We start from the raw sequence: 72089 nt of genomic DNA, 5'->3' as shown, positions 1-72089 counted from the left end.
CATGTCATGTCACACCTGTATTTTACAGATTACCTAAGATACACAAGAATAGTACAGACCCACCCTTTAGACCCATTGTGGCTAGTACCAAAAGCATGTTCCAACCATTGGCAATATACCTAGATGCAGCATGCAACTGTTTGTACAAGCTACTTCGACTTACCTTAAGGACACAACACACTTTTTACAGAAGTACGGACCCACCCTTTAGACCCATTGTGAATGGTACCAAAAGCGTCTTCCATCCTTTGGCAATGTACCTAGACACAGCACTGCAACTGCTTGTACAAGTTGCTCCGACTTACCTTAAGGACACAACACACTTTTTACAGACCCTGGACACACTTACTTTTCAAGAACCCAACTTGCTGGTATTTACAATGGACTTGAGCAGCCTCTACACATCCATCTCCCAAAACGAGGGCAGAGAGGCCCTTGAATGGTTTCTGTTAAGACATGAAGACACTACTATTCACAAATATTTTGCTATCAAACTCATCAATATCATACTTTACAATAACTATTTTCGGTTTCATGGACAATACTATCTACAGATAGCTGGCACCTCAGTCGGCCCTTCATATGCAAACATATTTATGTACTTTTTTGAATACACACATGTCCTTGAGAATCAACTATGGAAGAACAATATCAAATGTTGGAAAAAGATACATCAATGAAATCTTTGGGATCTGGACAGGAACAGAGGAAGAACTATTGCAATTTTGGAACTATCTGAATGGATGTAATGAAAGGATGTCATTCACTGTGGAACTAGGGAAACCTTCGGTAAACTTCCTGGATGCCAACATTAGACTCCAAGGAACTGGTTTTAGTACCAAGATCTACAGAAAACCCACAGATGTGAATAGCACTCTACATTTCAGCAGTTTTCATCCTAAACTTCTCAAACAAAATCTTCCATAAAGCCAACTGTTAAGGCTCGAAAGAATTACGTCGGACTCTGAAAAACTTCAAGAAGAATATGACAACATGAAGCTAAGATTTGTGGACGGATGTTTCCTTGAGGACATACTGAACAAAGCAACATTAAGGACAGAAGCACTCAGACATGAAGAACTCCTCAAAGGCAACACAGAAAAGGTGAACAGAAGCCTTATCCACCCGCCGAAATACTCTAGGATGTACCAGATTAAACATATCATCCACAAAAACTGGGATCTAATTAAATCAGACCCTAACCTCAACCAACTATTTCCTGAGCCACCAATGTTGTCCTACAAGAGAGGCAGAAACTTGAGGGACAAACTCATCAAAGCCGAAAAACCAAAACAACCACCCCAAAGTTCACTGAGCAAACACAAATGTGGCACCATTGCCTACCTGAATTGCCAGCATGTTTCAGGAATTATCAAGGGTGACCATATCCATCATCCTAATACTGGTAAAAAGATCCTTCTTAGACATTACGCAACTTGTGAGACTAAAAATGTCAAATGTGCACGCCGCTGCCCGTGCGGTAAGTACTATGTAGGTAAAAATCACAAAGAGCAAAGGACAGATGGACTGAACACAAGTCAAGCATTAGGACGCGGAATACTAAATCATTGGTCTATAGACATTTCAAAGAAAATCAACACAATACCTCTCAAATGAGAGTAGTTATTCTAGAAGTAGTACATAAACTACCCAGAGGTGGTGACTTACCGAAAATGTTATCACACGTGAATTATTCTGGACGCATAGCTCAGATGCCATGATGCATCTAGGCATCAATGAAGAATATTACCTGGGTTCTTTTCTCTAAAAAACATTTTGTAAGAAACTGGATACACTGTGAACTCCTAATGACGCAGTTTTGCTTGGAGCTTTGTGGATACTGGATCATGAAATCACCGTCCCATGTGACCAAAAGTTATTACCATTTATTCTGTGTATCTTTTAAATGACTAGATTGTACCTGCAATGTACTACTCTCAATAAACTGCGTTGGTAGGCTTAGCCTTAGTTCGCACTAAGCTTTTTCCGCTCCACAAAACATGCTTTTGGTTAACACTAATAGTAGAAGTTAGCGTACAACACACTCGTTAGCCCACACGCCGGTACTGAATATTCATACATTTAAGCTGAAATCATAGGATTCCATGAATACTGCGTTAAGAAGTTGCTGTATTATCATGGAGCACTGCCACTGTTAAATATCTTTATACACCTTCAGGTGTTCCACATTCACACCAACACATTTGCCAGACATCGCACTCAAAATGACTATGGCTAACCTATATTTGTAATTATCAAGTTACATACGCTATATCAGCTAGATCCTTTTGGTGAGACGTTATACCAACCCACTTCAATATTTGCATTCAGATGAATGATGTCAGTTTTTCCTTAACAGTATGTATCACAATATATGTGATATACACTAAACATGGGGACTGCATTCCCCTTTCAGATCAGGCATGATAAGTAGCACTCAGCATGATTCTTATATGGGGAATTCTTGCCTGAATATGATCCCACATATCCCAGATATATTTCTTAACATCCAAAATTGCCATTGAATGGTGACATATTCACTTGTAGCATCACACACAGACATGGACGACGATGATAAAATTTGGACGTAGACAACAGAAGATATCCTTTGATACAGTCCAGTCTTCCACAATTAAATTGCTTGATTACTAAACTTTCAAGAGATAGAGCATCAAAAATCATATACTGAAATTAACACTTTGGCTATATAAATTGTGCAACTCTTAATACTCAACCAATGTTGATTTATTTATCTATGATGTCACACGCATACGTGCATGATGGCCTCATGCTAAGACGTACATAATGATGAATATCTGTGGTCACAGCACGGTTCCTCTTAAACATACTCCCTCTATGGGATTGAATTATTACCATTAGAAATGTAAAAAAAAAACATTACTTTGGACATATGGAGATGAATAGCCTCTCCATCCTCTAAAACATTACAGGTCTCCGGAGACATCACACACGCATGCGCGTGATGACATCCATGGCAACCACTCACACAAATAGCGATGATCTCGACAGGCACTTCACAAGCTGCTTGTCGAGATTGGACCTGCTGGAGCCCACCTGTTCTCTGTTTTTACCTGATCTTGAAGTAAGTCCTGGGGAAGCTATTGTTCCCTTATTTCTCAAACTTTTTTCCCCATCAGCAATACATAAAATGCTGCCTCTTTACTTTCAAGACAGATTCTGGCTAAACCCTAGATGCATTTTCATTTTGTATGGATGTAATCCTATTCTACTGCAACTGTCCTTCTACTTTGGATCTTCCCGTATCCATGTAGGAGTCTGTGTTCGGTAAAATCACACCTGAATCTTTTATTATGGAAATTCAGACACCAGTATCCAAGATTAAGCACATATTTATGTTTTCTAGATAATCCACTGCCTGAGATATAAAGAGCTCATTTCAGCTACAACCCTGAAAGTAGAAATACTGCCTAAAATCAGCACTTTGTAAAGAACTACTATAAGGTCAGGATTGATCTTTTAATTGCCATTTTTTTTTACCTCTGTAACAATAAAGCTAATAATGAACATACTACAATACACACTAGGCCTAAGCAGTAACGAGTGATAATAAAATATTTGTGTTTACCAACAGGTTAAGTTTGTTTTCTCTATAGGTATCCCTTCTCACTAAGGAATAGCTAGTCACACAAAAGTGAGCTAATTATCATTATGGAAACGGATGATTAGTGAGAGTTCATTTTACCCATATGTGAACTATGAATCACAGGGACTTTCCAAAAATATATAGGCATTGAGCTAGCATGAGCAATGTCATAACAAATCAGACTAGTGACTAGTTTACCAGAGGCAAACAGATGACTAGTGAGAATTCTTTTCACTCACATGTGTACCTTGAATCGAAGGGTCTTTTTTTCTACCAAGTGTGGGCATTATGTGAGCGAGAAGAAATGTTTTGTGAAATTACAAATGTATTCATTATGCTTGAACTTTGTATTAAGTATAAACATGAGAAGTATCAAGTTTAATTTTTAACGTCCTTTGTAGAATAGAATTGAAAATACTTGCCCCTGATGAAGAGTCACACTTGAAAGGCGTTGGGCTATCTGCACAATAAATATCTGTATGATGGGAATTACCGAAAGGTTATTTAAATTATTACTGTTCAAATGTCATGGTTGTTTAAACATATTAAAGTGTCTGTATTAACATTGGAATAATAACACGCCAAGTAGTAGCCCTGGATTCAGGAGCCTACTTGGGCATTGTGCATCTCTAGTATTTGGCTATGACTCGCAGGCCATTGATACTGTGCAGTGGACCCGAGTTTCCAACTAGGAAACATTATTCTTCTGTATTTAGCATTGTACAACCAAGATGCCAAGGTTGTAGTCTTCTCCCCCGCACCCCGAACCCCTCATATTTTATACCTTAATTATTCTATGTGCCTTCAAAAACTAATCATAAAAAAATCATTGAATTAGGAGTGCTCTGTGTCAACATTGGTTTGTTCCATGTGATATATTCTTGCAAAAATGTCGCCATAAAAGAATGGAGCAGTTTTTTTGCTTGCAGCGGTATTACCATATGGAACATGTGGGGGAGGTCAAGAAGAAATAAAACACCAACCTCTCCACCGTCCTGGAGTAGGGCAAGGTCGTCCAGAACTGAATTCATCACTGACTCCGTACCCCTAGTGTGGCGGAAGCCTGTTTGAATAGGATGTAAAAGAGCCTATGATTCTAAACAGCGTGAGAGTTGAAGGGTAACTATTACTTCCATGAACTTCATGATGACACAAGGTAAAGTGAAATAGGCTGGTAGCTAGCTGCCAGAGCGGCATCAAGCTGTGGCTTTTTCAGCAATGGGGAATCAAGTGCATGCTTCAGGGCCACAGGGATAAACCCCAAAGAAAACGAAGTCTGAAGTGCAGTTGTGAAATGTGGAAAAAACACTGACGGCAGGGTCTGGATTACCCAGAGATGGATCGATTCAGCTGGGGAGCATGTCTCCAGCTTCTGGAGGGCCCACAAATCCCCAATTTCTTTTTCTCTCCAAATGCTAGAGTAGTTCACCCACCTCATTGACAGATCTCCCGAACCCTCAGCTGATTCAGCTAAGAATTGCTGGGTTCACTGCGTGCTGCTATGCAATCTGGTGTGCCTGTTACTCAATGCACGCTGACCCTCTGCATTGGCGGTCTGAACACCGTTCTCGTGTTCACATGGGTTTCCTTCTTATTAGGTTCTGCATTTATGTATCCCATTGTCACTGAAACCTGACTTGGTTTACACTTGTGATTTGAGACCTTTGCGGACCACATTTGTGATCTGACACCTTTACGTACCACAATTGCAGTGAAGGGTAGTCTCTTCTCCTTTGTGGTGTTTGTGCAATATCTTTATGGGATTTTAATCAAGGTGTCTATAGCCATATATTTTGGTACTTTTGGATGCTTTGGAGTTGCACCTGATGTACTTTTAATTTTCTGTTTAATCCTTTAATTTCATTCTGCACTTGTTTGCAGTTTTTTTTCTCTGATGTGAGCTGGGATTCCAGCCCACATGAGTTGTCCCCTAGCTACATGAGCTAGGTCATTGTATTTCTTCTGGATGGATTCATCATTAGGTATGCCTCATGGTGTTCCAATTACAGAGATTTGTATATTTTTTCATTCAACTACTTTATTCTCATTGTAATTGGTTGTTTTTGTTTTTGGTAGATTGACACGCGATGCCCGCATGTTTTCTTTGCTTTTATCCCTTATTGCCCTGACGACGGCTTGGCCCTTGAAGAAACAGTGGCCATTTTTAGCCAAAACCTGAGTTGGCAATTCTTCTGCGTTTTCATCTTTTTGTCATCTCATAATTTAGACCTTGGGATCAATGTGGAGCACTTGTGTGCAATTGGTCAACACTAAACCTTTATTTCTGTTTTTCTGTGATTTTCTGTTCTCTGTATATTTTAACTCTGTGGTCCTTCGGGTGCACGGTTGTGGTTTCTTCATTTCTTTTTACAGCCATTGTGGCAGCACAGGTTGGGTATATTTATTTTATTTTCAATGTTCTTTCTGCAGATTAACCTATCACGCCGGGAAGTCTATCCTGCATCATATTTTTGGATTTGTCATATGGACATTTCCTGTGTGGGATTATTTTACACTTTTTTTAAAATAAATTTGACTAAGTATGTGTATAATGAATTAAATTAAAGTGACTGAAAACATTCTCCAATTCTTCCTTTAGATTTACTTTCATTAAGTGGAAATCAATGGTGGACCTCATTTGTGTTTTGTGTTTTTATCCCAATGCTTAGGCCCACTTTTTGACACAATCCCGTACCCTGTTTTGCATTCCCCCTCCCCAGCCCCTCCTAGCACGGTAACTCAGCAGAATCAGCTGAACTTTGAGGATGAGACGTGCCATATGCAACTCTTTTCAGGATGGCAGCTATGGCGTTGGTACTGTGGAGGCTAAGCCATTAATGTAGGAGGCTATGGTGAAAGTGTGCAAGGTAAGGGGCAGGCATCCTGTTTGGCTGCATGCACTGCATGCACTTGCTTAACGTTGCTAACATACATTCTGTGCTGCTTTTGTGGGATCACTTTTCTGACATTTGCAGTACATGCATTACGGTGGGAAGACCATTTTGTGAAGTGTACAAGGCACGAGTCTGTAAAAGCAAAAGGAAATATCGAGGCTGAGTACCACAAAGGGAAATACACCAAACACAGGTTTACAAAGACACACAGATCTTTATTCAAAGTAACTGAACTGTTTTCAAATGAACAAAGTAACAGATAGCTATCTGGCCCTCAGTACATCACAACGAATACCAGCCCGTTCGATGTGAGAAGTGAGTGGGACTGTACATCAGAATATTCGCTCTTTTATACAGTTTTGTAACATGATGTTCAGCCCCTCTGTATGTTAATAAATCCCAATCTAGGGTTCGTGCCAAGTTCACCTCTGACTCGCCCAGCTATATGCATATGGATCACCTTCAGTTTACATGCTCAACAAATCACAATAGCAACAGTATATTCTCGGATCTAACATAAGCCTTAGTACATATTTTAATACAATGCAGTTCAACAAGTGTTCATGTTTAGTATTTACACAACATTGTGCTATATATAGGCTTGCGGATCAGTTATGTTGGCACAGGTAATCCTCGATCTACAGGTCAACGAAGGACAAGGTCTCATTACATGACCCTAACATTTGGCCTACGGGCAGTTTAGGCATTAACTTGCATACAGAGGTCAAGACGGCCATGTTACAAACAGAAGAACACTGTCCACCATTTTAGAACACGGGGTGACTTTGGAGCGAGAATCAAAATGGCGAATGAACCCAAAATGGCAGGTTAATCGATCTAAGGTCAGAACTTTGCAATGCAGATTTCTTCGCAGACCGACTGGGCTTAGGCCAATATATACAGTAAAGGAGGCACAATATAATATCCCCTTCAACATGGCAGGCATCCTGTTGTTATGAATGCAGTGTGTGCATCATATGATATGATGTCATATGGTAATCTGTGGGATTTGTACGGCACCTACAAACAAGTGTGTGAAGGCGCAACGAGGAAAGGGAGGCGGAAAAGAGGCCACACAGAGACATTGATCCCACTAGGCCAGGTGACACTGAGAGTGTGCAAGTGAATGGGAAGGGGGAAGGCAAAGTGGAGTTAATGGGAACAGCAAAAAATAGCAATACATGCAACTACGGCCGGTGCTGGCAAGTGGAAAGATAAGTGTAGACATCAAGTGGTGGCTGGACTGTTAAGGTTGTAGAAAACAGTCCTCAAGTGTGGGGGTTGGCAGAAAGGCAGTGCAGGGGTCGAACTGTTGAAAGGGAGGTGGCCTGGGACACAGATTACAGGGTGGGTAGGAAACCAGTGCACAATCAATTTTAGGCAGGAAGTGAGCAGGGAAGAGGAGGGGAAAAAGAAGAAGCACATGGAAAGGTTTTGAGGTGCTTGCAGACCCTAAAATGGCTCTCCTCAAGTTCCAGGAAGGCAGAGAGCCTGTTCCAGAGGGAGGCTGCAGCAGAAGAAAGATATGTACCACCAACTGGTTGCGTGCAGAAGCAACTGACCCTGGGGGAGTAGGAGGCGGATGAGGGAGGAGCTGAAGCAAGCAGATATTGAGGAAGTGAGAGTGCAAGATATTGAGGTCCCAGGGACCAGAAGGCCTTCTGCATAATGCACAGGACTTTCATTTTATTCTTCGCAGCCACTGGGAGCTATTGCAGACATTTTAGTCCAGCAGAGATATGATCCCTGGCGTTCAGGCCAAGGACAAGTTGTGCAGTCCTCTTATGGATGAGTTGCTGAGGGCGCAGAGTGGAAGCTGGCAGATTTACAAATAGGCTGTGGCAATAGTGCAGTGTAAAAAGAACCACAGCTGTGCACACATAGTGACCTTTTGAGAACTGACTTTAGGTTGGTAAAATAAAATCAGTGGTGGCTTTGGTGCCAGCCTTTTACAATTTATGTAGGAGGTGGGTCAATGGGGAACACATTTCGTAGCATTGTTGGAAGGAAAGAAGAGAGTATCTGTTTCACCCAAGCACTGTATGATATGGGTGAATGAAAACGTTGCACGCAAATACCATTAAGTTGCCACTTCATGGTAGGCTATGGGAGGAAAACCAGTATACTTTTCAAACACGTAATGAACGCCTCGAGGCATATATCGTGCACAGAGGCACTTATAACAGAGTTGCAAACATGCTGTCATGATGCCTACCCCCGGGGACCCAGACCAAGTCCAGCAACCCCGGAAGCAGGCATCAAGTTATTCCAAACAAGCCCAACAACCCCTGCTGGGGCTATTTGGGTGCAGTCCTGGCGTCTATGGCGCCAGGCTCATATGGAGAGTCAGTCCTGGCGCCATAGGCGCCAGGCTCATAGATTAAAACTTACCTGATGCAGACCATGCTGCAAACTTACATGATGCAGACCATGCTGCAAGAGCTCCAAGCCAAAAGAGGCTTGGAAGGGACTACTTTACCTAGGGGCTATTTTTTACTCGGGTGGGGCTGGGGAGGAATACTTACCTGGGACTACTTTAGAGGCTATTTAAACCATGCCAGAAGAGCAGCACACGCTTTGCGTTATTCTGCATCCAGCAGCGTAACGCTCACTGTGCCTGCAAGTCTGCATCCAGTCTTCTGCCATGCCCGCCTCGAGTCTGGAGCTCCTTGAAAAAGGGAGAAGGAAGGAGAAAAGGTTATAACAAGAGCAATACCTTTGATCCCTACCTGAATTCCCGATCCACCGCGCCTTCGAGCTGGAAGAAAGAAGTTATTTTATGCACGTCGCCTCCCCTGCTGCAGCGCCGCCCTGTTCTCACCGGCCTTCGCAGCATCTTCACATTCCACCGCATCCTTCTGCATGTTCCCGCCGCACTCCGCCACCTAAGGGGAACACAAGAACAGCAAGGTGAGCCAAGGGAATAAACAGAGGCAATATTAGTTACCCCCCATAGACTTACCTGATTTTACCACCGGGGGTACTATTCCTCTTCACGGGTCGGCGCAGCTTCCACTGCATCCTCGCTGTACCCCAGCCCCTAACGGGAAACAAAAGGACAGCAAGGTGAAACAAAGGGACAAACAAGGGGAACCCTCCTCACCACAATAGACTTACCTGATTTTACCACCGGAGGCATTATTCCCAGAGATTTCATACTTTCTCTCAGCGCCTCAATAAGGGAGAAAGCAACAGGTTACATACTGACATTATTTTATCGAACTGTGTTGAATAAAGAAATCCTTACCTGAATATTACCACGAGGAACTCTTCTCTAGGGTCAAGCTGCAACCTGCAAGGAATCAGACAAGAGTGAAAGTCAGACATTTGAACTCTTACGAACTACATACTTACGGCGTCTTGCCGGAAATCTCAGAGTCAATATTGTTCTGGAACTCACCAATTCCTTCGAGCCAGTGAAGCAACTGGTTATCTACGCGCCCCTGTGCTCAATGCAGGATGGAGAGCTCATCTTTCCAAACCATCAGGTGAGACTATAAGAGGGGACATCGAAGGTGATCAGTGGGGAGAACAGCGGGGGTGGTGGTAGGTAACGCTCAACTCCACTGGTGGTTAATTCCCTTTCTCCATTTGCAGAAGAATATTCCTACGGGCCAAGCAAATGAAGTTAGGTGGGCCAGTCCAGTCCGTCATCCCGACACTACGCGTCACATTAGTGGAGACCGCAGCTGTCCAGTTCAGATCGACGCCCCTGTGGGAGCCAGGTGAGCGTAACACATACTGCCATAAAAATGTTCATACTTTTCTTTTGTGGTGATGAGTGCTCATCTGGATGAATGTGCATGCTCCAATTGTACAATGTTTGACTGAACTTTCCACTGGACATGCTTTCCAAGAACAGCACATTTGCAGGCTGATTTTGCAACAGTGTATATGACGTCTTGTGGGAAATTGCCAGTGTTAGATGCTGACGTCTTGGATGGCATTGGTGGATGCATGTGTGACTACTTAACAAAACTCAATAAGGGGCCTGGTGGGAAAAGAATAGTAGAAAGGGATGAAGGAGTGTTAGTGCATTACTGGGGCATGGCCCTGATGATACTCTGGAAAGGGCACATGCCACATTATGCGCTTCTCAGTTTGCTGGACAATGGAAATGGCACTGTGGGGATTATCCAATCAGGTGCTGAGTGTGTGGGTCACAGGAAATGGTGATAATACGGGTATTCATTACTCTGTGTAGTGAGGCTGGATGACATGGAGAAACACTTTGTGTTGACTTTGGGTGATGCCTTTGCGACAGATCTGCACAAGTATGTCCAGGAAAGAAACTTTCATGCCAATTTCAGTTTGGAAGCAGTCGACGCATTGTGAGGCGCTGCTGATGAGCTCATTTTAGCCGATATGCATGCACTTTGCAGAGAACTTGCCAATTCCGATAGTGTGCATGTTGTCGTCATGCACTGTGGCGGGTTGCAATTGGGTTACATGTCTTGTTTACATTTGCTCCGTCGACTCAAGAGGCTGATGAATGCAGTGAAGAGGCTTTTCCCAACTGGCCAGGTGGTTTTGTCGGCCATAACACCAACAACAGTATGGACCACTCATATTGGCTGCTGTACCCAGCCAGAAGCTGGAAGGTGTGAGATTAACTTAAGCATGTCTGATTTTATGTCCTCTCGTGACATGTTTTGTTGTAACAATGACATCATTAGGGCTGCAAATGCAGAGTTCTTACAATCCAATGGCATTTGGTTGTCGTCCATTGGTAATTCTGTTTTGTGCGCTTATCTCCAAGATGTAGTCAAAAGGTCTTGTGAGATTCTGAGGACGAAAAGAAAGCACACAACTGTATGGAACCAAAAACAAGCTCTTTGTGTGGAACCAGATAATAAAATAAATTAAAAAAAAACCCCACAAGGGCTCTTTTCAGAGCAACCCCTACAAACGTAAGCCCTTACCCTGGTTGACATTTCTTCCCCCGTGCACGCACGCAGCATGAAAGCCTCATCTAGGGATTTTCAGGCCGGTGGCCATGGAAATGGGACTGTGGAGGCTCAGGGATTGCACAACTATGTTTCTGGGTGTGGTGTGTACGCAGGGGACTGTTATACAGAACTGCTAATTTTTCATGGAGAGCGCACCTGCCACAATCTGCGTTTCTGAGAATACTGGCCAGTGGAAATTCGACTGTGGTAATTGTCCAATCAGGTGGTCAGAGTGTGCATCACAGGAAAAGGCAGCCATATTTTGTTTCATTACTTTGTGTGGTGAGGCTGGCAGAGATGGCGAGAAGCACAGTTTTCATAGTGGGTGATCCCTTTGTGCCAGATCTGCACCAGTATGTAGTGGAAAGAGGCTTTAATGGCAATTTCGATTTGGAGGAAGTGGAGGCTGTGTGGTGCGGTGGCGCTGTCCGTACTTTTGACCATTTGCTTGCAGAATATCGATGCCTGGCCACTTTTGTTACTGTACACGTTGTGGTTGTGCACTTTGGAGCATTGTTTTTGGGTTCCATAGCTTGTTGAAGTGTGTACCGTCAACTCAAAAAGATGATGAAAGCAGTGAAGTGCATTTTTCCCACTGCAAAGGTGTTTTTCTCATGTATACCACCAAGTCCAGTATATAACTATTCCAATAAATGTTGTCAGCGGCCAGAGGTCGGAAGGCGTCTTATCAACAGAAGCATGTGTAACTTCCTGTGTGCTGCTGGGATGTACTCCTGTGCGAATGACAACATTAGTTACCGATATGTGCACCTTCTCAATAGAAATGGCATTTCATTGTCACCCAATGGCAATGGCATTTTGTTTCCCAATCTACAGGCTGCACTGAAGACGCTATTGTAAGAGGCAACAACACAAAAACATTTATAAAAACCCAAAAACATTGTTTCTATGGAAGTACCTTTCCAAAAAAAATACAAAACAGCTATTTTGAGAGCCACCACTACAAACGACATCCCCTACCCTGGTTGACATTTATTCCCTTACTCCTGTGCACGCACACTTGGAAAAGTTCATGGACATCGCGACAGTTGCAGGGTTGGAAGTGTGACTTGTGTACCTTTTGCAAATGGCCTCCATACATTTGGCCCTGTGGCGGACACGGGATTGGTGAATAAGGTTTGTGGGCATGGAGTGCACGCACAGACTGTGGTACACAGTATATTTGTCGAGCAAAAGGCAAAGTGTGTGCGTGTGGCTGTGTGTTGTGGGAGGCACAGGGTATGCTTTGTGGGGGAGTTCTACATACATTACTTCACCATGAATGGAAAACAGAGTCTAGTGGGAGCTCATCGTGGATTGTATGATGTGGATTTGTATGCGTATGGAGTACCAACAATGAAGTGATTAATTTTGGTTTGTCTGTGTGAGACTTTGGTGACGCGCAATCAAGACAATATTATTGTTGTTCATTGTGGAGAGAAAATTGCACAACATGTAACACGATTTTCAAGGCCGTTTGCACTGAAGGAGGCACTTGGCCAGGTCATGCGTCTGTTTCCGATCTCCTGCATAATCTTTTTTCTCATTACAGAAACACCCATGTTGATGCATCATTTTTCATTTGGTCCGGAAATGGAGAAAGCGCAGTACATTGTGAAGAAGTGTATTTGTGCCTTTTTACGACTTGAGGCAATGTCGTACTTTACAAATGGGAATCTGACATTTCACAGCACAAAAAGATTTACCCACTAATAGTGTCCCTCTTAATATTACTGCATTTCCGTTTTGCCGCCCTTTTTGGAAGTACGACAATAATGTTTGTGCTAGGAATTGAGCACCTGCGCTGTTGAAAACCCACTGCAACATGTAATACCATCTCTTTCAACAGCCTCCCATTCTACCCGTTTCGACTGCAGTGTTTTCCACAGTACCGCGGTTATTTCTATTTAGCACACAATCTATGGAGGGTATACGATGTGCGGCGCCCTGCCTCCCTTCATTGCCACTTACACTGTTGCACTCTGAAAGGAGTTTTCTTTACTTACCATTTTTCATTTTCTAGTTTATTACTATTTCTTTTGGTCTTGTAACAGACGCCAGCAATGGAACAAAAGGCAAGGCCCGGGACGGAAGGGCCACCACCTACACAGATATCGTAGGGAACATGCAAAGACAGGGTATTGTTGGGTGGCCTTCACTTAAAGAGGTGCCACTCATTGCCATGCTCCCGGACAAACTCTTCCCAAGCACTTTAAAGTAGCTTCCCTCAGTAGAGTACCAGGTTGCAGTACAAGTACACTACAATGCCCTTTGGCAGGTAAGGGTCATTAGCGCAGTATATGGTGTACAAGGGTCTTTTAATGCCCAAGTGCCGTACAGGAGTGCCCCTGTTGTAGGCCGCAATCTATGTGGAGAATGCTGTACATGAAATGACCCTACTGCATTTTCGGCAGGGTAGACCCCTGCCAACTGGTCCCTCATACTTGCATTGCTGTTCTCGTTACATGTGATATGGATAGTTCATTGTAAGCCATTAGCTGTAGGTGTAGCATGCATGGAGATGCATGAATTGTGAAATAAAACAATGCTTACAACACGGAGAAACGCAGCTTCAGTACGTGCAGGAGAAAGATATTTATTAAGCGCGACCCATGAGGCTACAGTACTGTTCTAATAACCAGTGCTATTCTTTGCTCACCGAAAATTCTGCTGTTTGCTTACTTTTCTTAACATGCATTACTATGTTAGTGACAAAGCTGCACCAGCTTAGCCATTACACCTGCAATACAATGTTATCTCCAACTCACCGACCCGCAGGAGAACCCTTGACACTTTCCGGCACAGTGCTCAGTGCAGAGACGGTGTGTCTGTTTTACGGGTCATGGAAAGGCCAGCAGCATATTCATGGAACTATTGTGACATTTAGCACACTCACCATACACTCAAGGTTTCTGTTCCTTGTTTTGCAGTTGGCTTCATACAGGCAGGCGTGGTGCAGAGACAAATTGGTAGGTTTGCAGAGCAACCCACGTACTTGTGAGCAGTAGTTGAAAATAGGAAGCCTACCATATCAATCCATAGGGCTGGTGACAGAGGAGCACTTACTAGCACTCAGATGATGCCCTAAGCATGGACATAGTTCTAAAATGGATAGACGTGAGCTCCCACAAGTAATTACAGCACTGCAGATATGTGGCTAGTACTGCAGTCAAATGGACACCTGCATTGTGATTGCACATACGCCGGCCACGTGCAATGTGCATAGGAAACCTCCACATTACTTACCTGCAGCTATCTTGGCTAGTAATGTGTGGTGCAGATTCACCATGCTATGTTAACACAAAAAGAAGCAGCAGTCTCATTGTCACAAACACTTCACATGCACACCTTTCATTTGTAAGATACACCGACACTAATAGGCAAGGGACAGGGTAGCACAAATGGATAGATATACAGGGCAATTTGGCCTTTCCAAATGTTTGTGAGGAGGGCAACCAAGCCATCAGTGAGAAAATGTTCTTAACGGGATATTATGGTTAAATTGCGGTACCAAATATATATTACCTTTACAGAGAACAGTATTCTAAAGCAACGTTCCGGTTACAATGTAATACTAAAAACCTATGAAATTCACTAACAAAAAACCTTGTTAAAGGGACGTTATGGTTAAGTTGCACTACTAAAAAACCTATGAAATTCAATGGAAAAACGTTGCTACAGGGACGTTATTGTTGCAGGTAAAACCGAAAACCCCCTGAAATTCGGCAGTCATGGTAAATTACGCAACCATACACTGTGCTACCACTGTGCACTGCAAGACTAACACCCATGCCCTCAAAGATGACATCACAAATGTCACTGATGACCAATCTGCCCAGAGGAAATGTGTTCCCTCTCTGTTGCAGCCACTGGAGTCAAATAAACAAGGTAATGCTGAGGTGGCCCTGGCTGCCTTGAACCATCTCATCTTGACAATTGCCTTACTATATGAGGATATTAAGTCCAACATTTGAATGCATAATATTGTGCTTGGATAAATACAGAACAAATTTGACTTAATAACAAAAGAAGCAGAGGTAAAGGAAACTTTTAAAAGCGGGGGACAATGTGAGATGTGGGACCACTCACACGCAATTCCAATGTTGTAGAGTTCCTCTGGGCTGACACAGGTTTCTGAAGTTTTTGAGTCTGAAAATAGGGAAAATAATATTTCTCCTTTTTGCACTGAATAAGGAACTTGTGCCCAGTCCAATACTAATCGTGTGTACACACGCGCAATTACCTAAAGGTATTAGTAGATGCACAGAAATGGCACCTAAGAAAGTCTCACAAAAATTTAAGAATCTTGTGTTGAACTTAGAAAGGAAGTCCAAAAATATGAAGACTAAGGGGTAAAATAGACAATCATCCAAAGAATTCACCAGAAACCTCACCATACCTGAAATGATGAATTCTTGTTATACAAACAACCAGGGAGTTGGGAAGGTTGGGAAGGTTTTGTCTCTGAATCTAAGAAATTGATTCAGGATATGTTTTCAGAGAGAGACTTAGAGGCAGAGGTATTGGTGGATAAAGCTCTAATGCCTGTTTGTATGCTCCTACCTGCCACAGGGGATCCTCATCATCTGTATACGACTATGCATTTACTGATAAACACTGTAAATCATTCATCATGATTCAAACCTGCTTTCAGCTTCGCCTGCCCTCTGACCATGTTGTGTACCCTACAAACCAGACTGTCAATCCATCTAAAAACAAAGTGATCTGGAATAAGTATACCATTCAGAATGTAAATCAGGATCTGCATCAGTTCATGAGCTTGTATGCCTTGGAGAGGAAAATCAAAATCTTCTCATGTGAAACTTGCATTTGTTTCCTAATTGAAACTCTGGTGAACAGAAGGGATAATACGAGGGCTAGGCAGGGGCAGAGCTAAAAAGAAAACAGAAATCACATGAGTATCAGCCTCTGCATGCTGAGAAAAAGGAGACACGAGGAAAGAAAAGTTCTTAGTAAGAAAAGCGGACTTGGCAACCAGCAACATATTAAATTGCACATTAAAATAGTAAGACAGAAACACAAAAACCAAGCCATCCAGGTTTAAATCGAATATGATACAAAGAGGCGCTGAGCTAGTGCTTCACTGCTTAGTTAAAAAAGATAATTCACATTTTTGGAAGTTGGTTACCGATTTGAGAGTGGCTCAAGCAGCCATCCAGACAACCGCAGTGAATGTGGAAGCATGGGTTATCCACTTTTTCAAGTAACATGCTGAGGAAGAAGAAAATCAATTATATATGATAAATCATGTTTCTGCCTCCAACTATTCCCTGCGGCAGACAGGCTCTGAAAAGGTTACTTATATGATAGCCAAAGCCAGTTCCTCTCGAGCCCTGGGAATAGATCATTTAACTAACGCGCTCTTCAAGAGCGACCCCGACCTTTGGGCAACTATATTTAACCTCTTGTATAATAACATATTACATGTTGGAATTCTTCCTTTAGAGTAGGAAACCCCATTTATAGTACCTATTTTATACAAAGGGTCCTTGTGAAAATCCTAGTAGTTATTGCCCTATAACCATCTGGCCAACTGGCAGTAAAATCTTTGCAGCAATTATTTTGAAGAGTGGGCATACACAATCAGTAGGACAGATAAACGAAAAACAGAATTTCGTAAATCCCATGGGACCAACTTGAATGGCTTTTTGTAAAATTGTTGTCAAGATTTAGTTTTAAGCAGAAAATATGAGGGTATCTACACTGCTGCCATTCATCTTTCATGTGCGTTCGATTTAGTTAGCCGAAAATGTTTATGGTGGAAACTTTTAAATTGGGGGATGCAGCCTTGATTACTGACAAATTTTTACATAGGTAAAGTTCTACCTAAACTTCTACGTGGTATAGAACTGACATATGAAAGAGTAATGGGTATTTCTGATTTCCCTGGGAAGTATTATTTGGACAATAGTTATGTGTATCCACAATGCTGTGACATCTGTTCTTATAAAATATGCGCTTGAGTTTAGTTTTCTTAGGGGTTTGGGGTCTTGGAAAAGTTTAGCGTTTTATTAGAAACACAATAGCACAGGAAAAACGAAAGCTGAGAAGGGACTTCTGAGTGATTAATCAGCATGATAGTGAGAGGAAACTTGAACTTTCTAAAATTCAGAAACAAAACTACAAGAATTGGCTGCTGTGTTACACGGCTCAAATGTATCAGAATGGCTCCGAAAATGTGCTAAGAGAAATTATGAACAAGGATTCAAGGCAAATTTGGTGTTTGATTAATGCTTGAATCTTCTCTCAATCAGCTCTTTTAATCAACGGGGTAACAGAAACTGACTGGGTGAAATTTTACAAAGATCTGTTTGCCTCAAATGATATCACTGTCTCAAAGACAATGGAATGGCACAACGGCCACTGGGTGATCCCCTTTGACACTGTCGACTTAGAATGTTTAATGAAAAAGGCAAAGGCCTCAGGAGTTCCAGGTTCTGGTGGCCTTACTTATACAATGATTAAAAGGGATTTGGATTAGTGGATCCCTTTATTGCACGTTCTCTTTGGTCAGGTAAACAATCTTGGAATTATTCCTGACACTTGGAAATCAGCAATAAGAGTCCCCATATTTAAGAGGGGCAACAGGGCGAATCCTTGAAACTACCACCCTACTGCCCTTTTGGACATGTTAGGCAAATTGTATGCTTCAGTAATTCTGCTTAATCTCCAGAAGTGGATGAAGCTGGCTAATAGAACGGACCCCCGCCAATCTGGATTCATTAAGGGGGTCAGACCCAACCTTAATCTATTCCTCTTGATTTTTTTAAAATGGAGAGGACACACAGATTAGAAAATATATGAACAAAGATGCCATTTGTAGATTTTGTAAATGCTAGGGAGTGGTTGAATCTTTAAAACACTTGACCCTCTACTGCACTGGCTGGACTAATTGTAGGATGCGATACATTGGGAGGTTTGTTGAGATGAAAAAACATTTACTACAAATGATTGGCGGGAAGTTAGGATTAGGGGAGACAACTTCCCATTGATGTTTGCTCTGATTACATTTCTAGGGAAGAGATTCCAAATGTTTAGGCTGACTTGGGACGGGATGGCCATTCAGGGATTAGTTTGATCCTTTTTCTCCTCTTATTAATGTGAAATGCAAATGTGGAAACACATGAGGATTTTAAAGATGTTTATGATGTTGACAAAGGTTTGTAATAAACCATATGATGATACAACATAAATTATAAAGCTGTTTTTAAGGCCTATTCCCATTCATTTTCCTGCAGAGAAATAGACCCTTCTATTCAACACCCATAGCACAAAAATGCAGAAAGTATTTGCACTAAATGAGAAACAAGAAAAACACAAAGGGCCTGATTCACAGAACATTGTTCAGTGGGATTGCACCATTATAAAAGGATTCTGTGACTCAGGCCCAAAGGGTCACAGATGTGGCTAACCAAACCTTGACTGCCACTTGTGGAATTTATAATTTTAGGAATTTCAACTCCTACTTGGCCATTAAAAGACATATGATGATTTTAGAGAAAGTCATAAAATGTGTTGCTCCCCATTATTTTCACAGACACTTCATTTCAAAGCTGATTTCCCCCAGAGGGAAAATGTTCCATTGAACTTACAGTCCCTAGATGAAAATTTCTTCTTTGTTTAATACATGATATGAAATTTATAACGCACGCTCAGACCCGGGGATCGAACCTGTGTTGCTCCGTGACGTTTTGCTTTCACGGCAAGCATGCGGCTGAGCTATCCTCCCGAGACAAATTTGAGAGTTCATTTGTGATCCAATTCATTTTTTAGGAATTAATTTGTTGTGCAAAATGTCACTTCTGTTTTTGAAGAAATCATTTTTTTAAATGTCTTTTGTAAAATATATTGAATTTGTATCTGAATTTGTATCAAATCGATAGTTGTTTTTTTCGAATTCATTATTTTGTAACACATTGCATTTTTTAGACTATTTCTCATCTCAAAAGTTACTTCAAAACCAGAGAGGTTTGCAATTTTCAAGCCATGCAGCTATTACTGCCATTACTGTTAGGTAAACTCAATTAGGTTTCAATAAATTTAAGCAGCAGCACTATAGGATAAGATGACAAAACATCTAGAAGAGGCTGAGAGAACCCACAGTTTTCTCCAGAAACTGTCTGATAGGAAACCAGTATGCTGCCAAGCAGAATAACCCTGGCTCCAGTAGCTCTGCACACAACTGCAGTCTTTGCTGAAACACAGAGACTGCAATGAAAAAAAAATGAAAAGAAAAACTCTGTCACAAACAGTGGAAGAGATGAAAGAGAACAGACCCTTGGCTGAAGGGTCTGTAACAAAGTCATCAGACAATTGACCAAAAGACAAGATGAAAGATGTTCCTGGCTTGCAGCTGAAATACATTTGAACCCACAGGATCGGACGGGGAGAAATCCTGCCCCTAACACCCCTGTTCCTTGGGGTGACTAATAACTTGGAATCAGAGTGCAGAACAGAGACTGATCCAGACTTTTTGAAGGTAACACTGAATATTGTTATCAGTCATCAGAGCCAGCGAATGAAACGGAATTGCCAAAACCAACTGTTGAACCCAAGTTGCTTAAGCCAGGGAAGAAACAGAATTGCTGAAACCCAACTGCTGAACCATCATTGAAAACACCTTTTCCCAATGAATTCAGTCAGAAGGAGAATAACAGAAAGACTGAGATTCAAAACATTCTTCTAGCAAACTGTTGTCTGAGCTCCTGCCGTCTTGTTCAACTGTCTACCATTGTCTTGTCTCTGTTTTTCTCAACTGCTTGTGCCCCTCCATGTGTCCTTCCTCAGTGTTCTCCCCGCCCCACACCCCTAGCACCTCCTTCCTCTTCTCTCCTCTCCCTACCTATTCTATGGTGCTGTCTGTTTCTCCTATCTTTTCTAACTGCTTCTCTATTGACTATCCTCCTCTCCTCACTAAATCTGGTAGGAAGAAGTGTAATAAGGACATCCTGTTCTGCAACCCAGGCCTCCCTATTGCTGATACCTATACCAGTGCTTTCTCCAAGCAAACCCTCACCAACATCCTCTTTGTTGTTCCCTCGCCTGACCTATGGACTTGCCATATGGTCTCTGTGCTTTCTCCTTTCTCTTCTTCTCCCATTAATTGTGGGACCCGTAGCCTCCTTCCACTCCTCTATGGCCATAATAAATGTTTACCTGAATGGTACCATCTTTGTCCAAGGCCCTAAGGCCAGCCTTCTCCTCTTTAATAGACGCTTCCCGTGCCGCATCAATTTCCTTTCTTCTCCTGCTGTCCCATCTCTTCCCTCCATGGCTTCCTTGCCTCCCCCTGCTGTCTCTTCCTTGGCTACCGTGCCCTCTCCTCCTTCCTCTTCTGCCCCCCCTCGGGTTCTTGTACACCTTCGCAGGCCGTACCTCTGATTTGTACCCCTCCCCTTGCCACTCTAAACTCTTGCTCAGCTGTCAAACAGTTCTATGACATCCACGGCCTCCTTGAAGATCTTGCACTTGATGTCCTCTGTCTCACTGAGACATGGTTCTCAGCCAGCTCTGTCACACCTTTCACACTCTACTCCCTGAGGGCTACAAGATCCTCTCCATGCCCAGGTCCAATCGTTCCGGAAATGGTGTAGCCCTGATCTTCCCTGAATGGATTCTGGCCTCTGTCATTCCTACACAGGCCTACTCCTCTTTTGAATGCCTCGTCTGCAGGCTCTTTCTCTCTCCTAGCCATTCCCTTACAGTGGCTACCATTTATCGGCCACCTGGTCATATCTCTTCCTTCCTATCTGAGTCCGTGGACCTCTCCTCTTCCCTCCTGCTCTTGACCACTCAACTCATCCTCCTAGGAGACTTTAAAATCCACCTGGATGGTTCCTGTCCTTCCTCTGGACTCTTTCATGACCTCTGTGACTCTCTCTCACTCTCTGTCCTCTCCTCTAGCCCGACTCACTATGCTGGGCGCACTCTTGATGCTCTGATGTCTGCAGACCTTCCCCTTTCTATCCATCTCACCATTCCTCTCTCCTGGAGTGATCGCTTTCCTCCCAGCTCACTCTCTCCACCCCTCAGGCCAAGCAAACTCTGGCACTGCCACATACCTTCTTGGTTATCTGACCCATGAAGCGTGTGCCAGTTGAGGCTTTTGCTGCCACTTTCTCATCTTCCCTCCCCCATCGGCCGATTCACACCCTGACACAGCCCTTTCTATACTCCACTCTGCTATATCTGATACTCTTGATGTTCTTGCCCCTGTCATGAGTATCCAATTGAAGCCTAAAGCTAAGTGCAACTCCTGGTACGACTCAGACCTCGTCAACCTTAAACACAAGTGCAGGGTGGCTGAGAGGCTGGCCGGCTTCCTGTACATCCTCTGACAAATTGGCCTGTCGCCTGCTCCAAAGGCAATAACGGCTCTCTGTCTGCACCAAGAAGAGAGCCCTCATCCAAGCCTGCGCCTCTCTCTCAATTCCTCTCCTCCTCCTCCCTCAACTCCCCTCTCTTCCTCTGCCCCTTCTGTGGCCACCTCTCTCCTCCTGCCTTCTCTGCCTTTCCCCTATTCTCCCCATGCAAAGTTTCTAGACAAGTCTGATCTATGAAAGTCTCGTCAAAACAGTTCTCCCCTGTTCCTATAAAACCATCAAGGACCACATTGACACCCTGGCTCCTGCTTTGGCTAACTTCTGCAACCACTCCTTTGCCACTGAAGCCTTCCCTTCCCCCCGAAGCACTCCCATGTGCACCCTCTTCTTAAGAAACCCTCAGCCGACCCCTCCTGCCCTGCTAACCACCGTCCAATCTCCATCACTCCTTTCCTGGAAAAGCTGGCCATCTCCCAGCTTAATCCTCACACTGACTTGGTTGATTGTCTACATGATCATCAGTCTGGCTTCAGAGATGCCAGAAGCATGGAAATTGCTCTCCTGGACATCCGTGTAGAGCTGACTCCAATACCCCCTGTTCCTCCTCTTACTTGAGCTCTCTTCTGCCTTTTTCCTCTCTGATTGAACCTCTCAGGTCCAACTTGGGTCCTTCCTCTCCTCTATCTTCATCTCTACCTGTGGTGTTCCCCAGGGGTCTAACCTCTCACCTTGGGTGTTGACCAATAACTGGCACTTCTCACCCACCACATTGCCGCTCTCTGCCCCAACTTTCAGTACTATGCAGACAACACTTAGCTCATTTTCAGGATCCCTTCCCCCATGTTTGTCTGCTATCCAGTAGTGGTGTGCCGCCAACCATCGCTGCCTTAATGCCAGTAAGACAGCTCCCTCCTTTCCTGTCACTCTCTGTCTGGCCTTTCTTGGCCCTCTTCCTTCTCCCACTTGTGAGGCTAAAAACCTCGGGGTCATCTTCGACTCCACTCTCTCCTTCTCTCCTCACATGTCTGACGTCTTTAAGAAGTCACACTATCAGCTTCACCTCCTCTGAGAGTGTCTTCCTTTCCTCTCCTTCCCCCAGAAGCTCACTGTCAATAGAGCTCTGTTTCTCTCTAGGCTGGACTAGTGCAACAGCTTCTTTCTAAATCTTCCTTCTCTCCGCCCTCTGGAATGCATCCAGAACAGGACTGCAAGACTTGTCCTTGGCCTCAAGCCCAGGGATTGTATCTCACCAGGACGGAAATCTCTGCACTGGCTCCCAGTGGCTGGAGGATTAAGTTCAAAACCCCCTGCATTGTCCCCAAAGCCTTCTGGGGCCTGGGGCCTCAATACCTCCAGATCTATCTTTCTAAATATCTTCCTTCTCGAGCTCTTCGCTCATCCACCTACAACTCCCCCATGGTCAGTTGCTTCTCCAAGCAATTAGTTGATGGTAGATCTCTTTCTTTGACTGGAGCCTCCCTCTGGAACAGCCTCCCTGCCTCCTTGAAACTTGAGGAGAACCATCTCTGGTTCCGGAAGCACCTCAAGACCTTCCCCTTTGCTTCTGCTTTCTCTCCTCCTCTCCCCTGCTGAACTCCTGACTGAACTACACTGGTCACCTGGCTACCCTCTGATCTTGGGCCCAGGTCCCCACTCCTGCCAGCTGCACAGCGGCACTGCCACCCAGACAGCCCCTGCACTTGGGGGCTGTTTCTGTATCCCCACAGTCCCCACCAGCTGTTGACACTTGATGTCTACACCTACTCCTGCACTTGCCACTAGCTGGCTTCACTTTTACCAATTGTTTTATTTATTCTTACTGTTGATCCTATGTACTGCACTGCCCCCTCTCCCTTATTCCCCTGCACTTACCCTTTCCCCCTTCCTCTGCACTTGCGCAATCTCAATGTCACCTGGCCTAGAAAGATCGTTGTCTCTGTCTTCCCTCTGTTCCCCCTCCCTTGCCTCCTCACGCCATGAAACACTTGTTAATAGGCGCATTATAAATGCCACATCATATCATTTCCCAAAAGCCAGCGTTCCAAGGAGTAAAGCTACCAAGTTGGTAGCTTTACAAAGGCGAGATCTAAAGAAGGAGAGACTTTCTTAACTATTGGTCCAGCCCATGAGTGCAACAGCAGTCCAGGACTGCATAGTGAAGGAGGAAAATTCCTTAACTAGATTATTTTTCACTTGTGAAGATTAGTATCCAAACTTTGGGTAGAGTCCCTTGTGAATCTACAATCGTCAATGGGCCTCATTACAACCCTGGTGTTGGACCATGGTGCTATTAGCACCATGGTCCATGCCGGATTCCGCCATGGTGGATGGCGGATTTACCGCCCCATTCCAAGGTTGGCGGGGCGGTAAATCCCCATTCACGATGGCTCCTTCCCCATTCCCATTTTTTGCCCATAGGGCTCAATGGGAATGGGGAAGGCGCTAATTACGGCACCGTAAATTACGGTGCCGTAATTAGCACCAAGGTCCCTTAGCGGGTTGGACTTTAACGCCTGCAAAAAGCAGGCGTTAAAGTGTGAATCGGGCATTAAGGGTTTAACGGCGCCGCAGCCTTTTACAGCGCCGTTAACCCCTTAACGCCAGGGTTGTAGTGAGGCCCACTGTGTTGCATTTATGCATTGGACACTTTAGACTCATAGGCCCTCATTAGGACCCAGGCGTTAAGGGGTTTACGGCGCCGTAAACGGCGCCGACCCTTAAGGCCTGATTCCAAGGTCCCTTTGCGGGATGGTGATTTTAACACCTGCTTTTTGCAGGTGTTAAAACCCATGCCGCAAAGGGACCTTGGTGCTAATTACGCCACTGTAATTTACGGTGGCGTAATTAGCGCCTTTCCCCATTCCCATTATGCCCTATGGGGCAAAAATGGGAATGGGGAAGGGTAAAATGGGAAATGGGGATTTACCGCCCCACTCACCTTGGAATGGGGCGGTAAATCCGCCATCCACCATGGTGTAAACATAGTTTACACCATGGTGGTAAGGGTACGACCCAGGCGGTAACTTACCGCCTGGGTCGTAATGAGGCCCATACATTCTGCATTCAGCTTCAGTTTTTTCCAAACCGTAGCTGTTCTCCATGCGCCTTGATTGTGTTAATATCTATTTATAAAGGTTTTTGGAAACCTACATTCTTGGTGTCTCTGTTGCTGTACAAGCAAAGCTGTGCGTATATGACACAAGTGGTGTCAGAAGTGGGTTGTGCAGAACTGGACACACAGTTTGTCCCATCTGCCTCTGGAATGTCCTTTTTTAAAGATTTAGGTGGGCTCCACCGGCTCAATCATATGAAGTCGGGGAGATCAGCAAGTGATGGTGGAGACACACGCTAGTGGATCTCACCTTCTGTCCCCTAGGTGAGCGGCACACCTTACAAGATGATGAAGCCCCTGGAGAAATAGGTGTGTCCTTCACAGTGCCCACAACTGCTGGATGCTGGGTTATAAATAGTATTCATATATACAGACATACGTATCGAGTTACGAGCCCACTGCTATATGTACACTGTTACCCCTCTCAGTCCTTCTTGGGGAAGTGGGAGTTTGTGCACAGAAATAAAATATGCCTCCTAATTATTTAATTGATTGTGCATGATCACAATAGGCAATCCTTTCATAGACTCACCTATGATTTTATTTTGTGGTGAGCTAGCAGCTCATTCTATCTGTATATGCCAATGATATGTTGTACTATAGAAATGTTAAGATATTTCGAGAAAAACTGCTGGAATAGTTTGCTTCTCAGAGGTGTTGGATTACAACTCCTATCAGAACTAGGAATAGTCAATGGTTAGGGAACGTGGGGGCAATAGTCACAACACATCTGGAGACTGACAGTGATCGTTGCCTGAGTTTCTCAAGCATCTTGAGGAGGAAGCTCAGAAATGCTTACGTCTATCAGTGTGTATTTTCCAGGAATATCATGTGCAACCAGATTGCAAGTGTTTATGAAATGCAACAGAGGGCAATAACTGAGAAGGCAGGCCTTAGATAATGCTTCTTAACCACAAGTGATGCCTGTGGACAGCATTTGCCTAATTCATTTGCACATCTGTGCCATTTTATAAAGAGCCTAACCAATCAGTCCAAGTCCGTCCCTGAAGGAGATATCAGGTCTTAAGTGTTGTACCACATGCCTTCTGAGCAGAGCGCAGGTGCACCACACACTTTTTAGCCTGGTCAGTGAGGATTTAATTGAGGTGCCAAGCACCGCAAGTAATGGATTCACATCTGGGATTTCGGCTTACGATTTTCTACCTATAAATTAGGATTCACAAAGACGTGGTTCTGTGTCCACATAAAAGAGATTCTTGGTTGTATTTCTGCTGAGGGAACACATTGGCCAAAATTACCCATATGTTATGTTCCTTGCCTGCACACTACAGGCTCCATTGTTGCATCCTTTTTTTGTTTCTATTCCATCAGGCAATGCATGTCTGTAACTTGAGACTCTACAGATGTATCATACTAAGAATTCCATGTTCCCTCACCATTGACTATGCTGGCTAGTGCTGGTGAGAGATGAAGTCCAAAACATCTGGTGAGCCATTGAAATACTGAAGATGTCTTATTGTACAGCACTCTGTAGTAGATTGGTCGCCCTACAGAAAAAGGTATTATGAAATAAAACTAAATAAGGGCAACATAATTATTCATCCACTTATGTAAGCAAAGTACTTGGAGTCCTCAGCAACAAGTATTAGTTTATTTACCACGTTTGCACAGGAACTCTCAGATTTGAAAATGGTAAACTTTTAATCCATCAGTTCAAGAAATAGGAGAACAGACAATTTTGAAAGCGTGGATTAAAGGTAATTTATTTAGATGCCTCAATGGCATGGCTGTGGTCTTTAAAATCAGAGTCATGTTCCCCACCACCATCACAGTTGTTATCCATTATTCTAGACCTCGTTTAACCTCCTACGGTAGCAGGCATTAACCCAGCGTTAATTCACTGAGATTGCCCATTCTTACATCAAATTGTCTGACCACATTGAATATGTCTGCATGTTTGTTTAATAGCATCAGCAAAGAGTATTAAATTAAAACAAAGAATCTAAGCCATTGCGATAATGAACAATTTAATGTCTTCTAGCGATAGGGTAAAATAGTGTTACAGATATTGACAAGAAGCACTGTATCGAAAGCAAACTGAAATGGCGTGAGGGGCTTACAAGCAGAAATAATAGAATGAACGTCAAGAGCATTCCGAAACACAATCATCATATGAGGAAGCTAAGCGGTTGTTCAGTATTAAGTCGTCAAGTGCGGCCTTTTTTGGTTTCCATGTCAGCCCATTAAACATCCCTTTCTTTGCAGACACACAGAAAGAAAATGGCGTCAAAATCTATGGATGAAAATTTAGTGTCGTTCACCCTTTTGTTCATCTCACTCTCCTTAATAACCAAGCCTGAGTCACAGATAACCTTCAACACAAACTCCTTGTCCGTGCACAACAGTGGGAACTTGAATTCCCCAATTAAAAAAAAGGTTGCATTCATAAACAAATGAATTAGCATGTGACCCCCAACTTTCAACATCATTGACACACTTCTGATACTAGTGATGAAGGAGTTCTTGTCCGGGCACATGAAATTTAGGATATAGGGCAGGAGCACGCAATCCGCTTGTGGTAGGTGCCCTGGCGCTTCCATGCCTGAATCAGTAGATTCAGCTTTTACAACTTCTGTAATGAGTTCTTTCGATTTCTCCTCCTTCCAAGCCCACCGCTCCCTAAAATGAAATACAAAAAGCAACCCAACGTGAATTTCAGGTGACTTATTGCTTCATGATGGTGTGGTAAAATCAGTACCTTATCCATCACTCTGCAGTATATTTTGTGAAAACACATACAGACTCGATTGTAATTTAAAAAATGCTATATTGAGTAAATACGTATGGGACATGTTGAAATATGGAAATGTTAAATTCAAAATGTAAAATTCAGTATTTCACAATGTTTTTTGTATTAATCAGTAGGTGCTCACTATAAAACATGCAAACAAAGGGGGGGGTCTGGGAATCTCTCTACCAGCACGAACACAGCCCAATGACCTGTTCTTGGGTGAATAACCCCTGGGAGAGACTCTACCAAGTCTTTAGCTCACTGTCCTTTTCACAGAAAAGACATTTCCCCGCATATCAGCCTTTGTCCTGCCCAGGGGCAGTCCAGCGCCAAAATGCTAGGCAATTCTCCTCTGAACAAGAGTACCATCAGTAACCCCATACACGTGTTTCAGCCTTGTTGGGCATCATCAGTGAGGTGAAACTGTTGCCTCTCTAAAAACTATAAAACATGATCTGTTTAAAACATTGTAAACTTAGGAACCAGTGGGGGAAAAAGAACTCCAGTGGAAACCATTTTGGAAAGCTAAAACTATTTACCTGATTGGTCATTTGTCACAAAATGGCCTCTCTTGGTAGGGTCCATTCAGTGGAACCCTTGACTTTGCAATCAATGAGCTGTCACCCCTCAGTTGACATATGTCTTGGTGCAGTCCAGAGGCAGCTCATGTAATCAAGAGCAGCCAAGACTTGTTAGTAGACCAGAGATGACTTTCAGGTAAGGTGGACTGCTGTACACCAACTGCTCTTCCCACAACCCCAGAGGTCTGCTTCAAGACTGTTTTCGGTGCCTTTGCAGTAAGCCCATTTAGTTCCAGCCCATCCCCCTCCTAGGTTGCCTGAAGCTTCAGCAAAAAATAGGAATATATAGAAACATTAAGCCCTCACATTATTTCCTGGCTGCTGATTCCTCAGCTTGACAACTGAAAGAGAACCAGGGATGCTCTGTGGCTCCTTCCTTGACCCTTACCCTGATTTTGAAGCTCCCTGTGGATTTCTGCTGTACCCCCACATGTGATAAAAACAATCCCATCAGTCCCAAGGCACTCTGTGCCTGCTGCTGTCTAAGTGAAGCAGAGTGGAATTGAGGCGACTGCCATCTCTTGCCTTCCCTACTTCTCAGTTCCGGTGTCCCCAGTGGTCCAGTAGAGGAAAAAGAAGAAAAAGAAACAGAAGTCACCCATGTAAATCACAGACCAATTGGAAGAGTTGTTTGTGTGTGTGTGCATGTGTGCAGTGCATAATTTGTGCTGGTGTTTGCCAGTGTCAAACACCAGCACTGTTTGTTCAGCATCCAGCACTCTCTCTGCAGCTGCCCTTAATCACGGCTTGCTGTGCAGTGGTGCACGGAAATAGAGGCATTCATCAAAGAAAGTAAAAAATTAAGTGTTAACTTTCTGTGATGAATGCACTCATTAGCTGAGGCTCTGCTGTCAGTGCTCCAGCCACCCGCCAGCGTGGCGACAGTCAGTCGGGAGCCCACCTCAAGCCGTGCTCTCTCTCAGAATTTTTTTTTTTTGTGGGGGCAGTGCTACCTAAGCACAATCACGTAGCCCCTCCAACACTCTGCAAAAGACTCCTGTTTGTCAGTCACATTCTAGGGGCATGCGTTGCTTGACTGGATGATAAGCCGCTCCACCGGGGGAAGCTAGCTTGGGGAGTCCCACTTCAGGAGAGGTGAGTGGCTGCCGGACGGATTAAACAGGTTCAGGGGTTATGGTCCGCCTTGGGGTTGTCTGGCTGAACAAAGGCAGCGTTCAGCGCATCCTCATAAAAGAACCTGCAGCGAAGGTTTATCAGGTGTCAGGTTGTTAGGGATACAAGTGACAAATGTGAACTTCCTCCCCCTCCTGTAGTGTCTCACAAATGACCAAACCAGCAGGACATGGCGAGAGAGCGCAGACAGGTCCACAGATTTGCACACCTATATTCTGTCTATCATTTTGAGCCAAATCTGCATTCAATGTGATTCAGTATTTTGGGCACGTTGTTTTTCAAATACTTTTTTCATCTTCTTTATAAAATGTGTGCACAGTGCACTGTTAATGCAACATGTTTCCTTTTGCAATAACGTTTGCTCTCGATCACCCCCTCTACCATGGAGATGTGGTGAGAGGGAGAGATGTGGTGAGAGGGATGTGGTGAGGCCGCACCAGTTAGCTGAAATCATAATTGTGGAACTCATGGTTCTTTTTGACAGTGCCTCACTACTGGTGGTTTCATACTATGATTTTGGCGGCCATCTGAGTGTGCTGCCGTGCATTTTTTTATCTCGTGTTTCCTCTGCATACCATCTCCATGGCCATTTTAGATAATACACAGTATATGTTTCAAGTACATTGATCTGCATTTCAGCTCGCTCTCGGATGAATGAATGCATCTCCTTTCATTATACTATTGTAAATGAGACTTTCTAAACTTGGGGAAGCGGCTGTGTAGTGGGCGTAAAAAACATGCGTATGACACTTTTGCTGAAAGCCTGTTAGCGTGCACATAGATATAGCACTTATTTTTCATGTGTAAAGATTGCTGCCTGGGAAAACAGTTTCACTAATGTTACTTCCGTGTGTAAAATAGGTCAATACTTCTAATTCTCTTATTGTGTGATTTTCTTAACATTCCCTTTGAATATGATTTCAAACATACATTAATTCGATGAGGGGACACTCTCTACTGTTCCTCGAATACCAGCGAGTTGGTAAATGTAGTAGTACTGTCAGCTATGTTTGACATATTCCATAGGTCCCCTGTCAACACAGCAAGCCTGAATCACCTCTGGAATTTGATTGCAATTTGCACAATTGGTGAGCAGTAGATAGTGTGAGTTTTATGAGCCATCCAGGGTTGGTTCCAGGGAAAGAGGTTAGCAGACTGGAGAGCTGGCACTGCTGGAGATGGGTTAGTCAGAGAGATGGCCAGGATGGTGGGGGGATGTTGAGGGGGGAAAGGGGTCTGGTCAGGATCACAAAGATTAGCTCAAATAGTTGGATTTCAAGGACTACACTGTACAGTAATAATGTCTTATAGAGTTTACTTACAAAAAACACAAATTGCATAATAAAGCCACATGACAGCATGTAAATACGTATAGCAACATGTTAAGCCAAAAGAATATGATTGTGGCTTTAATGGTAAACTATAACTCCCAGAATGCAAGATAATTCCAAACTGAAAAATCTAGTTAACCACACAGTACTTTCAGTGACTTAAGACATGAAATAAAAGAAGTTGTGTAATAAACAAAGATAGATATGTGTGCTCCTTCCCACTATCCCGTGCCAGCTGCAGCGCCAAAGATGTGACATGGAGCAACAGCAGTGTGATGGGCTGCTGGTGGGCCGATCTAGCGCTGAGCCGGCCGTGTGTGTGTGTGTGTGTGTGTGTGTGTGTGTGTATAGTGCTGTCGCCCAATACCTCACAGACACATGACAATCCTGAAATTGGGAGGGAAAGACGGGAGAGCAAGGGACTGAAGCCAAGACCGATGCTGAGACATGTGTTTAACCATCCAGCATTGCTGTGTCCCTGCTCGCCAGATCTTCTTCAGAACGGTGGCTGCCTTAGCAAAGCAAAGATTTCTGTGCAAAGAGAAGAGAAACATAAGAGAAACTAATGGACTTCTAGGGCCCTCACTCATGGTGGAGCAGAGGACCGTAGGAATGGGGGAGCAAATAGAGTAAGGAAGGCTGTTATAACAAGGATGGGGCAATAGGTGTGAAGAGAAGAAAGAGCAGAGGTGAAGGAGTACTAAAGGTTGAGCAAGAGTAGAGGAAGACGGAATTGATCATTCAACAGAAGAGTTCGGGAGTGCAAAGTGGATGGAGGGAGGGCAGTGCTTAGTATCAGGCACATCCTGAGTCTGAGGGAGGAGAAGTGAGGAGCTTATAAGGAATAGGCACAAGGCTAGAAGTGGGGTGGTTGAAGTAAAATCCAAAAGAACATTGAGGACCATAGCATAGGCAAGGGGAAATAGATTCCCTTATGCACGAGGTCCCCTAAAATGGTGAAGAGGTTAAGTGGGGCGCTGGTGAACATAGCTAGGCCAAAAAATAAAAAAAAGGGCTCTAGGCATTGACCTGTGCCTCTTGTTGCTGTTTACACCTTTCCCTTGATATGTGGAAGCCCTAAAACCCTTCTGGTTGATCTCCAAAGAACCGGATAAACAGGATGAGACGACATTGACAGTTACCCAGGAAACCAAGAAGCCAGAAAGACATGCAGGGCCACTTGAAACCCCAGAAAATAAGCAAATAGATAGGTAACAGGACAGGGGTGAGAGAATTGATTGTACCCAGAGACTATTTATGTGTTGGGTAGCAGGGAGAAGTCACACTGTGTGTTAAGTTGCCTCATCTTTTGTTGATCTAGAGCACCAGCACAACTGTAACGTTCACCCAGAGACATTTGTTGTATTTGTGTTTTTTACAGATATTATGGGGGAGTCATCCAATATTTGTCTTAGCATTTAACCCATTTGGAGCAAATCTTCAAATCTGCAGGGAATTCTGAATAGTGAGATGTGGGAACCTGAGGCGAAGGTTGGGCAGGTCGTGCATTCTAAAAGAATTGTGGGAACAACAAAGTTCATCATTCTAAATAAATGGCTACATCAGGCTAATTCATAGAATCCAGCGCACAAGTAGCGCACGCGGCTGGCGCACAGCGTGCGCCTGCGATAGTCTGCGCCAGGCACGTGCGCTAAAACAGATTTCCGCGCACAGCGTATTCATGGATTTCAAGCTCCCAAAACAGCCGTGGCGCAGAGAATCGCAGCGAGCCTGCAGCAGCGCCAGTAACGCCCCCAAGAACGCCCTCGCGCACGGAAAAGCCATCAAAAGCGCTAAATCATCGCTAAGGGCTGCGCTAACCCCGGACCACTTCACAGGGCAGGCAAACAAGGAAAGCAAAGCGGGCAATCTCCAAATCAGGAGTACGCGGGAAGTACTACACGCGACTAGGCAGGGAACGTGAATCACAGGGGTACGCGGGAATCATCACACGCGAACAGGCAGGGTGCGTGTATTACAGGGGTAGCGGGAAGTTCAACACGCGATGGGCCAGGGAACGTGTATTACAGGGGGACGCGTGAAGTAGAACACGCGATAGGCCAGGGAACGTGCATCACAGGGGTACGCGGGAATCATCACACGCGAACAGCCAGGGTGCGTGTATTACAGGGGTAGCGGGAAGTTCAACACGCGATGGGCCAGGGAACGTGTATTACAGGGGGACGCGTGAAGTAGAACACGCGACAGGCCAGGGAACGTGCATCACAGGGGTACGCGGGAATTATCACACGCGAACAGCCAGGGTGCGTGTATTACAGGGGTAGCGGGAAGTTCAACACGCGATGGGCCAGGGAACGTGTATTACAGGAGGACGCGTGAAGTAGAACACGCGATAGGCCAGGGAACGTGAATCACAGGGGTACGCGGGAATCATCACACGCGAACAGGCAGGGTGCGTGTATTACAGGGGTAGCGGGAAGTTCAACACGCGATGGGCCAGGGAACGTGTATTACAGGGGGACGCGTGAAGTAGAACACGCGATAGGCCAGGGAACGTACATCACAGGGGTCCGCGGGAATCATCACACGCGAACAGGCAGGGTGCGTGTATTACAGGGGTAGCGGGAAGTTCAACACGCGATTGGCCAGGGTACGTGTATCACAGGGGTGCGTGGGAATCATCACATGCGAATAGGCTGGGTGGGCCCCCACAGGTGTACCCTGTACACCCTCCCCGGCCCCTGCAGGCAGCCCACAAAACAGTGGACTACCCTGCACACCTGATCATGTCCCCCTGCACCCCCATCCACCAGGGGCACCCTCCACCAGGCCCCCACCCATGTCTCCCACCACCCCCACCCCCCAGCAGTGCAGGGGCACCTGCCATCAGGCCCCCATCCATGTCTCCCACCACCCCCAACCCCCATCCACCAGGGGCACCCTCCACCAGGCCCCCACCACCCCCACCCACCAGCACTGTGGGGCACGTGGCCAGCAGGCAGTCAGGCAGCAGCCGATGGCAGGTGGGAGCGTGCTCAGGGTTCTTGGGGACTTAAATTTGGCCTCCTGGCCAGGAGCGTGGTCTTTCGTGTTAGAACGCGTGGACAGCCTGATAGGGAGTGAATGTGCACCTGAAAACCCCCCACTCATCGCGCGAAAACCCGTCACCAGCATATGTGCGTCAATAGTTACCTGCACGTGCAGTGTCAAAGCGTGTGATTGGTGAAAAGTGAGGGACACGCAGGAGTGTCGAAGCGCGTGATTGGTGAAAAAGGATCCACATGCAGGATTGACAAAGCGTGTGATTGGTGAAAACTGAGCTACACGCTGGAGTGTCGAAGCGCGTGATTGGTGAAAAAGGATCCACATGCAGGAGTGACAAAGCGTGTGATTGGTGAAAAGATACCTACACGCAGGAGTGCCAAAGCGTGTGATTGGTGAAAATGGGCCAAGCACGTACACGCCGTAAGTGACGATGTACGTGTGGGCCTGTATAAAAGGTAGTGTTGAACACCATTTCCTTGTACGTGCTTTTCGTGGAGAGCGAGTGGGTGAATTCGGTACTTCTTGTCGTTTCACACGCGATTTACTTCACGGCGTTTCCAGTTCGTACTCCCTGTTACCTCTGACAGCTCTTTTCTCTTTTTCCTCTTGTACTGGTTTTCCTGGGCCTGTTCCCTCAAACAGTGTCCCCTTCTACAGTTGACCTGTCTCCTCAGACAGCGTACACCTCTTCTTTTGGCGGGGGTGTTGCCAACCAAAAGTGCTATTTTTTCACGCTCTTTTACCTGGCAGACGGTGAGTCACGCACGTATCTAACATCTGTGCTTGCCCCGTGTGTAGCCTACCCCTTCAGAGGTCAATCTAGGCCGCGTGTGACACGCATACGTTCATTGTGTTACTGGATGCCACAGCGTAGTGCAGGGTTTTCCATCAGCACACGTGGTCTAGGAGGGGTATTGTGCACTTTCCTTTACTTTTCTGGGGTGCCTGTGCGTTGCGTGACCCGTCATCTTTCCCCAGGGGTGTCATATAGCCTTGCCACTGCACTAGGGTACGAATACCATCTGGTACCCAACCCCTTTGACACCCAATTGCCCAGGACAATTGTGCACACCCACTCCCATACGCACAATACCATCAGTGCCATGGTTGGGAGGCGTGCAAGCCGTAAGGGTGGCAAAGGTGGCCGAGCCACACGTGGTGGCCGTGGAGGATCCAACAGGGGACGTGGTTGTGACTTGCAGGGCGCCCCTGTTCCCCCCAGTCTGGAGGAACAGTCAGGGACACCCATGCCCCCCCCCCCCCCCCCCCCCCGTTGAGAGTCATGTGGCTGATACCAACCCTGATCAGCCCATGTCGGACCAGGCCATTGTGGCACCAGACCTGTCCGAGGGTGATTCCATCGCTGACATCCAGGTCAGCAGGTCCACTGTACGTGCACCGGTGCACATTGGTGTCATCAGGGCACGCGCATCTATGCCAGATAGGTCATCTGCTGGCCCCCGTAGCCAGGGTGTGGCTCAATCCACCCCACCTCTCATACACCCTGCCAAGACTGTGTCGGTCCTAGTTCATGCACCTCAGATCAGGCCTGACCCCATCCCACTACCCCCAATGCCTGCACCTACTCCCATGCTGAGTGGGCAATCACACACACCCAGTACAGAGTCCACCACGGCTCCTGCCCCTAGTGTCCACAGCGGCGTAGGACACTCTGGATCCCCACCCCCTTCCAAGCGCAAGAGGAAGAGTGCACGTCCGGCACAGGCTGATGCCCCAGACACGGCTGCACAGTCCGGCCCATCAAGGAAGCCAAGCTTCACAGACGCCGAACTTAATGCACTTGTTCAGTATGTGTCAGATCATGATAGGGAAATGGTCATCGTTGCAGGGTCCAAGACCACACATGCCAGACGCCAGGCACACTGGCAGACCATTGCTGACAGAATAAGTGCCCTTGGAGTAGTGAGGCGCACAGCTAGTGATTGCCAGAAGCGCTGGAATGACCTTAAGCGCAGGGCAAAGGATAAGCTGGCCTCAAGTCATGCCGCAACCTTGGTGACTGGAGGTGGGTCCCCAGCACAGGATATAGAACTCACACCACACGAGTCTGTAGCTGGATCCTACGTCACCGAGGGACAACTCCAAGGTGTGGGAGACCTCCCTGATTACGAGGCATCATCCGGTGAGTGCACATGCATGTGTGTATCATCCCTGTGCATGTTGTGTGTGTGAAGCATTCATGTTGGGTGCCTGTCAAGGGGGTGTGTGGCAGAGTTGATAGTGGCACCCATGTGCCTCATCCAGTATGTTCAGTGCAACACCATCTGGCCACAGCACTATCCCTACTGGCAACAGTGCACATATGGGCCAACACCATGGAAGTTGCCCTTGATAAGTAATTTTGTCACTACATTGTTGCTCATACTCCCCTGTCTATTCATCTGATGTCTTACATACCATTCCTCTCCTTTCCCCCAGCCATTCAAGTATCATCCTCACATGCCTGACATGCAATGATACCACATGCTAATGCGTCCTCTGTATATAAATGCCTACCAACATGCAGTCATAATGTGGATGTAGCCTTGAGATCCACCTCCTTCCTGGGTCCTTTGGTACCGTCTGGTTTCGAGCCCCATTCCCTCACACTCCATGCTGCTCTTCATGGTCTATCTTCCATGACTTCTACAGTTCAGACCATCGTGCCCTACGCACGACACCTGCTTGCCAAAAGTCAAATGAGGGCAGCCTGCCCTCCAATGCGACCCACCCTATTGCTGACCAGTGCATCTGAGCCTACTCTAAGCTAACTCTCACTGACATCTGCTCATACATGCCTTTGCCTGTCCCATAGACCCTTCACATGGTCCCTGTCCTCTCTCCTTGCTCCTCTTCCACCATCATAGGTGGGACCCGTTGGGGTGTACTCCTGGCCTCCTTCCAATCCTCAGATACCACTAATGATGTGCATGGTAATGGGAGCGTCTCAGTCCAAGGCCCTTAGGCCAACCTCAATCTCCTTGAGAAATGCTACCCACATCTCATCAACTTCCTTACCTCTCCTGCTGTCCCCCCTCCTCTCTCCTCATCAATCCTGCACTGCCTCCCTGCACCCTCCCATGAACCTTCTCCGCCTCCCACTCCAACTCCTACACATGCGGCACCTCTGATCTCCAGCACTCCCCGTAAGTCCTACAAGGCTGTCAACCTCCTCCACAATTACACTCCTTTCACTGCGGCTGCATCAGGCATTCCTCCGATAACTGTCACTTACATGAGGTTATGCACCTTGACATCCTTGGTCTCATGGAAACATGTCAGACGGCCAGCTCTGTCTGCATCCTTGACCCTCTCCTTGGCCCGCCACCACTGTGCAGGGGGTGTGTGCCCTTGGCTTCCCTGAGGGTATTCCTGCCACTGTCACACCTACTTAGACCTACTCCACTCTGGAATGGCTTGTGTGAGGTTACTGTCCACCACACCTTGACATTCCAAACAGTGCGTACTGTGTCTGGGAAAACTGGTCAAATGTACTACTTCCTTTCTGAGTGTCCTCACCTCTCCTCCTCACTCATGTCCCCAGACACAGAATTCCTCATCCTTGGTGCGGTACGCATCCACCTGCATGCCTGTTGACGCCCCCACGTGACCTTTCTGTGACCTCAGCAACTCCCTCTCACCCTCTAGACTCCCGTCTGTCCCTACTCATTCTGCAGGGCACACTCTTGATGCTCTGATCTCATCTGACTTTCCCCTCTCCGTCCATCTCTGCACTCCTCTCTCCTGGAGTGATCACATTCTCCTCTCCTCCCAGCTCACCCTCAACACCCCACAGGCAAAGCCACCCTCACCACTGTCACACACCTTCTTTGTATTCCGACCCATGAAGTGTGTGTCAGTCGAGGCTCATGCTGCCAAAATGTCCCCCCCATCCAGCTCCCCCTTAGGCTCACTCCCATCCTGACAGGGCCCACTCCATGCTCCACTCCATGTCAGGTACACTGGATGTCTTAGCCACGGTCATGACCACCTGTCTGAAGCCCCATGCCAATGCAGAGTCCTGGCATGACTCGGATCTTGGGAACCCAAACCACAGGTGCCGGGTGGCAGAGAGGGAATGTCCTGCATCACGGCCATCCTCTGGCAAACTGGCCTGCCACATGCTCCAAAGGCAATAGCGCCTCACCCTTCTCACCAAGATGAGATCCCCAATCCAAGGGCACATATCTGCGGCATGTGACAACTCTGCAGGACACATAGAAATCTGAAAGGACCTTGCCGAGCCAGAGGCAGTGTGTACCTCCCCTGTCCCCTCCGAGCCCACAGCACAGCATGATTGTCTCTGTACCCCTATAGGCCACCCCCCCAGCACTTGTCTGCGCCTAACACCATCTGCCCTTGACGTCAAGTCCTACTTACCTTGTACAGCACTTCCAGCCGCCACTCCCCCTTGCACTTCATTGTGCCACCCACCCCTGCACTTGCGTGACATGAATGACACCAGCACCAGTAGTATTGTTGACTGGCATCCCCTTCTGCCCCACCACCCCTCAGTGCTCCGCTGCACCTACAAACATTACTTGACCGGTGCTTCACGAATGCAAAATTATTCCGTTACAGGTGTTGGGGAGGTGGAATCACAATGTTTACTGCATTATGTTGATCTAGACAAGGCACTGTGCATCGTTGCCAATTTGGACTAGCAGATCCATGTACAACATGTATACTAATTGATGTGACGATGCAATGTCAGGACCAGAGTGGTTGAAATCCAAAAAAGTAGCCCTCCTCTCCCTCCTCACTTGGTGGCTATGTCACATGCCATGTGTGTGATGGCATGTGCCTTTGACATGGCAATCACCGCCCAATGTGTGATGGCAGTGCTAGGCATCAAGGTGAGCAGGCGTTGCTGTCCAATCAGTACATAGTATGCCCTGAGCCTCCCCTACAGACCCAGTGATGGTGAATGCATAGGAGGACTCCCAGTCATGTAGGACATGTGTCGTAGGACTACTGCCTATGTTGTTCATCAGCCCTTGTTGCATGCCATGGTGCTAATGCCTGTTTCCATTTTTCTCTTTCATGTCTTTGCAGGGGACGAAGCACTTGTTGATGCTGGGGATGTGGTGGTGGAGCCGTCCCAGGAGGGCAACCCGGGCCGACCTACCACAAGTGAGGGACGTGGTGTGTTTGTGGGTGAAAACCCACAAGTGCTGCAGGCCGTGCTGTCGAGGGGTGTCTCTGGGGGTTCCTCCCCCGAGCAGTATTCAGGTGTAGACTCGGAGGATGACACCTATGTGCAGTCGCAGGTGAGTGTTCTTGGGAGAGAATCTCCTCTGTCCGACCCACCTGCAGCCAGGCCATTGGCCTCAATGGGGATGTCAGTGTCGGCAGATCAGCCTCCGGTGGTTACGGATGCAGGGCCACACCACCCAATCTCTGATCCTGTTCCTGGGGCTGCAGATCAGAGAGGGAATGCAGTCCTGCAGCCTGAGGCCTTGCCGGCACAGCAAGGCGCAGTCCGCCTTGCCCCAGGCAGGTGTGGTGCCCGTCAACGTGGTGGCCGTATGCCACCTGGCAATACCGTATGGGAGCAATCCATCTACGGTATGGCCACCCAACAGGCAGCATCATCCGAGATGATTGCACAGGCCATGGATAGGGTGGCCACTTCCATTGTCCCCCCAGAAAGGCTGATGGAGCGACTGGAGCAGGCTACAGAGTCCATCTGCCAGGCACACAGGGAGGATATGTTGGCGTCCAACATGGACAGGCGGGCGGCACTGGCGACTCTGGGGGAATCACTTTCCATGGAGTCCCAGCGCCACAGGGAAGCCCTGAGGGAAGAACTCCGTCACCTCAGGTCGACCCTGTTAGAGCTTGAGGCTTCATCCCATAGAAGGACAGAGGAGCAGCTGGAGCGTCTGACACGGACGCTCTCGGCCGAGATGCAGGCAACTCGTGCGGAGGTCAGGTCATCCCGGGAGTTACTGCATGGGGACCTCCGCATGATTATAACCCAGAACCAGAACTACCAGACCCGCCTGCTTGCAGCCATGGAGGAGCAAACTCGTGCTTTGCGTGGGCTGCCTCCCATTGTCACACCATCATCTGAGGCAGCTCCCCCACCTCCAGAGTCAGCTGCAGGGTCTGGGCAGAGCCATAGCGACTCATCTCCCACAACAGAGTAGCCGTGTGGGCCACGAGCCTATGGGGTGTTTTCCTTTCCCATGATCCACACAGGTGGATTGTGGCATGCATCCTGTCCTCGGACCTCATAGGTGGCCCCCCCCCCCCGCCGGCCCTTTCATGGCCATTTTTTCTCTTTTTCATTTTTATTTTGCAAGAGTGTTGCCTTGTGTGGGTACCTGGGCATACACTGTATTGTGGCTGGGCACATGCAGGCTTGTCCTGAGTTTGGTTTCGATGCTTGGGTAGCAGACATCCACACCCCTCCTGCTTCCCTTTCCATGGGCTTGCAAAGGGTGTGCCCAAGTGACAGCAAATTACACGGTGACATTGGACTCCCATGAGCTGTTGGCCAGTCCATAGTCAATACTGTGTAGACATTCATAGTGTTCATTGTTGTTGCACCTAACTATGCATGATGGTATGATATGTGCCTCTACTTACATATGTTGCTCATGTTTTGCAGGTATTTCACACAGATCTTCACAAGGGCATACTCTCTGGAGTCACACTACATGTCGGTAGATGTGCACTGACACTTTTGCATGGCGCCATCACTGTACACCTGGACGGTGAGGACATACCAGCAGATTCAGGTAATGAGACTACCATTGATTACAAGCAATGTGTCTTGTTTGGGTGGGCTTCAGGGTGGGTTGGTGTGTAATTTGATAGAAATTACTCTTACACAGGTGTGTAGTAGTGGGCCCAGGGCGGTTAGCTGCTCAAGTGCGGCTATGTTCCATTTTGGGCACTGCTATTTGTGACACTGGTGTCATGTTGTGATGGCCAGTTTGTTTGCTGTCACATACCATGACATGGTGTCCTCAGTGGCGGGACTGTGAAGGGAGTGGGTGACATGGCAATGTTGTCATGTAGTGAATCGCCTGTGGCAATGCATTTTAGATTGATGGAGTTGTGTCTTTGCATTGTGATGCATAGCTGGTGTATGTGTAGCTAGGGGTGCACACATATTGACACTTCCATGTTAACAATCTCAGGCTGATGTGTATCTGACAGTTCATTGTCAAGTAATTTGCAGACATTGTCAGGTAGAGTCATCATTGATTGTCAGATGGCATGTGCCAGGGCAGTGTGCACTAGCCAGCACTGTGATTCCTAGGTGAAGAAGTTGGCCACCAGTTGCGTACGGGCTGCCTCCCCCCGTGCCCTTTCCCCTCCCATGCGCAGCGGGCGTGCATGTGGTTGTGGATGTGGGGGCACCACCATGTCCACGGGCAGGCCCCGGCGTGTTGCAACGTTGTGCAGGACACATGCTGCCACTATGATCCTGCACACTATTCGGGGAGCATATAACAGCTGCCCGCCAGAACGGTCAAGGGAGCGAAAGCGTGACTTCAGCACTCCGAATGTGCGCTCCACTATGCCCCGTGTAGCAATGTGGGCTGTGTTGTACCTTACCTGGGGTGGCGTGGTGGGGTTCCGGATTGGGGTCATCATGTGGGGGCTGATAGGGTAGGCACTGTCCCCTGCGGAGGTGGTGATGGGTATCATTAGTGGTGTTGTGTCATGACCCAGTATCTGACATGCATGCATGTGGAGTGGCATTCATGCTCACCAAGCAGCCATGTATCTCCATGCTGGCCAGCCTCTAGGTCCCGGCATAGGGTAGACATTCTGTAGATGAAGCTGTCGTGGGTGGACCCTGGATAGTTGGCATATACTGATGTGATGATTCCCTTGCCATTGCATACAACTTGGACGTTGATGGAATGCCAGTGCTTGCGGTTTCTATAGATGTGCTCTGTTGCCCTGGGAGGACGTAGAGCCACATGTGTGCAGTCAATAGCGCCAAGCACTTTGGGGATTTGAGCCACACCATAGAATTCCTGGGTGCACGTCCGCCTTTCTGCATGAGTCCTGGGGAGATATATGTGCCTGCGGACTGAGGGCCGTGCAGTGATGATGTTCAAGACCTGGTGTAGGCAGCGTGACTGCGTGGCCTGTGACACACCACCCACTATGGCACTTGTCCGCTGAAAGGATCCAGTGGCCAAGAAGTGCAGTACATTCAGGACCTTCTGCAGGGGGCTGAGTGCTTGGGAGCACAGGGTGGGTGATGTGAGGTCATCCTCCCACTCACTGACCAGGTCCAGTATGATGTGTGCTGGAAACCTGTACCTCCCATACACCTGGTCATCAGGCATCCCGAATAGGCTGGTTCTGGGTGTGAATATTCTGGCCCTGACTCTCCTCCTCATCCTCCTTTGGTAGCCCACTGCCACTGCTGCTAGGAACGGTATGTTCATCCTGGCATCTGGCTTGTTTATTGAAAAGTGCGCAAATTAATGCCTTGCGCGTGTAGTAGGCAGCGTGTGAGCCTCGCACCCCTGGAATCGAGTTCCCACTCCAATCGCGTGTATATATTCCCACGCTGCAGGCATACAGGTGCGCTGACGTACTTGCCTGTGTAAGGGGCCGCGCGGCCCTGAAATACACGTACATAGGCCAATGGCGTGTACGCGCACTTTTGGCCAATTACACGCGATTACACTCAGACGTGCAGGATTTCCACGTGTGCTCCGTCTTCACGTGCTGAGTGGGGAACGCCCGTGCGGATCACGTCAGACGCGCTCACGCGATGAGGGACTCTGGTCCAATAGAATCGCGTATGCGTGCTGACGCACTTACGCGCTAAGGGCCTTTCCTCGGATTTCACGCTGACGTGCAGGAATTTCACGTGCCAAATCACTCCGTATCAAGCTGGCCACCCGAAAACACACGGAACACCACGCTCCTGCCCCGAAGGCCGAGTTACTGCCCCCCAAGTGCCCTGAGCAGCCTCCCACGTGCTATCTGCTGCTGCCTGCCTGCCTGCCTGCCTGCTGCCACCGTGCCCTGCCATTTGGTGCCTGCACATCAGCCATCTGCAGGGGTCCAGTTGCTGTGTCCACCCCTGCTGGAACTGAAGACTCCCAACTGGGATTACATCGCTCCACAGCCCAGCCCCAGGACCCAGTTGCCCACCCACACCTGCCTCTGGGGTTGCCATGTCGGGCACTTCTACATCTGGCACCAGTGGCAACCCCAGGCCAGAGGGGCAGAGGGGCACCAGCTTCACTGCCACCGAAGTTGGTGTCCTGGTGGAGCATGTCCTGGGGCAGTATGATGCCCTCTTTGGATCGTCCCGCGCCAGCAAGGAAGGACGGGAGAGGATCTGGGCCGACTGTGTGGTTGCCATCAACGCGGAGGGGGTGGCAACCCGCAACGTCTTGAAGATCAAGAAGCGCTGGGAGGACTTGAGGTCCAGGACCCTTGTGAAGGCCCGGCGCCTCGTGGAGGGGGGCCGGGGCCACATGAGTACCATCCAGAAGAGGGTCCTGGAACGCGTACGCCCAGCGCTCCACGCCCAGATCCTTGAGAGGGAGACCCGTCTGGAGTTGAGCGGTAAGTGTCCAAGCATCACTGTGTGAGACAGGGCATGTTGCGGTGAGCTGGTTCTATGATACTTGCCTGTATGTGTGCCATGTGCCATATATGCATGTATGTGTGCTGGGACATCATGGTACTGCCTGTGCGACCAGTGATGTGTGACCCACATGGTTGTTGCATGTGTAGAAATGCGGCATGGGGAGCACTATGCAGATTTGGGACATGAGAGCATGGCAGTCTCTGTACCTGGACATGGATGGGGGTGAGGATGGGTGCTGATGCCAGGTACATATATGGTAGCCATGTCTGTGTGCCTGACCTGCATGTCTGTGACTTGTGCATGCCATGGATGCATGACTCATGTGTGTGACAATGCACAGATTCAGTGACGCACCCACCTTACCCTTGTTTTGCCTGTGTTTGGTGTGATTGTGGCCAGATGGATGTGACTGAGGTGTAGTGTGTGCATGTGATATGCATGAGCCATGATGCATGTGAGTTACATTTCATTGAATGTTTCAATAGTCATTTGGACATGCATGGAAATGTGCATGGCATGCACCATGCCTGTTACTGTGTGTGTTTCGCCTGCACTGACCCATGTGTTGTGGAGGGACATGATGGAAGTGTACTTTGACAGGGGTGCTCATCTGCTATTGCTTCCTGTCTAGGGGACCATTGTACAGTAGCCTGATGCTTGTGTTCTTTGTCTCCCTCTACACAGCGGCTAGTGAAGAAGAGGGCGGAGACGGCGCTGTGGAGCAAGGCGGCGGGGATGGCCCCACGGCTGCAGCGGAAGGGGTGGGTGAGCCCCCACAGGGGCCTGCTACGGCGGGAGACGGTGAGGAGCCATCCAGGTTGGTGGTTTGCACAGAGGAGGAGGAGGCCGACACTGGTGCACACATGGGGCCTGGTGGGAGCATCCCTGCTGGTGCAAGTGGTGCAGTCCAGGGCCTGGGGCAGGAGGCAGCACAGGTCACCGTGGAGGGGCCTGTGCATGTCGCTGTCCCTGACCCTGTGAGTGCACCACCATGCACCAGCAGGGATGCCCCGTCCCAGGCCCGTCCGCAGGTAGAGGGGATGTCCATGTCAACTGACTCCCCTCCACCTGCGGCCGTGGGAACCCCTGGCCGCGTGGAGCAGGTCCTGATTGGGGTCGCGATGCGCACGGCTGTGATTCGTGATGCCGTGCGTGCTTCCCGGGAGGAGCACGCACGTCATCACGAAGTGCACCGTGCCGACGTGGCCCAATTGGGATCGGCCATGTTCGGGGGGTTCCTGCATGTGTTGGCCAATCTGACGGCCCTCTCCTCCTCTGTGCAGGCTATCCACCAGTCGTTCTCCTTGCCGTCTTCCGGCCCAGATGCCACCATGGCCCCCTGTGGACCTGCCCCAACCAATGCAGCCAGCTCGGTGGGGATCCCATCCCTGCCGCAGTTGGGAGTCGGAGGTCCAGCAGGGGTGGACGACACAGCAAGTGGACCCCAGCAGATGGAAGATGTGCCGGCATCATCGGGCAGGGCACGTGCACGACGGCGTCGGTGGTTACCATCAGCCTGGATGCCGTCGTGCTGGCAGAGGCAGTGGCGTCGCAGGCAGCAGCGGGCTCGACGTGGGAGGCATCATGGCTCAGGGCCATCAAGATCGGAGGGGCAGGCATCGGCCGGAGGGCAGGGCAACCCTGGCATGGCGGTGTGTTCCGTGTGGGAGGAGTTTGGCCAGCGGATAGATGCGGAGCGGCAGCGGGCGGAAGAGGAGCGGCTCGCCATGGCCAGGGCGGAGATCTCCATGCATCAGGCATTGAGGCGGGCTGCGTGCCTCGAGGAGGCTCGCAGGGAATTTGGAGAGCACATGGGGTTGTCCCTGCGAGACCTCGGGGCCAGGACTGAGTCCCGCCTCCAGGACATAGACATGGAGTTCGAGGATGCCCTGGCCAACATCACCAAGTGAGCCGCAGGACTAGCCCGCTGCCTCTGTATATAGTTTTTTAGTTAGTTAGTGCTAGGTTTCCTTTATTTTAAATTTTTTTTTGGACCGCTTGGACAATGGCCACTTCTTTGTACATATTTTTTTAGATAGTTAGTATTAGGTTTAATTAGTGCTGTTGGGCTCATGGACCCTTGAACAATCCTGTAAATATAGTTATATTTTTTTGTGAGATAATTTATTTTTACTTTCATATTGGTCACACCATGACGTAATGGTTTATGTTTCATTTCATTCTACTTGTGTTTACTTTGGACAAAATCGATTCTTTTTTCTATCCTTTGTTTTTTGGTTTCTCATTTTTGTTCCCGGACATGGACCTTTTATTTGCTTTCCCAGATAGTTGTCAGAGTTAACTTTATTTTTATTTTTTAATACATTTTTATTTTATCTTACACTTGTGTCATTTTTTCTTTGATTTCTTACATGCCATGATATGGGTTTTGACATTGACTTGCACCCATTGTGTATGTGTGTGTGGCGGACATGTGTTCTTTTGCTTAGTTGCCTTTGGGGTTGTGTCATGTGATTGCATTCACTATGTGGGTGCATGCAATCCTTGCCTGGGTGTTTGTGCTGGGTATGCTGGTCATTACTGCCATTATTGTGTATCGTCAGGACCAGGGGCCAGGGGGACATGGGTGGGGGCCTGGTGGAGGGTGCCCCAGGTGGATGGGGGGTTGGGGTGGTGGGAGACATGGCTTGCCCATGGGTGGGGTCCTGCTGGCAGGTTGCCCACAGTGCTGGGGGTGGGGGTGGTGGGAGACATGGGTTGCCCATGGGTGGGGGCCTGCTGGCAGGTTGCCCACAGTGCTGGGGGTGGGGGTGGTGGGAGACATGGGTTGCCCATGGGTGGGGGCCTGCTGGCAGGTTGCCCACAGTGCTGGGGGTGGGGGTGGTGGGAGACATGGGTTGCCCATGGGTGGGGGCCTGCTGGCAGGTTGGCCACAGTGCTGGGGGTGGGGGTGGTGGGAGACATGGGTTGCCCATGGGTGGGGGCCTGCTGGCAGGTTGGCCACAGTGCTGGGGGTGGGGGTGGTGGGAGACATGGGTTGCCCATGGGTGGGGGCCTGCTGGCAGGTTGCCCACAGTGCTGGGGGTGGGGGTGGTGGGAGACATGGGTTGCCCATGGGTGGGGGCCTGCTGGCAGGTTGCCCACAGTGCTGGGGGTGGGGGTGGTGGGAGACATGGGTTGCCCATGGGTGGGGGCCTGCTGGCAGGTTGCCCACAGTGCTGGGGGTGGGGGTGGTGGGAGACATGGGTTGCCCATGGGTGGGGGCCTGCTGGCAGGTTGGCCACAGTGCTGGGGGTGGGGGTGGTGGGAGACATGGGTTGCCCATGGGTGGGGGCCTGCTGGCAGGTTGCCCACAGTGCTGGGGGTGGGGGTGGTGGGAGACATGGGTTGCCCATGGGTGGGGGCCTGCTGGCAGGTTGCCCACAGTGCTGGGGGTGGGGGTGGTGGGAGACATGAGCAGGTGTGCAGGGTAGTTCCCTGTGGTGTGTGCTGCCTGCAGGGGCCGTGGAGGGTGTACAGGTAATGCCTGGGAGCACACAGCCAAATCGCGTGTGCAACTTCCCGCGCACCCCTCGATTCCACGTTCCCTGCCATATCGCGTGTGGGACTTCCCGCGCGCCCCTGAACTCCACGTACCCGGCCATTTCGCGTGTGCAACTTCCCGCGCACCCCTCGATTCCACGTTCCCTGCCATATCGCGTGTGGGACTTCCCGCGCGCCCCTGAAATCCACGTACCCGGCCATTTCGCGTGTGCAACTTCCCGCGCACCCCTCGAATCCACGTTCCCTGCCATATCGCGTGTGGGACTTCCCGCGCGCCCCTGAAATCCACGTACCCGGCCATTTCGCGTGTGCAACTTCCCGCGCACCCCTCGATTCCACGTTCCCTGCCATATCGCGTGTGGGACTTCCCGCGCGCCCCTGAAATCCACGTACCCGGCCATTTCGCGTGTGCAACTTCCCGCGCACCCCTCGATTCCACGTTCCCTGCCATATCGCGTGTGCAACTTCCCGCGCACCCCTCGATTCCACGTTCCCTGCCATATCGCGTGTGGGACTTCCCGCGCGCCCCTGAACTCCACGTACCCGGCCATTTCGCGTGTGCAACTTCCCGCGCACCCCTCGATTCCACGTTCCCTGCCATATCGCGTGTGGGACTTCCCGCGCGCCCCTGAAATCCACGTACCCGGCCATTTCGCGTGTGCAACTTCCCGCGCACCCCTCGAATCCACGTTCCCTGCCATATCGCGTGTGGGACTTCCCGCGCGCCCCTGAAATCCACGTACCCGGCCATTTCGCGTGTGCAACTTCCCGCGCACCCCTCGATTCCACGTTCCCTGCCATATCGCGTGTGGGACTTCCCGCGCGCCCCTGAAATCCACGTACCCGGCCATTTCGCGTGTGCAACTTCCCGCGCACCCCTCGATTCCACGTTCCCTGCCATATCGCGTGTGGGACTTACCGCGCACCCCGGTATGCACGCACACGTTTATTTTTTCTCTCTGCGCGTGTCTGTGTTTGTGGGTACCCCTTTGTACGTCATTTGTCCAGGAGGGCAACAGTATTGTACATTGGTTATGTCTGTAAATAGGTGCTATTTGTTGGCGCGCCTTTTAGCGCACATTTCTTGCAGGCGCAGACACGCTACCGCCTGCTTTCTTGTGGCGGTCGTGTTTGTGCCTGTTTGTGCCTGTGCGCTGCTTTGAGCGTGCACTTTTTTGCCCTATTCTATTCCATGAATACGTGTTGTATGCGAGCGTGTGGGCGTTCCGCGCACTTGCCTCCTGAACTTTCCCCGTGCCGCCCACATTCTTCCCCATTCCGAGTGTTGTGCCCCATTTTATTCCCCATTCCGAGTGTCCCGCCCTGTGTTCCGCCTACTTTAGAGCTGTGCGCTGCGCTCAGAGTGATGGCGCAGTGGCCGTGGCGCACGACGTTGGTTGACCTGTGCGCCGGCCTGCGCCGCGCGCTTTTTCGGCGCACGTCCTCTGCTTTTCTTGCGCACGGACTTCCATGAATCGACGTGCGCTGGTTTCCCTGCGCTTTGCGCTGATTTTCGGCGCAGCGCACGTATTGGCCCCTCTGCGCCGGGATTTTCGGCGCACATTTATTCCATGAATCGGCCTGTAATTCGTAGAACTGGTGTGTGTGTTGTTTATCCAGAATGCTTTGTGACAGCAGTCTATACATTAATCAGCATTTACCCAAGTTATAAGGAGATGTTAAACAATCAATATTGTCATACACTTGGCTGAAGTTCACTCATGAACCCTGGTTCCTGCACCCAATGAATAGTCTTCATTTGTTTGTATAGAAATACATTTAGTTCTGCAAGCTCCCATGGGAATGCTATGCCATTTCTTTCTGTAGCCTTGCATTGAGCCTTCTAAAGTCTGTAACCTACTACTGATTCATGGTTTGTCTTTATATACAAAAAGGGGGAACAAATATCATTACAACTGTGATTTTATCAAGAAAATACAACCTGGAATACATGCTGACCAATATAAAATATAAATGAGAGAGAAACAAAGGACAGAGATAGAGATGAGAGAGAGAGAGGGGGAGAGAGAGAGAGAGAGAGAGAGAGAGAGAGAGAAGGAGAGAGAGAGAGAGAGAGAGAGTGTGAGAGAGAGAGAGAGAGAGAGGAATACAAAGAGAGGAGAGGTAGAGAGATTTTGAAGGGGATTCCCATAAGCACTTAAGAATTGTGTTCACACTGCATTAATGGACTGAATAACATTAATAATAGATTCACAAACCTTAGAACCCAGCTTGGTCTAGGTAACTGTATTCACCTAAAAGCCAATCCTAAAAATGTCTCAACCAAATACACACTTTGCAAGTATTAACTTGATCAACGATAGTCATCGCTGGTGAATATAGAACTCATTTGTACATCTTTTTTCACTATTTAATCACTTGTATATTCAGTATTCAAAAATGCTTTGCAAAGGGAAATGTGAGGTGTTGTATGAGTCTCGTGTTGCTCTTGTTTCGCAGCCGCAACTAACCACTGGATTTGTTTTAAACAATACCAGAAGTATGTCACCCTACAAAGCTGGTTGGTATTCTTGATTTGTTATTATTGCTGTTTGGAAGAATCAACAACATTGAAACTTGAGGCACAAAAACTAAGCACTCTTCAATAGCAAGTTGATCCTTATAGACAAAACTGTGGAAATTCCAAGCGAACCTCTGCGTTAACACGGCTGCAGGAATTATTACCCAGCCGAACACTGATACTCATTTGCATTAAATATATCAATTGAAACCCTACACAGAGAAATGTTATAACAGGATTGACTAAGCTAGCTGTCATATGTCACGTGCAGCCTCACATTGCCCAATAAATATTATGCTACGACCCAAATACAGCAAAGTTGACAATGTTACTGGTGATAAATTTGATTAAAGTGTGTAACAAAATAGTCGCATTATTTAGCCCAGGGAGGGCAAAAGCTATTCTGTTAAGCCTCAGACATCTGGGACTTGGTTTATGAACATGCCAGCCAAAGAAACCCATTGTAACTAAGACATGCAAAAGGAAAGATTATTAGGTCATTACACATTTGACATATATCCTCACTAGTTCAATCATCTTTCTACTTCTAAGTGTTGCTAAAGGCAATGATGCAACCCCTAACAAATAGAAAGTATGACAGGTGAAAAGGGACAAAGTGTAGGCCAAGCAAATTTGTGGTTTATACCTCTCTTTTTCATTTTCATAATGAAACTCAAGGCTCGGCTTCCAGGAGAAAGTTTCGGGATCCTTCTTCATCCATTTTTCTATATGTTGCAAGTCAGTGTCTAGTAAACAAACAACAATGATTCGCTTAAACCGTTCAACTGCTGGGAAAAGAAGATGTATAGTTATAGATATCCCATAGTACATCAGAAGGTCTCCTTTCAGAGCATCTGCAAAAAAAGTAACAAAATGAATGTTTATTTCAATACATTGTGCTAAGTTAATGTTCACATTTTTGGTGCATTTGGTTTTCACATTGACCTTTATTGAAACCAGAATAACCATACTCAAACTCTTTGCAAAATGACAGAAATGACAAAATGCTTTGCAACCCATGTTTGCCAAGTTAGGTTAATAGTGGACCATTGATCAAACTAGCAGGATTTCTGATTCATCAGCAGATCACTAACATGGGTTTGGCTAATACAAATTCCTAATTCCCTAAGTTACATTATCATTTCTTTTGGAATTATATGGAATGTTTTTTTTAAAAAATATCTTTTTACTTGATATTTATTGTTAGATTTCTCAAACCCATTTTGTTTCTTGCCCCCTATTCTTTTCAATGTTTAGCTGAAATGTCTCCTATACCTTTTTCTATCTTTTATAAGATTTTGTTAAACTTGAAATAGTTCAATATTTTTATTGTATAAATGTATGACAATGCAGAGGCTGGGAGAGAATGACAGGTTCTGGGAAATTCCCCACTTAGCTCCTCCAGGTTCCACTTTGCAATGTGGTAGGGAAACCCTGAGCCTTAGACTGCTTCAAAGCTGCCAAGGGGGGTGGGGAAAACTGTCTAAATTGATGTAATCGTATCTCCCTAAACGTTCTTCATTTGAGATGTTGTGTTGATAGTCACAGACAAATATAGGACATTGCATGATCAATAGCTGAATATCGCAGGCAATGGATATTGGCTGCAGTTATCTGTGGGCCTGCAGATGTGGCCATTTGATTTGATTGGCGTGTGCCAGGGGAGCCTCTTCTGCAGTGCACGGCTGAAGGTGAAGGGCCTAAATTCACTATCTGCCAAAATGTCCTCCCATCATTTGCACGGGACACTTCCAACTGTCTATCCCACGCTCAAGTTCAAATTTTCTGTTTTTGATTGCTAATTTATATTCATGCCTTTTCCTTCCAATAATCGTAGAATCAAAAGGCTTCGATTTTAAAGCCGCAAGTATGTTATTCTTTGTTGCCCTCTCTACAGTTGGAGTCGATCCAGCCTTTTTTGAGCTGGCTCTACTAGATCTTTTAAGGTCTCAAAATATGTTGTCAATGATTGGAAAACTCTTCCAACTACCCAACTCTTGAAGAGAGGGCAAATACAACAGAAAGAGCCTTTCAGGAGGTTGTGGAAGATTCCCAGGATAATGGAGAAACTCTTGTGAGGGACGCAAGTGTAACAAGAAACTGGGAGCTGCAAAATGAGGACTTTGAAACCGCTCGCAATGATCCAACATTCACATTAAAAACCTGTCCCAAGAGATCCTGGTTAAGGACCTTCAGGTCACACTACAGCAGCTGTTAGATCTACTGGGGGATGTTCCGTTGGAAATAATCCAATTCAACAGAATCAAACGTACTGGCTCTAAGAAATTGGGTCCAAGGGCAAAAGATAGGAATGTCTTAGTGCCCCTGGGATTGTGTTCTATCCACCTGAGTGGAAATGAAATTCAGTTGTTTCCAGACATTTCTTTATCTACTCTCTGAAAACAAAGAGAAATGGGGGGCTGGCCATCAAGACTCTAAACCAAAAAGGAATCAGATACAGCTGGACATTCCCCTTCAGCATGCTCTTCTCTTGGGAGGGCAAGGATCATTGTATATCTAAACCAGGCAAAGGGGTAAAATTCTTAACATTGTGGATGTTCAACTATAAAGGGATCTGTCAGAGCAGAGGAGCTCAACCCTATGGAAGAGGCCCTGGGAAAGGTCTAGGGAAAAAGAGCCCTTCCTGAGACCAGGGCATTGGTCCCTCCCCGGTTGGAGCAGATTATGACATGAATAGCCTTAGAGGTAGCAGGGACTGAGAGACGGGGGTTACTGAAACCAGGAAGTGGTGAGGTGTGATGGCGAGGGCAATATTTTCTTTGTTTCGTAAGCTGGGTCGAGCATATTTTGTGAGTAAAGGAGGTCCTTGGGGGAAGTGAAGTGTTCTGCGTGGGTGTTACTTGATCCAAGTTGAGAGTTTTAGGACAACCTCCACAATGTTATCGTGTGAACTAGTCATTCTGTATGACATTAGGTCCAGGGTCCCCATTGGGGAGGCAGCCATATCCCTGCAGTCCTTTTTTTAGGGGTGTACAGGAGGGGATGGCTTCCAGGGACATCACACACTGTTAACAGCTTTACTTACCTAGAGGTTTCATATCGTCAAGAGTGCTTGCCAAGAGGTTGCTTAGCGGGGAGACATAAGAAGAGGGCTGTAATGGGGTAGATCAAAAGGTGAATTTTCAAGATCTTGACACCTATCATAAGGTGTCTTCATTCCTCTGTTAAGAATGTCGACCACTTTTTACACACAGAGAGTGCTGAGATAGTGGCTTTACAGGAAACTCACGCTCGCTCAGCGGATAGGCAAAAGGTGAGGGTTAGGGGTTTTCCCAACCGATTGCAGGTTACAACGTGGGATAAAACATGTGTGGCCCTTTTTGCATTTAGTAGGGTACTTGATATAGTTGTCCATGGGGTGAAGGAGGATAAGGTGGGGCGTTTTCTATTCATCAATGCAAAGTTGGGTAGCAGGGTCCTTTCTATAGCCAATATATATACCCCTAATTCAGGATAAGATAGCCTCATAAGGGAGACCTTGGCCAAATTGGAAGAGATTTCCACGGGTGACATCATTTTGGCCAGAGAATGTATTCAAGCATGGGTGCCCAAGCTAGACATAACCCACTTTAACGCACATGGGAGTAAAGCTCCCTCAAATGCGCTAAAGCGATGCACGTTCCAAATGGGTCTCATTGATTTGTGGAGGGCCATACAAGCACGGGAGAATGGATTCATGCTCCATTCAATGATTGATTACATCTGACATTCCAAATCACTACTGGCGTGGATTGAGGTGGGAACGATATCGCTCTCAGAGCATATGCCAATTGTGGTCTCATTGCAAGTCCTTCATTTTAGGCACAGATTTTGGGGGTGCCATTTCCCAGAGCAATTACTTAAGGAAAGGATCCTCATAGATTCAATAGGGATAGAATTGATGAATATTTTACGAATAACCCTCCCGCCCTTACCTCAGAAAGTCTGAAGTGGGATGCCTTTAAGGCACTTATGAGAGGAGAGCTTGATAGCAGTGCGGACATGAAAATAAGATAGCTAGAAGGGAATTAGAAGAGGTCCGACTATGCATGTGGGAATTGGAGGTAAATACATTGCAAGCCAACCGGAGGGCATATAGGCATGCAAGAAGACATCTTGAGACAGTGCGTACTAAACGAGCAGAGACGGCACTATTGCACGCTAAAAAAAAAATTAACGTGAAGGCCAAAAAAGTGGATAGACTATTAGCTCAATTATTAAGGGTTCAATGGGCTTCCAGGACCATAGAAGTGATCACATTGTCAAGGTTTCACAGGGTAACAGAGGATAAAGCTATCCTAGAGGAGTTTACTAAATTCTATTTGAGGCTATATACTGCAGATGCACACTCAAACCATCACCAAGTAGCCTACTTCAGAGACCTACCTCTACTTAAAGTGTCCCCACTGGAGAGGGAGGCCTTGGATGTGGAGATCCTAAAGGAGGAGGTGGAAGAGTTGTTGAAGGCGTTCCCCACCAAAACGTCCCCGGGACCCGGCAGCTTCTCAATGATTTTCTATAAAACTTTCCTCTCCAGATTGGCACCTCATCTTAAGAGGTTGTTTCGGGAGACAGAAAAGATAGCCGTCTCCATGAACGAGGCAAAGGTGATGTAATACCCAAACCTCTTAAAGATCCGGCCCTACGTGGTCATACTGCCCAATAGTGCTTATTAACATTTACTCCAAAATGTACACAAAGATTTTGCCGAACAGAGTGTATCAACTACTTCCCAAAATTATAAGGCCTGGCCAATCTGGTTTCATTTGGGGGCGTCAAGCATTTGATAACACAAGGAGGGTTGCACACTTGATTGAATCAAATAAAGTGGTGGTTTCTTTGGGAAACAATGACATGCATGGGATTTGAGTCCTCCTTCATGAATATGGGTGATGCCAACTACCAGTCCCCCTTAATTCGATTGCAAACTAACAGGCTGTGTCCAAGGCAATACCGGTGGGTTGTGGGACTAAACAAGGCTGTCCCTTATCTCCATTCTTATTTGCCATATATTTGGAATCCCTCTTAGAAATTATTCTTCGCTCAAAGGTGATTCATGGCATTTCCTTTGGGGGGAGCAATATAAAATATCAGCATTTGCGGACAACATGATGTTATGCCTTACGAGGCGGGAAATGGAAGCCTTTGAGCGCGCACTGGGACTGAAAGGAAACCTAAACACGTATGTGATTCTAAATGTATTGCTCCTTTGGGAATTTGGGAATTGGGCCTGGGCCGCATCTCCCTTTACCTGGCTTCCTGACAGCATCAGAAATATGAAAATAACCCTGACAAAGAAGCTCAAGATGATTTACTCGGTCAACTATGGGCCTTTGCTGGTTAGGTTGAAGGGGGAGTCGGCATGATGAGGCCGCCTCTCAAATATCCTGGCTGGGTACTAGGAAAGTTACGATTAAGATGTTTGTATTTCTCAGGATGTTTCAGGCCTTTCCCATTCCAGTTCGCAAAGCATTCTAACGGCACTTGAATAGAAGCATGTCCCAGTTTGTATGGAATAAGAAGAAGCCTGCTTCCCTATACGAGGCACTCGTATACAGGTACAAGGATAGGGTAAGATTTGGGTTAAATGGATTGTTCGGTAGCTGGACACCCACCCCCTTGAGGGTACGATGTCCCTTCATCGACATTTTTTTTGCAGGCTTTTTTGTCGCTGATTTTTTACTGCAAAAACCCATTGAAAAATATGGGGAGGTGGTGGGTTGAGGGATATAAGGTGTAGGGGGTGTGGTGACTAGATTGTAAATAGGTGGAAAGTGGGGTTGGGAGATAACCCCCCCCAAAAAATTAGAAGAGTTATTGCTGGCAAAATATCGCCGGCAAAAAATGCTGCAAAATAAAAACAGGCGAGGGAATGACATGGAACCCCCCTTTAGGATATGCTCTAACTTCCCAGGAACCACAGGCCAGGCAATATGCACCGTAGCCAAATCTAGAGGCTAGTGGAAGACACGTGGGACACACTACTGGAGAAATATGGAATCACGTCCGTCCCATCCCCATTCACAACCATTCTCCTCAACCAGCAATTTACACTAGGGCTAGACCAGGCAGCATTGCAGCTGTGGGGAAGAGTGGGTTGTAGGAAACGGAGGGACCTATTTCAGGGGGAGGAGGTGAGATCCTTCAATGACTGCAGGGAGTGCTTTGGGTTATCTGCGAGGGAAAGATTTAGGTACTAACAGCTGCATCACTTGGCAATGGCCCGGGCAACAGGAATGTGGCCACGAGACCACTCACGCCATTCTTGAATTTTCTGGTGTCTTATTCAGATGGCCAATACATGATTTCCTCATTCTATAAGATCTTCACAGAGGTGGGCCTGAGTGCTGAGTGGGCATATTTGGCACACGTTTAATAAAACCATACCGGCAGACAACTGTGTCTTTTTGTGGAGGAATATTACGAGACTCACAAGAGCTGTCCAGCTTGGAAAACTATGGAATAAGATTCTGTTAGAATGGCATTACACCCCAGTTAAGTTACATAAGATTTTCCGCTAGAGGCTACCGCAGTGTTGGCAGGTTTGCAGGGAGAGGGGGTTTTGGGACCACAACTGGTGGTTGTGTTCGCCCATGAAGAAGATTTGGGAAATTGTGATAGAGCGTTTGCGTGAGATACTGGGGTATGGGTGGGAATTGGGGGCGCCTGAATCCATACTAGGCTTTTGGGAGCTGGAGACGCCACCCCGCCTCCAGGGTAAACCTCTCCTCAAGGCATAAGCAGTGCTCTTGTTGGCTGCAGTATTACTCATAGCACATGAGTGGAACAGCAAGGAAGTCGCATCGGAACTGGATTGTACTATGGGACTTTGGCAATAGAATGGGTTACATACTCAATCGAATCCGAACACTCTAGATTCCATGAGTGGGATCCGGAAGTGGACTTTTTACATAAGGACTACATTCGCCCTCTCTGCCCGCAGATGATAGCTCTTATCAATCTGGTGCTAAGTTGTCTATTCAGGATAACCGTGTGCTGAGGATTTGCAGGATTTTTTGGAAACGGGATGGGGAGGATTAAGAGGGCAAACGTGGGATTAGTTGTATTGTCTGGATCCATGTATGAAAATAGCAATAAAAACAAGTTTAACAAATCACAAAGGCACATTGTGTTTAGGAGAAGATTAGAAGCTACCAGGAATGTGTCCCATATTCAAGGGTACTGAGATTAGAAGAGGGACATGGATTTCAAGAAGTCTTGGTATGAGAGAGAGAGCAAAGTGGCTGTGGTGTGCACTATATCAGTGCTCACTAGTTCACAGAAGAAGCAATACTATAGCCAGAGAAACCACGAGTGAGACGTTTTTGAAGATGACGACATGAGAAAAAAATCCTTCTAAAGGGTGACCATTTTCAAAAGTTTACGGACTGGTAATTTCGACAGGCAATACGAGATTAAATATTGCATATTGAATGAATAATTACACATTAGTTAAGAGGTGAAGCTGGGATTAGTGCCCCCTCTGTAATGTCTGCACTTTATCAATTTCTTTTTCATTCATTATCATGAACTGAAATAATTTAATTTTATAGAACTGATTTGCAAAGTACACTAATCACATAAAACAGCATGACAATTTCAAAAAATAAAATGTTCTACAAGCCTATTATGCAAAAGGGGGACGATTCTAGCTTTCTTGTCTCCATCATCAAGAGACGTATATAAGTTTAGTTTAGTTTAGTTTAGTTTAGTTTATTATTTATAGGGCGCGCCATACCCTGGGGCATCAGTACTAGCAATCTAATTGATGTGATCCTAATAGATTTCATTCAGGTTTCTTTTTTGTATTTTAAAACTTTAAATATGCCCAAAACATAGGCTAATAAAACTGTTATTTCTAGACGTGCAGAATAAACTTGAATTGTAAAAAAGGGAAAACCGTTTTTTGTGTCAATTGAGCAAACCTTACAATATGCTTGCCAGGGATCTGTGATATCCCGTCCACTATCTTCTCCTTAGAACCCCTTCCACTCAACTGGCCCAAATAAAAAGAAAGATCAGGTGATGGGCTAAACAATGCCACCAACAAGTGTGAAGGTAAACCTTTCCCTAGAATACAGCACTGTACTGTATGTAATGTAAGATGATTTGTCCAGGATCACTGTATCATCTACCTGCAAAGCCTTAACCAGGATACCGACATGGACGCTTTGTCTTGAAATTGGATACACAATCACCTCTCTGGACTATCGCTTTATGCTCATCAATGGGGGTGGGCTGCATAGGTTTTAGAAACTTCCTGTCTGAAGAAACTGATTTCTAGACCTTCACCAAACTGATGCTATGTTTGTTGTTATAGCAAACACTTTATGTTGCAGGTGCATTGTTGATAATAGCACCTGTTGTGCTTACAAAACCAAGTACACATGTATGCAGGTATGTCAACTTTAGTCATAGGAAATTCTGAGTTTGTCTTGATGGAATTTGGTATTTCAATCTTACATATGAACACAGCTCTGGAAGGAGTGCTTAACACATTGAGCCATCTTCTGATCCACTGCAGCACTTGACTTTATAAATATGCATTTAAAATGTGGCTATTACACATTATAAATATAATACCCACATAAATGTTAGAATGCTATGGGAGTTGTGCTGTAGTTAATGCGCAAACTATGTATGCCACAGTCTACACAGATAGCAGAACAGATCTTCCATGTCAACAACAGACACAATATAGGTTTAGAGACTCGGCTGCATGCCTAAATGTGTGCTGCATGCCTAAATGTGCTATTTAAGTTTGGTGACCAATGTAAGTGACTTCTTTAAATAGGACAGCCTTGTGGGGCACCCCCTCCAAGTTGGGGGCCCAGGGCAAGTGCCCCTTTTGTCCTCCCATAAATATGTCTCTGCATAGCCCAATTCCCACGGAGTCAAAGTGTGGATTAAAACTCTCTCAGCTTCTTCCCCCTTCTGAGGTAGTAATTTCTTGTACCTGCTTGTACTTGTAACTCGTCTTGTACCCAGAACTCGACTTGTACCTTTGGCAAGTTAATCTGATCATGATTTATGAACACTGTTCTGCTTCCCCCCACCTTATTTTGTGTTACCACCCTCATGCGACAGGACCTGATGTATGTGATCCCTAAATGAATGTTCTAAACCTTGTACCGCTCAAAGACTCCAGACCCCTTTGAAAGATTACAGTCAGAAGACGATTTGCACTCTTTTCAAGATAGAGAAATGTTTTTCTGGCCACTTTACTCACATTTTCTAAAGAGGTTTTTATAGAGAGACTGGAACTCTTTTGCCAGGTCAGTACTTTCTTTCTCAATGCATCTCGTGCAGGGAAATTCATGATCACTAGAATAATAATTATCAGTTTTGGTAGCCACGTTCACTTGGAACGTTTTGGTTACCCCAAGTGCGGGTTGCCACAGACCACCATATGAAGTCAAAGGTCTATATGAAGACCCTACACTAGGGCCAGATAAGCTGTTGTTCAGATCCACTCTCTGGTTGGGTCCCTGTTCAGATCTCTTGTTTCCTTTCCTCACTGAGGTTTGAAGGGTTTTGCTTTGTCTTTGGCTGAAAACATCATTTGAATTAGATCACAACCTTATTTTTAGCCTTTACTTGGAATATCCAAAATTTAAGCAGGGTGAATTTCCATATCAAATGCCCTAATATATGCCTTAATTCGGGGGGAACCACCCAGGAGGGGATCAGCAGGAGGTTGGGTGGTGTTTGCTTTTCTTCATATGTGTATGGATATGATGCTTTTGTCTGTGGTTTCATGAACTTACTGAAATGCACACAATTGGACTGAATATCATTAAATGTAAAGTTCACCTTGATCTCATCACTGGTTCTTTACCCCAAATCATAGATTAGTTCATCCAGTGCAGCGACAGGCAACACACAAACCCCGAAGTCAGGAATTATGTATGCAGATCTTCCTGGAATACAGAGCAATGGAGACAGACGCAGCGATGCGCTTTACCTACCGGAAGCAAAGACTCTCTCAACTTGATCCAAAGGCTGCGATATCGAATCAAATGAAAATTCAGACTTTTCTGTGAAATAGTGAAATAAGGTTTTCTCTGTATCGAAATATTGTTTGTAGAGAGATGTCCAGGATGAAGAAGGTGCCATTGTGTCTCTGTCACTGTCGGTGGCCTTACTCTCCATTTCTCTCTCTCTCTCTCTCTCTCTCTCTCTCTGTCTCTCTCTCTCTCTCTCTCTCTCTTTCTCTCTCTCTCTCTCCCTCGATTTGCAGTCTGAATTGAATCAGGACCTGTGATGTCTTTTTATTCCTTCAACAAGCTTATTAGCGGGATTGTGTTTATGTGTGTATGTGTGTTTGTATACTTACACACACATGCCGGTGCTGGCCCTGTTCCCTTTGAAGTAACTTACTTTGTGAAGATTGTTTGCAGTCCCAGTGATTGGCAGCACGAAAGCACTGAGAAACCTGCTGGGCATCATTTGGTATGCTTAAAACAGAGTATTGTCAATAGTTGAATATTATAGTACATAAAAAGCAAACTTCATTTAAAAACGTCATTGACTTCTTCGTGAGGCTTTTCTTCATCTGCCCCTAGGAATGAATGCCAAGAAAATAAAGAAAGGGTTATTATTACACATTCAGGAATTTAGGTTAATCAGACTGCTTCTTTGTCTTGGCCCTCCAAGTTGAGAAAAAGTATGGTCAGAGGTGTCGGGGAAGGGAGCTCTTAACAGGGGTACCAAAACGAGTTGTTTCCCATTTAAACATCAATACAGGACCTTTAGAATCACAAAAGCGGAATTAAAAGTCAAGACAGTGTCATTTGAAGGTTTGAGACATCTCCCTTCAGTGGACTTCTACAATTAAGTATATACTAAGGATGTGTGGGCTACAGGTATAGCGATTGTCCTCTGATCTTAAAGTTACAATCTGAAACTCATAATTTCATTTTATGTTTTGATATGTCAAAGGATATCTATGCTGCGCACAGTCACCACCGGAGTGGTCCCCTGACGCTGTGGAAGCTCTGAAAAGCAAGAGCGTAGGGTAAATTAGTAGGACTGAGCGGGAGAAAAGAGCAAGAGAGCTGTGATGTACTGTTGACAGCTTCAGTCTGGTTTACACCGTTTGCTGAGCTTAGGTGTTTTTTCATGTGCCTCAGGTGTGGTTTCAAGTGCCTGGTAGCTAGCCTTCATGTGCTGTTGTGCGTGGCTATGTTTGTTTTGTTTTGTTGTTGCAGTGTAGTGAAGTGCATGCAGTTTGTTGTGCTTCAGAGGTTTGGTTGTGTTTAGTTCAGAGTTCGAGAGGTGTATGCCGAGGTGTGAGTTTCATTTTTATTAGTAGGGTTGGTTAGTGGCATCACTATCTAAATGGGGTGCATGCTGATATTCACAATTCCATCTAGATGGGATGCATGCTAATCTTCACTATTCTATCTAGAAGTGGGACATGCTAACCTTCACAATTCTCTCTAGTTGTGACTCAAGACTACTCTTGACAATACTGTCTGGCTGTGACACAAGCTTATATTCTCAAATGCTGCCTAGATGTGACACAGGCTAATCTTCACAATTCTGTCTGGATGTGACGCTAACTAACATTCCCATTTCTGTCTGGATATGATACAAGCTAATAGTCCCAATTCTGTTTGGATGTCGTGCATGAACACATTCACAATTCTGTCTAGATGTGACACAAGCTAATCATCACAATTCTGTCTGAATGTGACGCAAGACAATATTCTTAATTCTGCTTAGATGTGACACCGACTAATCTTCACAGTTCTGTTCAGATGTGGCGCAAGCTAAATTTAAAAATGTTGTATATATGTGACGTAAGCTAATATTCACAATTTGTGATGCAAGCTAATATTCAAAATTCTGTCTGGATGTGACGCAAGCTAATCTGCACAGTTCTGTCTACATGTGAAGATTAGCTAATATTCACAATTCTGTCTGGACGTGACACAAGCTAATATTCACAATTCTGTCTGGATGTGATGCAAGAAAATATTCACAATTTTGTCTAGATGTGACACAGGCTAATCTTCGCAGTTCTGTCTAGATGTGACGCAAGCAAATATTCAGAATTCTGTCTAGATGTGATGCAAGTAATATTCACAATTCTGTCTAGATGTGACACAAGGCTGATCCTCACAATTCTACCCCATCCATAACTGCCCAAAATGTAAACTGTTGCTGACTAACCCAATTGCCTTGATGCAAATTATGGTAATCTTGCACATTGAGGCTAGAATCAGAAGGTTACCTGATACGAGTGTGGTAAATGCCGAGAATTGCAAGGGGTAAGGTGGGGAGAGTAAAAAAGCCAGGAAAAAAACTAAGGACTACAGCACAGCAGCTGCATACCCTAGATGCAGACCAGCTTAGAAAATGCGGTGTCAACAAAAAACACAAAATAAACCCCACAGAAAACCACAAGTTAAGCGGAAAGCGATTGCAAAAAAACACAAATGCCTCCATAAAGCCAAGTCCAAAATGGGTGGAAATCAATGTGAAACTACTCACTTAGCATCAGTCAGCCCCTAAAATTGCTTTTCAAGTAGTCTCCCATCAGGATGCATCTGGATTACAGCCAGGAATTCAAGGGCAAATGGCTACCGAACTGAGGCAAAGAGACACCTGATTAATTGCAAGGGGTAGGGTATGGAGAGTAAAAGGACTACACCACAGAGGCTGCACACCCTAGATGCAGTTCAGCTCAGGAAATGGTTTGGGAATCAACAGAGAACACAAATTAAATCACAGAGAAAACCACAATCTAGGCAGAAAACTTTGGAAAAAAACACTAATCCCTCCATAATGGCACCTTCACGGGCTGAGGCAATGTGAAGCTACTCACTGAGCCTCAACCAGTTCCTAAGACTGCTTTTTATGTGTTCTCCCTGCAGGATGAATCTGGATTACAGACAGGATGGCAAGGAAATTAAGATTTCCTCATAAAACAGCATTTTGGTTTCATTGAAAATCGGGCAGATCAGTGGGTCCTGCCGGGAAGACAAAAATATATGTTTGGGAGATGGATGAATTGACTCCAGACATATGTCATGTAGCCCCAGTATTGCATATTCACATCTATGTTGTCATGTGCTGCTTGTTAGTGTTTTGCATCACTTTTTAAAGCCAAAATAAAATTGTAACACCTGAGTCTGCAGTCAAACACATACTTGCAGAGCATATTGCAGTGAATACTCTAGATAAGGATTCATTCAATCCACCTGCTACAAATAGAGTACTGACTAGGCAACAGGGAGAAGGATTTCTTACCCGCTATTGGACGATAATCTAGGGGATATACTGCTGTTAACGGAGCTCACTAGAGAAGTGGATTTGAGACTTATTGAGAATTTCATATAATCCACTCCTGGACAGTATGAAAATATTGGAGTGGAAATAATGGTCTGTTGGTACAGCATCATCAGTTAATCACACTGTCAGGCTAGCAGCGCCTCGTCACGCATTCCTAAGCAGTGGTGGCAGTAGCAGATGGTAGTCCTGATGGGTGCCAGTATAATTTTAATACCTTTATCGTCACTTATATAGTTCTTTTATTTTATTTATTTTTTTGTCTGTTTTGCTGTATGATTTCCGTTCACATGCGATCAATTAGTTTCAACTTTTGGAGGAATTCTCTTGGGCGAGCACTGGGATAATTGTGTTTTAGTGATTTGGCAAGATGCAAGTGCAACGTCCTAACCGAGGGAAGAGATTTAGGCTGCACAAATTGCATTAGCCAAAAAAGCTCGTCATTTAGTGTCAGTATTTTGTTATTAATTTTAGCAGTTCTGGACATGTGTTATTTGTAGCTAGTTTTGAGCATCACAGAGCCTTATATGATGAAAGAAGGAGCACCAATGTAAAAACATTGCTTATTATAGTTAGGGGTTAGAGCCAGGGCATTGTTTAAAAGATGACAAGAACAAAGTTATGGCAGAAAAAGTCACGAGTCCACAGCGCTTATACATTGATTAAGAAAATAAACATCAAGGCTGCGGGTATCTGGGCGGTGTGGGTGTACTGCCAATACACATCCACAGGAATAGTTGAAGAAAAACAAAGATGTTCCCAGTCTCACTCCACATTTAGAGTAGGACAATGCCAGATACAGTTCTCAAAATGCCTTGTAGTTGCGGAAAGCTCAATGACCGCTTGTTTCAGTCTACTCGTGTTACCATTGCACGGTACAATGGTAACACGAGTAGAACTGTATCTGGCATTGTCCTACTCTAAATGTGGAGTTCTTATTGCTGAAACCTAAGCCTCTGATGAAAAGCTGTACACAGCTTGAAACACGTGTCAGGCTTCTCTTCGCACAAACAATAAAGGCTTTTCTTTGCACAAACAACTAATTATAATTTCTTGGCGCAGTGAGACTGGGAACATTGAAGCCCAAAGCCAAATGTAACTCCTGGTATGACTCGGATCTCGTCACCCTAAAACGCAAGTGCAGGGTTGCTGAGAGGAAATGGCGTGCTTCATGTTCATCCTCTGACAAACTGGCCTGCCGCCTGCTTCAAAGGCAGTACCGGCTCTCCGTTCTCACCAAGAAGAGAGCCCTTATCCAAGCCCGCATCTCTGCGGCATCAAACAACTCCGCCGAACTCTTTAAAATCTGCAAGGAGCTGGCCAACCCTGTTGCAGTCTCTACCTCTCCTGTCCCCTCCCAGGCCCTCTGCACTGCACTGGCCTCTCACTTCATCTCTAAAACTCAGGACATCCTGTCCTCGCTCTCCTCCTCTCACCTCCCTCCCCCCCTACCCGGCTCTTCCTCTGGCCCTTCTGCGGTCAACCCTCCTCCCTCTTTCTCTGCCTTTCCACCCTTCTCTGCTGACGAGGTTTCCAGACAAGTCCGATCAATGAAAGTCTCGTCTAAACAGGTTCACCCCTGTTCCTCCAAAACTATCAAGGACCACATCGACTCCCTGGCTCCTGCCCTGGCTGACTTTTGCAACCACTCCTTCGCCTCTGGAGTCTTCCCTTCCCCCCTCAAGCACTCCCTTGTGCACCCTCTTCTCAAGAAACCCTCTTCCGACCCCTCCTGCCCGGCTAACTATCGCCCTATCTCCATCACTCCCTTCCTGGGCAAGCTCCTGGAGAAACTGGCCATCTCCCAGCTTAACCTCCATGCTGAATCTGTTGGTAGTCTTCATGACCATCAATCTGGCTTCAGAGCTGCCAGAAGCACGGAAACTGCTCTTCTGAACATCCATGAAGACCTGCTCCTGAACCTCGATTCCAACACTCCGTGTGTTCTCACTCTGCTCGATCTCTCCTCTGCCTTTGACACTGTCAACCATGCCATCCTGCTCAACCGTCTCCGGGAAAACCTGGGTATCACTGGTCAGGCTCTGGCGTGGCTGACCTCTTTCCTTTCAAATCGACCCTCCCAGGTCCAACTGGGGTCCTTCCTCTCCGACATCTTTTTCTCCACCTGTGGTGTCCTCCAGGGATCTAATCTCTCTCCCTGGCTGTTCAACCAGTATCTGGCTCTCCTTGCCCACCGCATCGCCGCTCTCTGCCCTAATTTCCAGTGCTATGCGGACGATACCCAGCTCATTTTCAGGCTACCCTCAGCCTCCCCCTCTCCTTCCCTCATCTCTGACTGTCTGTCTGCTATCCAAGAATGGTGTGCCGCCAATGACCTCTGCCTTAATGCCAGTAAGACTGAGATTCTACTCATCGGTACTCCCACTCCCTCCTTCCCTGCAGCTCTCTGGCCTGCCTCCCTTGGCCCCCTCCCTGCTCCTACCTGCAAGGCAAAAAACCTTGGGGTCATCTTCGACTCCACACTCTCCTTCTCTCCTCATATTTCTGACGTCGCCAAGAGGTCACACTACCAGCTGCACCTCCTCAGAGGTATTCTTCCCTTCCTCTCCTTCCCCCAGAAGCTCACTGTCTCCCGAGCCCTGGTTCTCTCGAAGCTGGATTACTGTAACAGCCTCTATCTTAATCTGCCTGCCTCCACTCTCCGCCCTCTGCAACTCATCCAGAACAGAACTGCGAGACTTGTCCTTGGCCTCAAGCCCAGGGACCGTATCTCTCCAGGACTGAAATCTCTACACTGGCTCTCAGTGGCTGCGAGGATAAAGTTCAAAACCCTCTGCATTGTCCACAAGGCCTTCTGGGGCCTGGGTCCTAAATACCTTCAACTCTCTCTTCCCAAATATCTTCCTCCCCGAGCCCTTCGCTCATCCGCCTCCAACTCCCTCATGGTCAGCCGCTTCTCGAAGCAACGAGCTGGGGGTAGATCTCTCTCCGCGGCAGGGGCCTCCCTCTGGAACAGCCTTCCTGCCTCCCTGAAACTTGAGGAGAACCACCTCCGGTTCCGGAAGCACCTCAAAACCTTCCTCTTTGCTTCTGCTTTCTCTCTCCCTCTCCCCTGCTGAAAAGCTAATTAATTCTTCACTAAACTGCACTGATCCTGCAACTTGACCACTCTAAACTGCCTTCGGTCCTGGTCCCAGTCACTGATCCCCTGGAACCCCTCTGCACTACGGGACTGTCTCTGTATCCCTACAGCCCCCCCCCCTTCCCCAGCACTTGCTCTGCACTTACCTTGCACTTGCCACTAGCTGGCCCTTTTTTATTTATTACTTACGCCACTTACCTTTACTGCACTCCCCCCCCCTCCCCTTCCCCTTGCACTTTTCCCCCCTCCCCCACCCCTGCACTTGCGCGATCTGAATGACACCTGGCCTAGTAGGATCGTTTGTTTTGTCTCCCCTTGTTCCTCCCCTCCCTGCCTCGTCGCGCCTTGAAACACCTGTGTATAGGCGCGTTACAAATACCATATCATAACATCTTTGTTTTTGTTTAAAAGATGTGTAGGATATCAATAGTGAGTTATGTTGTGTGTTGCTTGCATTAGGGAGACCATAGAATATGTTGTTCTAGTTCATATTCAGGAAAGCTTTCTGGTAGCTGGTGAAGAGGTAGCTGAAGCGTCAACAGTGAGATAGTGTAAGTGTCGTGCTTTATTAACATGGGGGCTGTGGTCCACATTTGCAAGGGTTCTGCCATGTTGGATTAGACCTTGTTAGAAGTTGTAGCTTTGGGTAGGTAGAGAAGTAGGCCTCAGTTTGGATCTTTCGCTGTGTTAATTTAATTAGCGTGTATTTATCCTGCCCCATTAAATCCTCTTCAGTTTGGAACGATGGAGATTCTGGATAAGAGAAGGCTCCAAACACCCATACCATGTCGATCTCTGGAGTTCTCACTGAATGAAAGATAGGATCCAAGTATCCTGAAACGAAGAAGCCGAGTCGAGTAACCGCTGGTGACCCTCTGGAAGGTTTGTCACCCTGATCCTGCTGTTGTCACGCTGGACCCCTCTGCATCTGATCGAATTAGAAGGTATGCGAAGACGCTTCAACCCATTAGAATAGTGGGACAAACTACTCTCTGCACTTTCATCAAACCCTGCAAGTAAGCCTTCTCAGAAGTGTCCCTGGGCCTACCAGTGGGCTGACCAGCTTACGCAGGATCTTTGCTCTGTCACCACTGCTGTTTTGAGGAGGCCCTCAAACTTGGTACCTTGTAAGCTCTTTGTACACGGCACTCTCACACCGAATTTTATACACTTGGCATTTCCAGGTCTGGAGTAAAGAGAGAGAGCCCGAACTGGAGTACACACAGTTACCGTGTGGCCAAGCCATGGTGAAAAACTTGGCAGGTGCACTGCTGCTATGCCCCTCTTGTTCCTGAAGTCTGCTACAGTGAAACTGGCCTGATCCATCCACCAGGAGCAGAAAAATCGCCACTGTCCCGTTTGGGAATCAACGCTCTAACTTCATTGCTGATTGCCGCAGAACTGCTGCAGTTGAACCTGCAACTGAAATGGACTTGTCTGCCGAGGTTTGGTGGGCTTTGCGCTGGGGGTCAGTGAGTAATTGCAACCATGACCAGTGGCCCAGAGCATATCCATCCATTTTTACGCACGAGTGGGCCATGAGGGCCCCTCTCGTTTCCACAGCTAGACTGAGTTAGCAAACCATTACCAATTCTTTGCTCTGCCCTGTTGGGAGACCCTCCACAAATAGTGGGAACTTATTCTGCATCACCTCACCCACCTTCCTGAGCTGCTACAGACCCTACAAAAGACTCCGTTTTGCCCATCTGCGCTACCGGGTGTGCCAGCATTTCAAGTACATTTGAGCAATAGGCTCCTCTCATTTTAGGGACTGGACTGTCTTTCAGTTCGGATTGTGATTACTGCAGAATTGCCTAAATACTCTTTGCACTACCTACTTCCTTCCCTTTTTAGGTTGTGGACCCATTCGTGCATTTAACCTTTTAGGCCACTTGGTCTTGTATATATGTATTTTGATAGGATTATATTGGTTTAAATGTATTATTGTGATTATTACTGTATGTTGAATTTCAAAGCCCTTGAATACATGTATTTGTATTTTGAATATATATACACCTGGCTGGTAGTGATTTGTAAGTGTCCTTTACTCTGTGTGCTCACTGAGGTCTTTTAGTCACCCTCACCCCTCCTGTGACCTAGTCTTGACTGCCGCTAATGCGACCTTGATTGGTCTTGCTTGTCCAGAGGTTACCCTGTTCCAAGAGGTTATAGGTTAAAGGATCGAATGAAAAGGATCGAATGACAAAAGGTTTGAGTCAAAAGGACCGAAAAAAAGGGTTGAATGTTTTCTCAACCCGTTAAGGGACCAGGGAGCTAATAACGGGCTCGCTATTAGCTGGCCCGTTATTAGCTCCATCCCCATTCCCATTGAGCCCTATGAGTGCTCGAATGGGAATGGGGAATGGGTCTCGGAATGGGGTCTTACCGAGTGCTCCAAGGATGGAATGACCGGGTAAGTCCCTATTTCGCCATCCCGGACCCAGAATGCGGTAAGGGTGTAGCCATGGTGCTAAAAGCATGGGGCTAAAAGCACCATGGCTACCGCCTACCTTGTAATGAGGCCTTTTGTCATTCGATCCTTTTCATTCCATCCTTTGACTGGACACTGTTCCAAGATACTAGGCTGGCCTCCTGAACCTCTGCCCACCAGGTCAGAGTTCAGAAATCCATCTTAACAAATTGGTGTACAGAGGTGGGATAGGACTGGATGTATCCAGTGTTGCACACAAGTAAAGGCATTTCAGATTACCCCTACCCAGGACACAGTGACCTAGTAGGGATAACTGTAAAGGCCATAGACCTATCTAATATAATGGAAACAATTACCAATGTAACCTTAAATGGTTATAAATCAGAAACACTTAGAATGATGTGTGCTGAGAGAGGTTTACCTGCTCAAGGCACAAAATTGGAAATGATACGAAGAATTATGGAATGGCAAGAGGTGAAACTCAATGCCATAACCTCAGATGAAAGTGCAGAAGGAGGTGGAGCTGCTTTCACTGGCAGAACTTTAGGTACACTAAAGGGGCAGCCCAAAATGGCGGAACCTAAGGCTGAGGTAAGCAATGTGTCACAGGAAGGGCCAGCCGCCTAGCAAAGTTGAAACATACTATAACTTCTGTAGGACCAACTGAGGATTGGTCACTCATAGATCGAAAAATCAGTGTACAACTATATAGGACTCACAATCGACATTGCAAGGAAAACTGCTCCTTACCTATATGCAAATGTACACTATTTACTAACACTCAACACTCTGTCCTCAACACTCTGTCCTGCTTTACTCTTGCTGGAGAATTCCCTGAATGGGAAAATAATTTGTTCAAATTTCTTTTGCAATTAAAGCAAATGTATCTCTGCTGTTTTTGGTAAAGAATTCTACCACTCAAGTGTTGATGTATGCAGAGTTTTGGTCAAAGGTTTATTACCATAATTTAGTTATTTTGCTTTCTGGTTACTTTATTCTTTTGCATACAGAACAGGTCTGAGACTTATGCTCTATTACTGCCTGTACTTTTTGCTTTTTATCAGGACACTGTATTTTGGTTTTTGCTGTTTTGATAAAGAAAGTGGAGTGCAATAATAATAAAAACTGTACCTCAAAAAAGTGGTTTCTCGTAAATAACATAGAGCATACCCATACAATACAATTTATATTGCCTTACCCACCCCTCATGGGGCTTTGATTACATCACTAGGATGAATCATTTGTGATTTTTTTTTATATACACCACCGTTTTCAATATAATCAACTACATACAGAAGTTATAGTATGTTCCAACTTTGCTAGGCGGCTACCCCTTCCTGTGACGCATTCACTGGCAGAACTGACAGTTCTGTTGCTGCCCTCATCCATGGTGCCCATGATGACAGGGATGATGTGATGTCCAATATTTCCTCTGCAAGCTCTGATGCTGAGGCCATGCTGGAATCCAAGAAGCAAGAGCTGCTGTTTAAGCAGAAGGAGCTTGAATTCCACACGGCTAAACTGAAGGTAGATCTGGCAGAAAAACAGAAGGAACTGACCAAGCTTCAAGTTTCCAATGGTCCAAGAGATCTGGACATGGGCCTGGGACCTCCTGTCATCGAAGATTTCCTGAAGATTCGCTCGGTGTGCATAATGAGCCGAATTACATTGTGGACTGCTGAATGCATTTGAGTATGCGTCTAAAGTTCAATAGGTTTTAAATGCTGATAAGATTGTATGGTTGCTCTGCAGACTACCCCATTCTGCCTGCAGTGCTATTATGGAGATGTCAAAAGCTGAAAGAGTAGATTTTGCAATGTTGAAGCAAACTCTCATTTTGAAGTATGGGAAGACTCCTGCCCAATATTTAAAAAGGTTCATAGACTACAAAATGAAAGAAGGTAGTACTTGGGTGTCATATTTGACTGAATCTTTAAAGAACTTGACTGGCTGGGTTGAAGCTTGAACATATTTTTGCATCTTGTTCCCCTGAACTTAAGCAGCATTTGGCAGATTCAAAGAAGTTATATCCTAAGAAACTGGCCATAGCAGCAGATCTGTGGGTGTCACATAGAGTGTCCCATAAGGACAAGATTCATCCTGGTAAGCAGGAGGAGAGGATGAAGTCCAAAGATAAGGAGGGAGGAGGATATTATAATAACTCTTCCAAAATGAGCCACACCACCTGTAGTGGAGGTTATCCTCCAAAACAGAACTCTGGTTACAGTAAGCCTCCATATGTCCCAAGAACCAATGGATCTTGTGTGGCTTGTGGAGCAAGTGACCATGTGAATGGGGACCCCAGATGTAAGGTCAGGATTCCAGTGAGCATTCAGAGAGATGTCCCAATAAAGGTCTTGCTAAGGAATGGTCTCAGAGATTTAGGGCTTGTGGGAGACACAGCAGAGAGACCCTGCACAAGGTCACAACCAGGTCTGCATTGGCCATGCCTAATGCCCAGCCCAAGCCAAAGGTGAAACCCAAGGCTAAAGGAGTCAAGAAAAACAAAAGAGGGAAAGAGACTATTCCCCCCAACTCACCTTCCACTGAAGTGTAAGTAGTTGGTCAAACACCTGAACCTGATGAGGAAGAGGTGTTACCTGAAACATTTGATCCCAGTGACCATCTGGAACTACAAGGTTTGTTAGTAGAAGGTGGCCCTGACAGGATTGAATTCAGTAGAGCCAATGTGAGTGCCCATCTCTGGAAGACCTAAGGAGACAGGCCTGCTCCCAGCTTGCGGGTGAACCTCCTGGGAAGCACATTATGTATTTAAAAGGTGGACCCTCTAAGGTGAGCCCACAGACTCGACAGAAGGAGACCATAGGAGGTTAATGGTTCCCCTTGCTGTAAGACCCTTCTTCTTGCAGTTGGTGCATTAAGTGATCTTTGCTGGTCATCTTGGCATCAAGAGAACCAAGCCATGGTTATCCATGCATTTCTACTGCCCAAGATGGGGGTGCAAGTAGAAAGTCACTGCAGGAGTTGTTCCACATGCCAGATATCTGTAAAGAGTAGCACAACAATCCAAGCTCCATTGGTACCACTCCCAGTGGTGGGGATACCCTTTGAGATGGTAGGGATCGACACTGTTGGGCTCCTTCACCCCCAAACATCCTCGTGCAATAGGTTTATCCTGGTGCTGTTTGATCATGCCACCAGGTATCCGGAGGCCATCCCATTGAAGACTGTGACTGCCAAGTAAATTGCAAAAGCTTTACTTGGCATATTTGCTAGGGTTGGCTTCCCTAAAGAAATTGTGTCTGATAGGGACTGCAGCTTTATGTCAAAGTATATGTAGGCCATGTGTAAGGAATGTGGTGTCACCTATACATTTTCATCTGTATACCACGCACAAACTAATGGTCTTGTTGAAAGGTTTAACAGAACCTTAAAGAGCATGACTGGGGCTCTGGAAGAGCCCCAAAGAAGAACATGGGATCTTCTGTTGCCATGCTTACTGTCTGCCCACAGAGAGGTACCTCAGGATGGTGTTGGATTCAGCCCCTTTGAACTTCTGTTTGATCAACCTGTGAGGGGACCCTTAGCAATGGTCAAGGAGGGTTGGGAGATGCCCACTCCATCTGTCACTACCAATGTAGTAGATTCTGTGCTAGGAATCAGAAAAATGATGGTACTCTGGATGGCTCTGGCTAGTGAGAAACTGATGGCAGGGCAAGCACTGGTGAAATACTGGTATGCCCAGAAAGCTGCCCTCATCAATTTTACACCAGGTCAACAAGTCCTGATCATGAATCCCATAAGGCCTCGCGCTTTACAGGACAAATGGTCAGGCCCTTATACACTGGTGGAGTAACTGGGTGAGGCCAACTATTTAGTGGACCTTGGAAGGTATGGTCATGCTCCAAAGGTGTTCCCTGCGAATAGACTGAAGGCTTTCATCCGAAGAATTGAAATAGCTGC

At 46.6% G+C, this 72089-nt stretch overlaps 1 protein-coding gene and 1 long non-coding RNA gene across 3 annotated transcripts; one reads left to right on the top strand and one right to left on the bottom strand.

Moving 5' to 3' along the window:
* Positions 1-26521: 26521 nt before the first annotated feature.
* Positions 26522-59487, bottom strand: LOC138488515 (nicotinamide N-methyltransferase-like). 2 transcript variants are annotated; one of them, XM_069615554.1, is made up of 3 exons: positions 59304-59487; positions 49982-50189; positions 26522-27563 (listed from the first exon to the last, which is right to left on the bottom strand). In XM_069615554.1, exons 1-3 carry the CDS (start codon positions 59485-59487, stop codon positions 27128-27130), a joined length of 828 nt encoding a protein of 275 aa, XP_069471655.1. In that variant the 3' UTR covers positions 26522-27127. The 2 variants fall into 2 exon arrangements, with proteins under 2 accessions (XP_069471655.1, XP_069471656.1); XM_069615555.1 differs by having other exon boundaries at positions 49982-50081.
* On the top strand, positions 28976-59862 carry LOC138488516 (uncharacterized). Its single transcript, XR_011274676.1, has 2 exons — positions 28976-29351; positions 59186-59862. It is a non-coding gene; the product is annotated as an uncharacterized lncRNA (long non-coding RNA).
* The last annotated feature ends 12227 nt before the right edge of the window (positions 59863-72089 follow it).

This window comes from Ambystoma mexicanum, chromosome 9, assembly GCF_040938575.1.
Source record: "Ambystoma mexicanum isolate Mex_15411 chromosome 9, UKY_AmexF1_1, whole genome shotgun sequence".
Taxonomy (NCBI): Eukaryota; Metazoa; Chordata; class Amphibia; order Caudata; family Ambystomatidae; genus Ambystoma; species Ambystoma mexicanum.
This window is presented reverse-complemented; position numbering and strand designations above follow the sequence as displayed.

Coding starts and splice junctions, on each gene's coding strand:
- LOC138488515 (XM_069615554.1), bottom strand. CDS start 59,487: ATGGAGAGTAAGGCCACCGACAGTGACAGAGACACAATGGCACCTTCT. Junction 50,190..59,303: donor TGAGAGAGTCTTTGCTTCCG/GTAGGTAAAGCG, acceptor CTTTTTTTGCAG/ATGCTCTGAAAGGAGACCTT. Junction 27,564..49,981: donor TATGAAAATGAAAAAGAGAG/GTATAAACCACA, acceptor ATTTCATTTTAG/GGAGCGGTGGGCTTGGAAGG.